At 52.8% G+C, this 68,945-nt stretch overlaps 2 protein-coding genes across 5 annotated transcripts; one reads left to right on the plus strand and one right to left on the minus strand.

The window, feature by feature from the left end:
• The first annotated feature begins 25,327 nt into the window (after window positions 1–25,327).
• Window positions 25,328–25,972, plus strand: COX6A2 (cytochrome c oxidase subunit 6A2). Its single transcript, XM_002721729.6, has 3 exons — window positions 25,328–25,486; window positions 25,609–25,745; window positions 25,849–25,972. The coding sequence occupies exons 1-3, from the start codon at window positions 25,414–25,416 to the stop codon at window positions 25,930–25,932; spliced, it is 294 nt and encodes a 97-aa protein (XP_002721775.1). The 5' UTR covers window positions 25,328–25,413; the 3' UTR covers window positions 25,933–25,972.
• A 1,013-nt stretch (window positions 25,973–26,985) lies between these two features.
• Window positions 26,986–55,390, minus strand: ITGAD (integrin subunit alpha D). 4 transcript variants are annotated; one of them, XM_051834950.3, is made up of 30 exons: window positions 55,251–55,390; window positions 53,801–53,906; window positions 52,242–52,345; window positions 52,086–52,156; window positions 51,889–52,003; window positions 49,784–49,914; window positions 45,632–45,777; window positions 43,223–43,376; window positions 42,986–43,136; window positions 42,723–42,796; window positions 41,650–41,779; window positions 41,369–41,511; window positions 41,091–41,231; window positions 40,789–40,998; window positions 39,705–39,835; window positions 39,431–39,588; window positions 37,029–37,183; window positions 36,685–36,816; window positions 35,860–35,933; window positions 35,518–35,656; window positions 32,087–32,203; window positions 31,921–32,000; window positions 31,755–31,838; window positions 29,173–29,251; window positions 28,906–29,013; window positions 28,727–28,801; window positions 28,423–28,536; window positions 28,183–28,284; window positions 27,841–27,951; window positions 26,986–27,439 (listed from the first exon to the last, which is right to left on the minus strand). In XM_051834950.3, the coding sequence occupies exons 1-30, from the start codon at window positions 55,279–55,281 to the stop codon at window positions 27,323–27,325; spliced, it is 3,483 nt and encodes a 1,160-aa protein (XP_051690910.3). In that variant the 5' UTR covers window positions 55,282–55,390; the 3' UTR covers window positions 26,986–27,322. The 4 variants fall into 4 exon arrangements, 3 of the variants coding, with proteins under 3 accessions (XP_051690910.3, XP_017193265.4, XP_089177262.1); XM_017337776.4 differs by having other exon boundaries at window positions 40,789–41,001; XM_089321136.1 differs by lacking the exons at window positions 51,889–52,003; window positions 52,086–52,156; window positions 52,242–52,345; window positions 53,801–53,906; window positions 55,251–55,390 and adding an exon at window positions 51,638–51,759 and having other exon boundaries at window positions 40,789–41,001.
• Between the last annotated feature and the right edge of the window lie 13,555 nt (window positions 55,391–68,945).

The raw sequence follows: 68,945 nt of genomic DNA on the forward strand, positions 1-68,945 counted from the left end.
CTTTTTCTTATTTTTTAACCCTATGAATTCATTATGTTAACTCAAATGATTTTTGTAATGTCAGTGGATTCCTATTTTCACTTTCTTGGGAGCTTCATTTCCTGATGTTTTTCATCAAAAATAATTTTTTCTTTCCTAGGTAAAGCCTCCATTACAATATAGTATGATTTTCATCTTTCATTTGCACTGTAGTGCTTTCTCAGTACTGGTATTTCACTTGCGTCTAATTCAAGTAGGAGCAAATACTGTGATTTGTGATGTCTTCTTGACTTCTTTCTCCCTGAATGGTTTAATGTTCCTGGTGTGAATCTTAAATGATGGCAGAGACAGAGTTGTCATCTATTGAGATAGGAGAACAGGAAGAGGAAGAAATCTTTGGATTTGGAGAATGAGATCAGTTTAGTTTTACAGGGAAATGATTAGGAAGCAAGGAGGGAGGAGGAGGGAGTATCCTGGCACGACCTGGCTCTTGGGGAAATGGAAGATGATTCAGACAGGACCTGAGCCTAACAGGAAGCTTAAGGCTTAGAGGAGAATCCAGGTTCCCGGGCAACATGTGTGCCCCATGAGAGCTTTGACTCACTTGTGCTGAGTCTTACATGGAGAGAGCCTTTGATGCCAGTAGAGAATGAATGGAGATGAACTTGATGCAGAGTGGGGTAGTGAACTCCATATGGGTTTCACAGACTATGATGATTCATGTGATGCTGCCCATTGAGAGCCAAATCGGCTGCCTGATGCACACGGGGCCTACAGTGCTGCTTTCTCACAGTGAACGCTGTCGGGGGTGCTGGGAAGACGCACCGCAGGGCCACAAAGCTCACACCGTGGGAAAACACAAGTACAGGGCAAGGATGCGCTCTGGAGTCAGATGAGAGAATTGAGCGTCAGAGGAGCCTGGAATCCTGGGCTGCTTGGTGTGCTTACGAGCGTCACCCACCTGTAAGACGCAGGCTTCCTGCGCATTGTTCATGATGTGAGAGCAGGTCTGTGCATTTACCGGGAAGGCCAGGCTCATGCCTTCCTATCACGCCCCAGACTAGCAGAAAGTCAGGGTTTCCCATGGGCTTCTGGGCAGTGTGCATTTCTTTCCCATCTCAGGCAGCAGGTGAGGAAGCCACAGGAGCAGGTGGGAAGGAGAGGCAGCCGCCAGAGGCAGAGGGGAATCTGAAGCCGGCTGAAGAGCAATTACAGAGGCCGGTGTCACGGCTCAATAGGCTAATCCTCCACCTTGCGGCACTGGCACACTGGGTTCTAGTCCCGGTCAGAGTGCCGGATTCTGTCCTGGTTGCCCTTCTTCCAGTCCAGCTCTCTGCTGTGGCCCGGGAGTGCAGTGGAGGATGGCCCAAGTGCTTGGGCCCTGCACCTGCATGGGAGACCAGGAAAAGCACCTGGCTCCTGGCTTCGGATCAGTGTGGTGCGCTGGTCTCAGAGACTAGGAGAAAGGTCTTCCTTTTTCCGTTGGTTCACCCCCCAAATGGCCGCTATGCCGATCCGAAGCTAGGAGCCAGGTGCTTCCTCCTGGTTTCCCATGCAGATGCAGGGCCCAAGCACTTGGGCCATCCTCCACTGCCTTCCCGGGCCACAGCAGAGAGCTGGACTGGAAGAGGAGTGACCAGGACAGAATCCAGTGCCCCAACTAGGACTAGAACCTGGGATGCCAGTGCTGCAGGCGGAGGATTAGCCAAGTGAGCCGTGGCACCAGCCAATAAATACAATCTTAAAAAAAAAAGACCTCACAGCGGAAAGAACCCGGCAAGGGAAATTTTACAAATGACCCAGAATGGTGAGCTCACTGTCCCTGGTGCCTAATGCTGGCCAAAGGCCGTGGGGACGGGGCTCCCGGGATGTTGCTGGGGGAGGGGAAGTTGTTGGGGTCTGCAGGAAGGCAGTTTGCTGGAGAAGAGGTGATGGCCAACACACTGCTGGTGCGAGTTTGTAATCCCAGCTGTAGCCACTCTGGGAAATACAGCGGGACAGGAGAAACGACTCTCCCGGGAGGCTCAGCTGGGGAAATAGAATGGGTGAGGAGACTGCATCAGCTCAGAGCCCTGCGGGTTTATATTCTTAATAGGGGAACGACACAGCCAGCGCTCTTGTTCCACTGAGCCTTTATTACCGGGGAGTAAGACGTTGGATCTGGGTGCACGCGCTGTGGCCCCGTGGGAGGATACTGGCCACATGGGCGCGTTACATCAAGTCATGGCCAAGACCTGTTCTGCATCTGGTGAACGTGTATCTGGATCACAGGAGAACAATTCAGGAACTGCAGGAACAGCGGGAGCGAGGAACCTGCATTCCGCCAATCACTGCAGAGTTCTCCTCCCCTCAGGCAGACGGGTGCAGTGCCTTAGAAGCCCTCAGCTCCTCATTTCCGGGTGAGGGCTTGTCCAGGAGGCTGCTATGAGAAGAAGGCGCAGAAGACCAGGGGAGACTTCGCTTCCTTCCTTCCACATGCCCCGTCTTGCACAACTACACCTGTGCATGCGTACGCTCACAGATCGAGGCTTGTGCTTTGGGCCAGGAGGAGGGAGCTTGCCCACGTGAGCCCCAGGTGCTGGATGGGGCAGACATTTTTCTTTTTAAAGATTTATTTTATTTATTTGAAAGTCACAGTTACAGAGAAGAGGGAGACAGAGAAAGAGAGGTCTTCCATCAGATGGTTCACTCCCCCAAAAGGCCTCGACGGCTGGAGTTGGGCCTATCCGAAGCCAGGAGCTTCCTCCAGGTCTCCCACATGGGTGCAGGAGCCAAGGGACTTGGGCCAGCTTCTGCTTTCCCAGACACATTAGCAGAGAGCTGGCTGACGTGGTGGCTCAATAGACTAATCCTCCGCCTGAGGCACCAGCACACTGGGTTCTAGTCCCGGTCGGGGTGCCAGATTTTGTCTCAGTTGCTCCTCTTCCACTCCAGCTCTCTGCTGTGGTTCAGGAGTGCAGTGGAAGATGGCCCAAGTGCTTTGGCCCTGCACCTGCATGGGAGACCAGGAGAAGCACGTGGCTCCTGGCTTCAGATCAGTGCAGTGTGCCGGCCGCAGCGGCCATTGGGGGGGTGAACCAATGGAAGAGGAAGACCTTTCTCTCTGTCGCTCTCTCTCACTGTCTACTCTGCCTGTCAAAAAAAAAAAAAAATGGAACAGCTGGATCTCGAACCAGTGCCCATATGGGATGCCAGCTTTGCAGGCAGTGGCTTTACCCACTACTCCAAAGCACTGGCCTCAGAGCAAACATTGTAAGAGTGACTCTGATGAGAGCAGGATGTTGAGATCTAGCAAGAGATTTGGTGTCCTTGTTATTTAGGTCCATTAGATTGGAAAATTACAAACATGCAGGGAGGCAGAAGCCAGCGCTAGGAAGATCTGACCCCGAGAGGCCTCTGTGCAGAGGTCGGAGCAGCAGGGAAGGGCGGGGCTTCCCTCCCACTGCTCATCCACAGGCCCCTTCCCTCAAGCCTGCTCTAGGGGGATCCTTCTGTCTCCTGATGACAACCCTTTGCACTCAGGTTGAAGAAAGCCCTGCCCTGCAGGTGGCAGGTTGCACTGGGCCCCAACGAAGGCAGAGCTCAAGGCCCCATCCTGAACGGGGCCTCTCCCACAGTGCTGGGCCTTTTGGGGATATCTCAGACAAAGCCCAGAGGAAACCTGTGCCAGCGCCTCCTGTCCATCTGGAGTCCACGATGCAGCCTTACTTAGGTTCACATGAGAAAACTGACACAAATGAACAAATGCTGTGTATTTTGCAGAAAGGTGAAATTATCTTCATTTTCTTCTGGAATAATATTCTACCAGTTCTGCTCTGATACAACACGCATGCAATTGCTATTTTGGGGTGTTTTTGTTTACTTTTTTTTACTGTCAACTATAGAACTCCATTGGTAAATCAAAGTTCTCTGCAATTTCATGCCTCTTATATAAACAGAACCCTCAACATTTGCACTTAGCCCCCACGGCACTTTCCTATCAGTATCTGTCTGATTGTTAGTCTGTTTAAGTCCGTTTCGGGCATAACTGCTGATATAATGCCTGGCCACACAAGGAAAGCTGATTTCATGTAGACTCAGACTGAAAAGCCACCTGTGGCTCACAGGCTGGGGCTGCTCCTGTCCTGGGTTTGTTGATCTTTTTATCTCAAGCTGTTCTTACAGCCCTGCTCGATTTGTTCCTAAATTGTAGTTCCCCTGTGTGTCCTGAGTGGCGCTGTTTCCATGAAGATTTCCTGTGCTTTTAGCTTTGCCGTCAAAGACCCCCGCCTGGGTTCAGATGCTCTCCTTCTCGCTGGTCCATGCAGGGGCCGCCCCCTGGTCCTCGAGGCTCATCTGAGCCACCTGGTAAATCCCGGGCCTCTGGGATGGAGAGGAAGGCAGTGAGTGTGGCGAGCAGGGCTCTCCCGCACAGAATGCTGAGTCGGAGGCAGCACAGTCCCTTCTTGGCCTTCAGCAGGTGCAGGACTGCACGCAGTGCCCATGAGCAGCACAGGCCGGGCCCCAAGGAGACACGGAGCACAAGGTAAATGCTGCAGTCGTTTTCAACGCCATGCATTCAGAAAGCTTCTCCTTGCACACAGCACCTTCTCCTGGCCCCGGGTCTGCCTTCTGTGTCCTCTTTTTAATTTTTAATGATTTATTATTTTTTTAACTTGAAAGGCAGAGTGAGAGAGAGAGAAGGAGAGATAAAGAGATACCCTCCATCCTCTGGTTCATTCCACAAATGATTGCAACAGATAGGGCTGGGCAGGCTGAAGCCAGGAGCCAGGAGCTCCAACCAGCTCTCCCACATGGGTAGCAGGGGTCCAAGCACTTGAGACATCTCCCGCTGCTTTTCTCAAGCCAGGAGCAGAGAGCTGGATGGGAAGTGGAGCAGCCAGGACTGGAAGTCGCACTCCAACATGGGATGCTGGTATCGCAGGCAGTGGCCCAGTGCTGCGCCGCAATGCCAGCCTGTGTCTCCTGCATTCTGTGATAGGTTTGCAATGTCTTCAGCATTTCAAAAAGCAAAATCTTTCCCCAGAGCCTACAGGGCTCTCCCTTCTCAGCTTAGCCCCAGAAGCTGCAGAGCTGGTATGACCCCAGGAGCTGCAGAGTTAGGAGGCTGAGGCCTGGGGGTTTCTCTGTCAGTTTCTGGAAATGGGAGGAGGAGGAGGCACTGAACTCCGGGCTCCCAGCCTTGTGGCCCAGCGAACCCTGTGCAGCCCTGTACCTGGGAGGGGCCCAGGTCACATTTGGTTGTTGGGGGAAACACCTCCGTCCTGTTTTGAAAGGTGAAGAAGTGAATGAGGCTTCCTGGTTGACTCTCCCCTTACACACTCGCAGAGTCCCCTGCTCAGTGCTGGTTTCCCCGCCCAGAGTGGGCCCCAAGGACGGAGCACTGCTGCACACAGCAGAATTCAGAGCTGGCACGGCTCAGCACAGACGGTTCCCTGACTTCACCTTGGTCCTGGGTTTATGAAGTCCGCTGCTGGCCTCTAGGGGCAGGGGACTGGCCCAGCGAGCATGTTCCAGCTGCAATTCCCACCTTGCTCTGGAATCCCTAATGCACGAGGACCAAGTGTCGGCCACAACTGGTTGTGCAAGTCCCATTCACCAGATTTCCCTGTCTTTAAATGAAATATGTCAGAGGAGTTTCTTGGAAAGGGTGAGGTTCGTTCTGACTTGGAGGTCCCAGCTCAAGATTGGGCAGCCCCCTTAGACTGGCATCAGGTGGAGGCTGGCAGGGGCCAGGTGTGAGTACAGGAAGGATCCCACGCTGAGGAAGGAAGCAGAGGAGACAGAGAGGCAGGCCCAGCTTACATACAAAGTCTTCTTGTGAGAACTTCCTTCTTAGCCAAGCCCCAGGGCCACGACACCTCCGCCAAGACCAACCATCACCAGCACTGGTGCCCACCACATCCATTCCCTGGTTGCAAACCTGAGACCTCAGGGTTTCAAAATCTGCCTGAGTGCGGGGAGCTGAGTTCTATCTAGTCTGTGACAGAGAGGTCGCTGTTAACTCAAGGTCATTCAGTAATGAGTCTCCAGTCTTTGCAATAGTGCGGCGAACATGTCAGGTAGGAACCATAGAAGGTGCACTCCAGAAGCAGCCGGAACCTCCCAGAGGAAGCCTCTCAGTGCAGGTAGTGGACACCTGGACAGTCACCTGAAAACCAGAAAACTGAACGTTGTTCCTTATTTCAAAGTGAGCAGGAACATACATGGCAAGTGGTCTATGATTTAGGGATTGACGAGAAATCATGCGGCTTTTGGGAGTGTGCATCTGCCATGCCCCATCAAATCATCCCCGTATGTAGATGGCGTTTGTTATTTGCAAATCATACCTCATCAAAGTTAGCTAAAAAGCATAAAAGTACTAGAAGAAAATGTGGGAGAAATCTTCATCACCTTGAAGTTGAGGGGGTGATAGTGTTTTTAGCTATCTGTCAAAATCTAAGGATGATAAGGCAGTTCATAAATTTGCACAAATACAAAACCATCTACCTGGCTTCAAACAAGAAAAATAAAGACAGCTCCACCTGCACAACTATTTGCAACGCTGAGCACAAGAGAAAAGGACTTCTCACCTATGTAGTTTCTGGACAAGAAGAAAATGCCAAACAACCCATTAGGAAACCAGACATAGAAGCAGAACAGACTTTGTCAGCAAAGAAAACACCAGTGGCTCATAAGAACCCGAGGAAACGCAGAATTGGTAATGCCACTTAACAGTTGCTGGTGCCAGTGATGGTTAACCACAGCAGGAATTTCACTACGGTCTTGACATTGACAAGGTGAAGGTTAAATTCACAGCAACCATTTCTTCCACAAGATTCTTAATCATTCAGTATATTTGCTTATCTGGTGTTTTTCCACTGGGGGATTTAAAAGAAATGTCATAGTGTATATACAAATAATGCCTCCTTTTCTTAAAAAAAGGTAAATCTAAGTCTGATGAGATGTCAATATCAAATAAATATTCCCAATTAACTGAAGGAAATGCCAGCCCACTGAGTCCACAAAAGAAAGAACAAGTGCAGGAGACCGTGAGCTGCCTGTCAGGTCTCCCTTCCTTTGTTGCGGCTCTGGGTGGAGTTTCTGCACCTGCGCTTCTAGAATAAAATCCACAGCCAGCACCAGGGTTCTGCAGATCCGGACCCCGAAGATCCCAGGTTTCTCTGGAGTTCATTTTAGTTTCTGAACATCTGCTCCCTATAGAAAAACACCTTTTGCTTTAGCACTTCTTACTCACGCCCAACATCATATAATCACCGACAGGCAAAAAATGCCTCATCTGTGGTGCTGTGCAATGTGAGTGCAACAGAAAGTCTGAAATTAGCTGTTGCCATGGAACACAAAAGTGGTGACACAATGAGATACAAGATCCAGGTGAAAATCAAAAGTCTCCAAAGAACAGGGACATATGACATATTCCATCCTTTCCTAAAATAGCCCTTCATTATGCATTTTCTCCTATTTCTATTATTATGCTAGCCTGAAAACAAGGGTTTTTTAAAAATTTTATTTGACAGGTAGAGTTATAGATAGTGAGTGAGAGAGAGAGAGACAGAGAGAAAGGTCTTCCTTCCGTTGGCTCACTCCCCAAATGGCCGCCACGGCCGGTGCTGTGCCGATCCGAAGCCAGGAGCCAGGCGCTTCCTCCTGGTCTCCCACGTGGGTGCAGGGCCCAAGCACTTGGGCCATCCTTCACTGCACTCCCGGGCCACAGCAGAGAGCTGGACCGGAAGAGGAGCAACTGGGACTAGAACCTGGCGTCCATACGGGATGCTGGCGCTGCAGGCGGAGGATTAACCAAGTGAGCCATGGCGCCACCCCCACAAGGGTTGTTTTGTTAAATGGAACTGAAAGAGGATTTCTGGAACTGGGACTTTGAGGTGTAGGTTTGCATTCGAAGGTTATTGGGAAACACTTTCAGCACAACTCCTGTGGGTGTGGCTGCGGTAGGATGAAGCAGAGAAGTTGCACCATGAGCAGCACCTGCAGGAAACACACTCAGAAGGCGGCGCAGCTGCGCAGACAGGGTCTGCCCGACAGGGTGTGGGCCAAGTTCTTAGGCTCCTGCGTGTGTCCCTGGATGTGGGATTTGCTGAGAAGGGAATGGTATTGGGTCAGGCAGCTCTGCCCCAGCTTTCTTCAGTCAATGGATTCACAAACTAGAAAACGGGCAAAGTCTTTCCCTTAGACTTCCTGTTTTATTGTATTTGCTGGCTGATTTTAACCACAGGGACACCAACTTCTATTAACCATCTCTGTAACTCTATGCTGAGTCCCCTGGCTACCCAGCTCTGATAATCTCTCCCACTGAGATAATGACACTTACCCGATATTTGATGATTATGTGACGCCACCTGGTTTCTGTTCATTCTTCCAGGGTCCCGTCTCCCACCGCTGAATACAAAGACTGAACTTATGCATCAGAACCTGCTGCCATTAGTTCTGGCCTCCAAGCACACAGTGTACTGAGCTCCCGTGACCCTAAGCCGTGTGTTTCCTATGCTCTGGCAGAGTGCGGTAGCTTCTGGATTCTCTTGTAGAACCTTCCACTTGCTGCTATGCGGGCCACTGCTCTTTGCAAGTGGCCAGGATCATCTTAGCAGCCTTGTGGAATCATCTTCCGGGGTCTTTGCCCAAGTAGTAAATCCTGCGTTTGAAGAGAGCGCCTTCCCCTCAGGGAAGTCTTCCTCCGACGCTGGGCTGGGCCACCTCCCTCCATCCAGTGTGGTGGAGGTCTGAGTCTGGGAGCTCCTTCAAGTTCCTTATTAATGGTCAGTGACCAGAGTTGGGGGTGGAGAGATATGTGGGCAGTGGTCTTGCATGGAAGGGGGTGTGTACCCCAAGGGAGGACATGAGCTCTTAACAAGGAAGCCTGTGCCACCGCTCCATGCCTTTGTGTCTGGGGGAATCCTAGGGCCAAGATTCTCAACTCCTCAGCCTCAACCCTAGGGCAAGGGCCCATTCTTCCTCATCAAAGCCCCGATGTCAGTGCCGCAGACCCACCTAGGTGGAGAATCTGTCTCCTCAATTCTGTGACTTTTCTGATGGAAAATTAGGGACCTGGTCTTCAGCTTTCTTGGTCCCTCAGCTGCTGCACGAGAGAAACTTGCGTTTGCTGCACATGAGGCCACATGGGTTTACACGTGGCTTTTCACAGATGACTTGTCCCTGTACCTGCTCACTGTCCCTCCAGAGCCTCGCCCGCCCCTGCAACTGTTCAGCTTCATGGCTTCCATGAGGACCGTTTTCCTGCTAGTTCTTCAATGCCTCCTTCCTTCTGCCTGCTAGCTGCATTTTTTCCCCCTACTAATACATCCCTGAGTGCACCATGAGATGAAATGAGAAGCTGCACTCCTAGCTGAGGCCACAAGTTTCCATGCCTCACCTGCTGGACAGGCGGTGCTAGCGTCAGCCAGGCAACAGGTGACCCAGCTCAGCTTCAAAGTCCACCTCTGCTTCCCTGGCTATTCCTGGTACCAAGGAAGAGAGGCAGCTTAACCTAGACGGTCACCTCAGATGGCGATTCACAGAGAGTAAACTCACTGGAAAGTGCTCTTAGGATTTATGCCCATGAAGCAATGCGGGCAGCAGGGGGAATTTGGCTGCAATGCAGTTGCAACATCCTCAGCTGGCTCCATAAGGCGATGTGCTCGTGTTGGGGTAATGAACCTGACTTTTCCCTCCTGGACTGTCCAGCATTCGCTGTAACCTGATGGGCAGTTTCCTGATCAAAGCACAAACTTCTCCTGCAGTCCCTCTCATTTGCCTGTAGACTGACACCCTTATCCTCCACAGTTTCTGAGGGCTAAGTGTCCAGGTTTCTATGAAGTGAAAGGCAACACTAACTTAATAGAGGAAGATATGTTGTAAATATTTGCTGAAAACCCCATGTACACAGCTCTCTATCTCTCCCTCTCTATCTGTAATTCTGTCTTTCAAATAAATTAAATAAGTGGTTCAGAAAGCCACAAATTCGTTCATACAAATTCCAAGCACTTTCCCCTGGTAGTAGAGGTAACGGAAGTGGCAGGTGTAATAGTTTTTGTCAGCACATTCTACTAATCAATTGATCATTCATGTTCTCCCACAAAATATTTCTAGTTTTTCTGAATAATAAGAAAAAACTCTCTTTAGCCCTCATGGTTCACAGTTTCACAATCAGAAAATGATGAATCTGATTCTTTACATAACTTTTTCATGACTTCATATAAAGACTGATCGGTAGTAGAGTGTGGGGCAAACAGGGCCTGGTAAGTGATTTTTCCTATCATAATTTATTTTAGGTTAAAATATATTCTTTAGTTGTCAAATCATTCTACAAAATTTATACAGAGGTTGGCATTGTGGCACGGTGGGTTACACCATGGCCTGCAATGCCAGCATCCCATATGAGAGTCAGTTTGAGTCCCGGCTGCTCCACTTCCAATCCAGCCCCCTGCTGATGTGCCTGGGAAAGCAGTGGAAGTTAGCCCAAGTGCTTGGGCCCCTGAACTCACGTGGGAGACCCAGATGGACTTCCAGGCTCTTGACTTTGGCCTGGCCCAGCCCCAGCTGTCCTAGCCATTTGGGGAGTGAACCAGCAGATGGAATCTCTCTCTCTCTCTCTCTCTCTCTCTCTCTGTAACTGTTTCTTCCTCTCTCTTTGTAACTCTGCATTTCAAATGAATAAATAAACCTTTACAAAAATAAATTAAAAAATTTACACGTGCACTCATATGTAAATTTGGAAATAGAGACCTTTGACAATAACGTCTCATATAAAGTTTATTTACATTTTTGCCAGCATATTATTTATGATGTGGCAACATGCCTTTAGTTTCTTTTTTTTTTAATTTACTTATTTGTTTGAAAATCAGAGTTACATGGAGAGAGGAGAGGCAGAGAGAGAGAGGTCTTCCATCCACTGGTTCACTCCCCAGTTGGCTACAACAGCCAGAGCTGAGCTGATCCAAAGCCAGGAGCCAGGAGCTTCTTCCGGGCCTCCCACATGGGTGCAGGGGCCCTAGGACTTGGGCCATCTTCTACTGCTTTCCCAGGCCATAGCAGAGAGCTGGATTGGAAGTGGAGCAGCAGGGACTCAAACTAGCGTCCAAATGGGATGCTGGCATTGTAGGCAGTGGCTTTACCTGCTACTCCACAGTGCTGGTCCTAGTTTGAATCATCATGTTCAGAGATAACAACATAACCCTTGTCATTTTCCAGTGAGTTGTGTATTTGGGAATTAGCAAATGAGGTTACCTATGATCTTTTCAACAGAAATCCAGAGTCACCAGTTTCTATGCCTTTTCCTTATGCATCATCTTGTGTCTTCATGGATGGTGCCATGCTAATATCACTAATGTTACCGACGTCCTTGTCTTTGTTGTCATAATGAGTAACATTTTTGTTAAGAACTTAGATGACATAAACACATTGGAACAGGCACAGCTGTATGTTATATTCACTTAAGAACAACCTTTAGGACACATGTCCACAAACCTCTCAAATTTAATAGTTAACATTGAGCTTTCTCTTCTCTAAGAAACGATGTTAAACCGCTTGGAGGTATCCCATGCTTTTTCCAGCTCCTAGTCGTTTGTTTCTGACGCCCAAGAAAGAACTGCCAAGTCCCAGCTGTGCATTCTCTGTAGAAAGAGTTGGTTACATAATAGACTGGCCAGACAGAAAACATGTACAGCAGCCAGATGAATTCATTTGACACAGACAGATTTGGTCTGCAATTTATATATTGTCTTTCTTTAAAAAAAAGATTTATTTATTTTTATTTGAAAGTCAGAGTTACACAGAGAGAGGAGAGGCAGAGAGAGAGAGGTCTTCCATCCGATGGTTCACTCCCCAACTGGCTGCGGTGGCTGAAGCTGTGCTGATCCAAAGCCAGGAGCTTCTTCCGAGCCTCCCACATGGGTGCAGGGGCCCAAGAACTTGGGACATCTTCTACTGCTTTCCCAGGCCACAGCAGAGAGCTGGTCAGAAGTGGAGCAGCTGGGTCTCGAACCAGCGTCCATATGGGATGCCGATGCTTCAGGCCAGGGCGTTAACCTGCTATTGTCTTTTAATTTAAAGTTTATTATTTATTTATTCACTCATTTGCTTGAAAGAGAGAGAGAAGAGACAGAGGAAACAGAAATCTTTCATCTGCTGGTTCACTCTCTAAATCCCCTACAACTGGGCCAAGCCAAAGCTAAGATCCAGAATCCCATCTGGGTTTCCCACATGGGTGGCAGGAACCCAAGCACTTCTGCCACCACCTACTACTTCCCAGGCACATCCCTATGGCCAGGGAGCTGGATGGGAAACAGAATGATCAGGACACAAACCAGCCCTGGGATATGGGATGCGGGAGGCCCAAGTGGTGGCTCAACATGCTGCACCACAGTGCCCACCCCTAGATTTACATTATTTATTTATTTATTTTTATTTATTTGAAAGGCAGAGTAACTGAGAGGAGAGAGAGGAGACAGAGAGAAATCCCCATATTCTGGTTCACTCCCCAAATAGCCACAGCAGCCAGGGCAAGCAGTCAGGATTTGAAGAAGTCAGGAACTCCATCCAGGTCTCCCACAAGAGTACAAGGAGCGCATGTACTTGGCCATGCATATCATGCAGAAACTATGCATGGCTTTCAAGTTTTTTATGCTAAAATAAACTCATCTTTGAAAAAAAGAGACTTATTTTATTCATTTGACAGGCAGAGTTACAGAAACAGAGGGAGAGACACAGAGAGAGCAAGACAAAGGTCTTCCATCTGCCAATTCACTCCCCAAATGGCCATCATGGCCAAGACTGGGCCAAGCCAAAGCCAGGACCCAGGAACTTTATTCCAGTCTCCCACTTAGGTAGCAGGGGCTCAAGTACTCTTCCACTACCTTCCCAGGCACATTAGTAGGGCACTAGATCCGAAGTGGAGCAGCTGGGACTCTAACCAGTGCTCATATGGGATGCTGGCCAGGAAGGCAGAGGCTTAAGCCATAGCGCCAAAACGCTGGCTCCTAAACTTATCTTTTAATTCTATTTTTTCCATGAACATTTACATTTTGAAGTACACTTTATGTTAATATTTTTAAAGATTTATTTATTTCCTTGAAAGTCAGAATTACATAGAAAAGGAGAGGCGGAGAGAGAGAGAGAGAGAGAGAGAGAGAGAGAGGTCTTCCATTCGCTGGTTCACTCCCCAGTTGGCCACAATGGCTGGAGCTGTGCCAATCCATAGCCAGGAGCCAGGAGCTTACTCCAGGTCTTCCAACGCCAATGCAGGGGCCCAAAGACTTAGGCCATCTTCTACTGCCTTCCCAGGCCATAGCAGAGAGCTGAATGGGAAGCAGAGCATCCAGGACTCAAACCTGTGCCAATATGGGATGCGGGCACTGCAGGCGGTGGTTTTACCCGCTATGCCACAGCACTGACCCCTACTTGGGAATCCTGCTTCCTGCTGAAGCTCGGGACTTTATAACCTATGAACTGAATGTCTTTGAGTCACACGAGCTGATAGAAAGAACAAATGTCCATAAGGTTAGAGGGACTATCCAGAAGCTAATAATAAAGCATTGATGTAAAAATAGAACTTACTTCTGTAAAAAGTGCTAAGTGCACTTGTCCTGATTTATGTATGTTAGTATCTTGTGTTCACTGCTAGTTTGAAAATAGTCAAGCTCATTTTCTTTCCAAGTAAGTGCTTTTGTGGTTAATGTATGTTTTTTACACTAATCCATTCCCTATAGAAAACATTTCTATTCTTTGCAAGCAATGACTATTATGAATAAGGTTTCTATGAACATCTTTGTATGAGTATAATCATTTATTTTAGGGAGATATCCAGATTGGATTTAATGTGTGGGTGACAATAACTTTATAAGTAATAAATGGGTAGGGTCTTTCACTTCTGTCACTCCCAGCGCTGATATGTGAACACTTGTCTGTAATTCTCAGTGGTTTTCATTTCAGCCATTCCAGACAGGTGGAAGCTGTATCTCCTTGGGCTTTTATTTTCTCTTCCCAAAGACTGATGACTTTGAGCATCCTTTGGTGTGCTTGCTCACAACTTTGAGGAAGTAGGCTCAAGTTTTTCACCCCATGTTTATAGCTTGCTTGTGTAGTTTGTTTCATGGCTTTACCTTTCCGTTTTCCGGATGGTATGTGTGGAGGGATAGAAAGGTTTCAAGTATGAGGCACATATGAAATACTGCTTCGCAATCCCTTCATTTATCTAGGGCTTCCATTTTACTCACCAATATTTAACTGTTTCCCATAGCTGTCTTGAACATATTTTAGTGGGGTAGCTGTGAAAGGGAATTCTGCATGAGTGCATCCTTTGCCAGGAAGGACATAAAACATCAATGTGTAAGGGTGCAGACCTGAGACTTTTTTTTTTAGATTTATTCATTGGGCCGGTGCTATGGCATAGTAAATAAAGCCACTGCCTGCAGTGCCCACATCCCATATGGGTGCCGGTTCAAGTCCCGGCTGCTTTACTTCCGATCCAGCTCTCTGCTGTGGCCTGGGAAAGCAGTAGAAGATGGCCCAGGTCCTTGGGCCCCTGTACCCACGTGGAAGGCCCAGAGGAAGCTCCTGGCTCCTGGCTCCTGGCTTCGGATCAGCACAGCTCTGGCCATTGTGGCCATCTGGGGAGTGAACCAGCGGATGGAAGACCTCTCTCTCTCTCTGCTTATCCTTCTCTCTGTGTGTGTGTAACTCTGAATTTCAAATAAATAAATAAATCTTTTAAAAAATTTATTTGTTTATCTTGGAGGTAGAATTAGAGAGAGAGAGAGAGAGGGAGAGCGAGAGAGAGGGAGAGACAGAGAGAGAGGTCTTCCTGGTTCACTCCCAAAAGACTGCAAAGGCCAGGGCTGGGCTGATCAGGAGCCAGGAGCTTCCTCCAGGTCTCCTACGCAGGCGCAGGGCCCCAAACATTGGGCCATCTTCTGCTGCCTTCCCAGGCCATAGCAGAGAGCTGATTGGAAGTGGAGTAACCAGGACACAAACCAGCACCCATATGGGATGCTGGTGCCACAGGCAGAGGCTTAGCCTACTACATCACAGTGCCAGGCCCAGAGCCCTAAAGACTTGCACTACATAAATGATAAAGAACTCTGGGACAGGCATGTGAGAATTGATCCTGATAAACTTACAGAGACAGAGGAGCCAGTCCTCAAATCTGAGAAGCTGCGCAGTAAACATTTAGCAGTAGGCAAAACCTCTGATACTTCTGGTGCTTTTGGAAAATATTTCTAAGCAGGAAGGTGGTCGCCGTGTGAGAGCAGTGAACAGCCGCTGAGGGCTTGGGGCTGAGACAGGCCGGATACAGATCTCTCCCCAGTTTGGGTTTAATCCCCATGAGGAAGTAGAAGCTTCTTCTGCCTCTTGCGCATCATAGGGTTCCTGGCAGGTGGCTCGATCCGAGGCAGATTTGGACTGATTTTCTTGTCTTGCATTTCGTGTCCGTGTGTCACATCTCCCAGGTGGCCTCAGCTGCACCACCAGCAGGTGAGGGACAGTTCAAGAAGAGAAGGGATGCCTCTGGGTGTGGGGTTTGAAGAGCATTCACAGAATGATTAAACAAAGCCCTGAACTCCTTTCAGAATCTTTATATATAAAGGAGAGAGAGAGAGAGAGAGAGAGAGAGAGACAGAGTGAGTCTTCCATTCGCTTGTTGACTCCACAAATGGCTACAACGACTAGAGCTGCACCAGATCAAAGCCAGGAACCAGGAGCTTCAACCGGGTTTCGGATACAGGTGGCAGGGGTCCAAGCACTTGGGCCATCCTCTGCTGCTTTTCCCAGACCATAAGCAGAGAGCTGGATCAGAAGAGGAGCAGCCAGGACTCAAACCGACGCCCATCTGGGATGGCAGCACTGCAGGTGGCGGCTTAACCTTCTATGCCGCAGTGCCGGCCCTCCTCAGAATCCTTTTATACATTTGTTCTTACCCACACAAGTTTCCATGTACCTTCTTTGGGGCTGGCCTTGTGGCATAGTGGATTAAGCCTTGGCTTGCAACGCCGGCATCCTGTAGGGGCACTAGTCTGAGTCCCAGCTGTTCTGCTTCTCATACTATTCCCTGCCAAAGCACCTAGGAAAGCAGTGGAAGATGGCCCAAGTACTTGGACCCCTGCCACCCACATGGGAGACCCTGGTAGAGTTCCTGGCTCCTGGCTTCACCCTGGCCCAGTCCCAGCTGTTTGCAGCCATCTGCGGAGTGCACCAGGGGTTAGAAAATCTCTCTCTCTCCATTTATCTCTCTTTTTTGTCATTCTGCCTTTCGAATAAACCTTTTTTTAAAAAAGATGTGTATTTCTCTTTTTACTCATTTCTTTATTTTGTTTTTTTCCATCTTGGCATTTATAGCTATCTCTATGCAATAAAAGGCAGAGTTAGTGCTGAGTCACAGAGCTTACCGAGCAATTTGTTTTTTATATACGCCTGTTCTAAATAGGAAAACACGATTCAGTTTTCCCACCTACCAAACAGCGGTGATGATCTTGTTTCTGCCGTGGGGGCCGTGAACATGGCTTGGGATCGGCCGCCAAGTGCCTGACCCAGGATCTGACACAGACAAGTACAGTAAACCCTCGTTGTTATTGTTTCAGTATAGTTGGGAAAATCCTATTGTCACAAAATCTCCAGGTATGACAATGAGACCCTTGAGACTACACACGTACTTACTTCCCAGTAATGGCACTGGGTTTTGGATCATGAGCAGAAAATCTCCTTCTAGCATTTCCTCGTTTACTAGAAATAACTCAGGCTCTGAAACCAGTGCGGGGCACCTGCCGGTGCGAACATGCTTCAAATCTGAACTAAACAGAACAGCGCCTCGAACTCAGACCTGCAGGGGGCGCTCCTCAGAGCAGCCGCTTCAGGCCTGGGCTCCTTCCCTCCGGTGGCACCACCCCGTCCGGGCCTCGGAGTCCCGCCCGCGCCCTCTGCCAGCGGCGGACCCTGGGCCACCACAGGGGAGGACTTTAGAGCGCCGACCTGGCAATGATGCGCCTCACTTTTTCCCACGTCCCACTGCAGAGAAAAATTAAAGATCAAACGTACTTCTGCAGGTTACAGCTCAGAAATTTCCAATGTCATTCATTTACAGTATTGCTGAAATAATCACTTTAAAGATATTCACCACTGTCACTGAGGAAACCCAGGCTCATGGGTATCTCATTTCCATGCTATTCGTAGTCCAATTTTTAGTTAATGAAAAACCCGGAAAAGGGATTTTTTTTTGCAAGGGATTTTCCTGAACTCATCAGTTCACAGAGCCGAGCATAAAATTCCCGTTTTTGGAATGCAAATACCTGGGGAGACTGGGGCAGGTATGCCATCTGTCGATCCAGGAGGGACAGGAAATAGGTTATGGGAAGCTGTAATTATAGATGCTGTCATTGCTGTTTTGTTTTTTTCACGTTGCTCAATCAGCTAACTGTGAAAAGTTACTCTGGTGGTATTGTTTTTAACATGCACAGAACCAACATTTTATTCTCACACTGATGTTTCTTAAGTGATTTTATAAATTTAGTGTTTTGTAGACTATTCCCAACTGCTTTGTAAGTGTTGTTTGTGCTTCTTGGATAAAATTTCAGTTTGATTAGCATAATGATGCATGTATCGAAATCTTATTAGCTGGGCCGGGGCTGCGGCTCACTTGGCTAATCCTCTGCCTGCGGCGCTGGCACCTCGGGGTTCTAGTCCTGGTTGGGACGCCGGATTCTGTCCCTGTTGTTCCTCTTCCAGTCCAGCTCTCTGCAGTAGAGGATGGCCCAAGTCCTTGGGCCCTGCACCTGCGTAGGAGACCAGGAGGAAGCACCTGGCTCCTGGTTTCAGATCAGCGCAGCGCCAGCTGTAGCGGCCATTTGTCAGGTGAACCAACGAAAGGAAGACCTTTCTGTCTCTCTCTCTCATTGTCTAACTCTGCCTGTCAAGGAAGGAAGGAAGGAAGGAAGGAAGGAAGGAAGGAAGGAAGGAAGGAAGGAAGGAAGGAAGGAAGGAATCTTATTAGCTGAATGAATGCTTAAAATGACATTATGCTTTAAAAATTATATCCTTAATTAATTAATCTTCAGTGTCTTTGTGTATAGTTTGTCGTTTCCAAACATTTAACTAAATAAAAACTGAACTAGGAATAGCACAAACATGTCATATCCATAAGCATGAGTTCCTATATGGCAATATGGATATATTTAAACAGATTATCTCAATGATTCTTTTATTCATAAGCTTTCTGCAACAGCCAAGCCAGGACAGATTGAAGCCAGAAGCTCCATCTTGGTTCCCCACACGGGTGACAGGGGCCCAAGTCCCCCGATGCCTTCTCAGGAGCATTAGCAGGGATTTGGACTGGAAGTGGACCAGCTGGGACTCATTCTGGCACTCCCAGAAATAACTAGAAATAACTGGCACTGCGTCATCACCAAACACAAGGAGCCTCAAGAAACACCTTCAGATAGCAGTGCCCAAAGTCTGAGCTTCGAGAATACTCCAGACTCCCCCTCGTGGACTGGGGGCTGGGTGCCCTCTCAGACCGTGCGCTCACTGGACACAGGGCTTCTGCGCCTGATTAGAGACCTCGCCGCAGCCCCTGCTGCGGTCACAGCTTCCGGCGCACCTGCTCTATCACGGGTTACCTTGGTAGCCATGCTGGCAAGCCGCCCACTCCCCGTTGCGGCTGCGGAAGGAAAGTGTTCCGGCCAAAGCTGCACCTGCCGTGGAGCCCCTACCATGGCGGGGCCTGTGGGAAAGGCCTGGCCCCGAGCGCCTCCCTCATCCAGCACAGCGAGAGGTCTGGGCGCTGTTCCAGTGTGGCAGGACCTTCTGCGCCAAGCTCTGGCCTCGGCGGGCCCCAGCCAGTGCGCTCCCGCGGAGAAACCGCGCATCTGTGGGGACTGTAGCCCTCTGCTGCTAGCTCTCCAAGGGATGCGCACTGGCCTGAGGCTCCACTCCTGTCCCCAGTGTGAGAAGGCTTTGGGGGACCACTCAAGGTGCTTCACCACCAGAGTCCACACAGGCGAGCGTTCCTTTTCTACTCCGCCTGTCCTCGGAGATGGTGTTAGAGACCTCCCTCCCCCAGCACGTTGTATGCCGGCATCCAGAGCCCAAGCCTTGTCAGTGTGGGGAGTGTGGGGTTAGCTTCAGCCTCTGGGCCAAGTTCAAGCACCTTGTTGCTTGGCACAAGCCCCAGGCACCACCCCAGGGCTCCAGCCACAGCCGCCCGCCCGCCCCTCGCTGCAACCCAGCAGGATCCCAACTCCTTCCATTTCCATCTCCTCCTATTCATGCTCCTGCTCCACCCTCTCTCCCCTTATCCTGCCCCTCCAGTTTGCAGCCTTTCAGTCAGTTTTGCCTGGCACCCCCTCAGCCTTACCTCTGCTGAATGTGGGGGGGCACTTCACCCACAGCTCCTCCCTGAGCCACCACAGAAAAGCCACACCTGTGTGTGGAGTGCCGCCTGCTGGAGCTTCAGTTAGCAGGTGCACCTGACCAACCACCAGCGCACACGCTCTGGAGAGCAGCGGTTTGCTTGGCTGACAGCCTTTAGGGCTTCCAGGACACCTGGAACCTGCCCAAGCACCGTCAGCTGCCCACCTGCAGCTCAGGGGTCTGGGGGTGGTGTGGGACTTGCAGGAAGTGGTTCAGGCCACGGGCTGCTCTCAGTCAGCACGGGAGGACTTCATAACACTGAGCAACCCTACCGTTGAGGCCAGTGTGGATGAGGCTTTGCAGAGAGTGCCAACACCTTTGCCACCATGGAACCCATGGTGGTGAGAAGCCCTATGTGTGTCTGCAGAGCGGGCGGGCCTTCAGCCAGGGATCCAAGCTAGCCAGACACCAGAGAACACACCTGGGGCAGCCCAGGTGCGACCCCAGACAGCGGATCCAGCGCAGCAGCCTCTCCCATCACACCCCCTCAGCTGTGCTGGGAGCTGGGTTTTCTCTCCCTGAAACTGCTCGCCTTTCCATCAAGCCTTGCAGAGAACAGAGAAGGGGTTTGCTTGACGGTGGTAGGCAAAGGTACATTACTGAAACACGGTGTTATGGACAAGGATTGATATCAGTGACTACTATTAAATTATTTCCCTTGGGCTCTTTTTTTAAAAAGATTTATTTACTTATTTGAAAGTCAGAGTTACACAGAGAAAGGGGGAGAGAGAGAGAGAGAGAGAGAGAGAGAGAGAGAGAGAGAGAGAAAGTCTTCCATCTGCTGGTTCATCCCCAATCAGCTGCAACGGCCGGAGCTGTGCCAATCTGAAGCCAGTAGCCAGGAGCTTCTTCCTGGTCTCCCACATGGGTGCAGGGGCCCAAGGACTTGGACCATCTTCTGCTGCTTTCCCAGGCCACAGCAGGGAGCTGGATCAGAAGTGGAGCAGCCGGGACTTGAACTGGCACCCAGATGGGATGCCAGCACTGCAGGCAGCAGCTTTACCCACCAAGCCACAGCGCCAGCCCCTCCCTTGGGTTCTTTTAAACAAGATTCTGTAAATTCAGTGTCCCAGCAGCGCTGTCAGAGTGAGGGCTTTGGGACCCTGTGAGAATGAGAGCGGCAGGGGAAGTCCCCGGTGGCATCACCCATCTGCTTGCCAAGCCCCGGTCCCTGATTCCTCTTCCTCCCCCGGCACTGCACTCCCAGCCGGAGGCCCGTCAGGCACCACATCTTGTTGGTTCCTCTTCAGAAGGCTTCTCAACGCCACTCTTCCCCCTGTGTTACTTGCGGCTGTTTGTCGTCATTTGCCTGCATTCCTAACAAGGGACACCAGCCAGTCTCTCCTGCTTCAGCTCTGCATTCTGGTTCACCATCCATACAACCCCCCAGTGGAGTCCCCTTCCTCCCCCGACTGCACCCCGACATCTGATGTCAGCTCCTTGCTACAAGCACCCGTGCCTGCCACTGTCCGCTTCCCCAGCGTGGCCCGTTTGCCTTTGCGCCAGCCCTGTGGGTTTACTGCCCAAGGCTTTTCCTACCTCTGGGCCTTTGTGCTTCCTCTGTTTCCCTCACCTGAGGCCTTCCCCCTTTCTGTCTCCCATAGTTGTCTGCTTTTCATAGGCCTCGCCAGCCTGGAGAGCTTTCCCTCGCCTTCACATTATACTTGATGTGGGAACTGCTTAAGTGGCACTTGACAGTTGTGAGTGCTGGGGACACGTGAGACTTCCCAGCAGACTGTGAGCTTCCTGGGCACAGAGGCCAACCCAGGGCCTCGCTCAGAAAATTTTGCTTGAATGAAGGCGCCTCTTCCAGCTGCTCAAGTTTTTTTATGCTAAGACCTAGGTTTCTTTGTCCCCCCCAGACGCAAAGTGGACGCACTTAGAAAGCTAACCAAGGTGACACATCCACTCTGTGTCTTTCTGGTCACTTTTTGCCCACAAATTCCATGGGGATGTCAACAGTGAAAGCAGAGAATCACAATGGAAACCATGTTGTGTCCTGGGGTCTGGTGTATTCCAGGCCCACATTTGTCATGAGACTGTCACGGATTGCCAGGATGGACACAGCAGGTTTTCAGCTGCATCAGGGATAGGACACAAAGGCCCCCCGTGTGTCTGCAGTAGCCGGTGACAAAACGCTGCTTCAGGAAACGTCTACAGCAACCAGCCACCATTTCAGCGCTTCTTAATGGATGAGGGTGTTTCAGAAAGTTGAGGAACATGGAATTTCTCTTTTCTTTTCTTTGTTTTTTTTTTTTTTTGACAAACAGAGTGGACAGTGAGAAAGAGAGAGAGAGAGAGAGAGAAAGGTCTTCCTTTGCCGTTGGTTCACCCTCCAATGGCCACCGCGGCCGGCGCGCTGCGGCCGGCGCACCGCGCCTAGAGGAACATGGAATTTCAAGATAAGTTTGTTTGGGTTTAAAAATTTTTGAGATCCACGTGTATGTAGACTTTTCATAATATGCACTTCCATGGGCTTTTAAGAAGTCCTCTCCTATGCATCAATTTCAGAATTTTTTTTGTACCAAAAACAACTTCTCATTCAAATGTTCCACAAGCTCTTTGAAATACCCTCAAATATAAAGAGGTAGTGAGTTCACAGGGACAAGCCATCCTGGCTGTCACTGTCAGTGAAGGCATGGATGGGTCAGGTCACACAGGCGTCACCCGGAGGGGATGGAAACAAAACCAGGATTCGCCTGTAGAGCCAAAGTCTCCAGGCACTGTGGCCATGCACCACACGAGGGCGCCAGTGGCCATGCACAACACGAGGGCGCCAGGTGCAGAGGGTGGGTGCAGAGTTCGGGGGCATTCGTTGAATTCTCATGGTGGGAGCTCCCACGCTGAGAACGCGGGATGGGAAGCTGCAGGGTGCTGTTTGGCAATGTCCATCAAGACGTGGGCTTGGGGGAAGAGACGCTGTGTGGCAGCGGAACAGAAGCTGGAACTGTCTCAAGCTAAAATTCCCCTCCTGGTTTCCTGTCTCCAGAGCCATTTTCTTACATGAGCGGGGAGGGGATCTGAGGGGGACGCCAGGTCACTTTACCTGGACTAAGGCCCCATGTCTGCAGCCATGCCAAAGGCCAAAGGGGGAAAAGCAACCGTCGGCAAAGCTGTTTCTTTTTCTTTTTTTCTTTTTGACAGGCAGAGTGGACAGTGAGAGAGAGAGAAAGGTCTTCCTTTTCCGTTGGTTCACCCCTCAATGGCTGCTGAGGCCGGTGCACTGCGGCCAGTGCACTGCGCTGATCCGATGGCAGGAGCCAGGTGCTTCTCCTGGTCTCCCATGCAGGTGCAGGGCCCAAGTACCTGGGCCATTCTCCACTGCACTCCCGGGCCACAGCAGAGAGCGGGACTGGAAGAGGAGCAACCGGGACAGAATCCGGTGCCCCAATCGGGACTAGAACCCGGTGTGCTGGCACCGCAGGTGGAGGATTAGCCTATTAAGCCACAGAGCTGGCCAAAGCTCAGTTTCATCTCAGGGCTCGGGGATACTTTAGTAACACGTGACAGTTCGACAAGGTCCCTAAAATAAAACAGCAGCAACCTCTTGGAAGCTCCTTGAGGCCGTCCAGTGGGGCTGGGGGCAACTGTGGGCCTCCTCGGTGTAGTTAGAATGTCCTTCACAAGCAGGCTGTCAGCTGTGGCTGGAAAGTTTGTAACCAGACCCACCAGCATCTCCCCCACTAGTAGCTTCTGGTGCTGCATGTGTGACCTTGTGGCTTTAAATCACACTTTCAGGGTGGGTGCAATCTTTCACCCTGAGCTGGCAGGGGAAGGGGCTGAGCCCCTAGGGAGAGGTGGAACAGCTCCAAGAGATCCTGGCTATCTTGTGTGACCTCACAGTTTTAAACCATGCTTTCAAGTGTGTTGCAATCTTCCACCCAGAGCTAGCAGAGAAGGGGGTTGAGCCCCTGAGGGAGAGACAGGCTGTCTCAGGAGACCCTCCCCCCACTATCTCCATGAGCCCCAAGCCAATCAACATACACTATATGAAAACTCTGTCCTATGGCCACCCATAATAGGATAACCCAATGAACAGATAGTAATGCATTTAACTGCGACACTTCCTCGGGCATTCTAACTGCTCTCCTCCAAGGCAAGACGCTTTTTCCATAGCTTGCTAATGAAATAAAAGTTTCTTTTCTGTGAAATAAAAGTTTTTGCCTCTTTGAAATTGTTTTGCAGCTTCTTATTTCTACAGTAAGCTAAGGAAAACAACCCACGACTCTCACTCCTGAAATCACCCTCCCCTCCGATATGGGCAACTCTACTGTTCAGTTGAGAATCCGAGAAGAGGCAGGTACACAGCCCCTTCAGGAAATGCACCTTCCTCACTGTTCCACTTGGGTTCCTCGGCCTTTGCTCACAGCTGAGGCATCCTGCTGGACGGCTGCTCTGAGATACCATTTCTGCAGGGGCACAATGCAGCATGCTCACCCATTTATCAAATACGGGTTTCAGGACAGCCACTCCGTGCCGGGTGCTGAGGATGAAACGGTGAGCGCGCCCAGCCCTGCGGCTTTCCCGAGAGCTGCTGGGGTCTAGGGTTGCTGCGGTCCTGCCCAGGCTTTCCAGGCCGAGTTTCAGACTGCAAGGACCTGATAGGCACGGTCAGGTTCGTGGCTACCCCGGATCTTTTCAATGTTCTTCCTGTGTTTGGGGATTTTCTCTGCAACGCAGTTCCCACTCCACGCAGCTGAAGGCAGAACTCTCCTTCCCAGCCTTTCACAGAGCAAGGGCGAAGCAGTGACGCAGGCACAGCTGATGGGTGCACCTGTGTGGCCTGCTGACTCAGCGGAGAGAGATCCGAGGGCACAGGCTTGGTGCAGCGCTCCTTTGGGTGCAAAACGGAGTGTGGTGTGAGCGTGTGGCTCTCCAGGCAGCGCTGACAAAGGTTCTGGCAGCCGGGGTGCAGCAGTGGGGCCCTGGTGGGCTCTCGGGGCAGCTGGCCCACACGGAGGCTTCTGGCTGTGCGGTTTGCAGTGGCCATAGCAGAGACACTGTGGGCTACCCATGGTTCTCACATGCTGACCTTATACCATGCTGAGAGTGAGCCCTGCTCCTTGCAAAGAACTGTGACTTGACCGGTGCACTTCCAGGTCAAAGGGCATGAAGGGCAGGTGTGGGGTCAGCAGGGCAGACGCAGCTTGGGATGCCTGCATCCTGCAGAGCAGGGCCTGGGTCTGATCCCAGCTCCACCTCCAAAACCAGCTTCCTGCAGGTGCATCCTGGGGCAGCAGAAGGCAGCCCAAGTAGTGGAGTCCCTGCCCACCCACATGGGAGACAGGGGTTGAGTTCTGGGCTCATGGCTTCCGTCCAATGCCCTCTCTGCTGTGGGAATTAGGGAAATGAACAAGGGTATGGAGATCTCTCTCTCTCTCTCCCGCCCCCCCTTCTCCTCTGTCTCCATCTGCCTTTCTAAGTAAAATTGAATAAATCCAGCTCTCTGCTAATGTACCTGAGAAAGTAGCAGAAGATGGCCCAAGTGCTTGTACCCTGCATCCCTGTGGGAGACCTGGATGAAGCTCCTGGTTCCTGGCTTTGGTATACCCAGCCCTAGCCATGGCCAACATCTGGGGAGTGAATCAGCAGATGGAAGAAATCTGTCTTTGTCCCTGCCTCTGCCTCTCCCTTTCTGTAACTCTGCCTTTCAAATGAATAAATAAATCTTTTTTTAAAAAATGACCAAGCAGAAGACACAACGAATTTCACAAATATTTATTAAAAGCATACCCTGTGTCAGCCAATTAGCCTAGGTACAGCATGAAATACTCCTCTGCAGCCACAGTAACACTGGCATTTCAGACTCCAGATGCCTGCCTGCTTGCTAAGATAAAAGGCAGCTGAGGGCAGCTGTCCGCAGAGCCCTCCTGCCAGTCAGGGCCCATTTTAAAGATAGAATCGCCCTAAAAATAGGCTGGCACGTCCCAGGCTGGACAGGTGATTGGCCAGAGAGAGGGGAGGAGAGTGCGGCCTGGGGGAAGGAGCCTGCAGCACAGAGTCCTGCCCAGAGTCCTCAACGCCATGGCCCTGCCGCTGAGGGCCTTGAGCCGGGGCTTGGCCACCGCAGCCAAGGGCGACCACGGAGGCGCTGGAGGTGAGTGGGGCCGCGGCCTACCCCTGCCCACCTAGTCCACCCCGCGGTCCTGGAGACCGCCCTCCCCCAACAACGAGGCCTCCTCGGGCCTGGCTCACGAGCCTTCCCCTGGCCGCCCGCAGCCAACACCTGGCGCCTCCTGACCTTCGTGCTGGCGCTGCCCAGCGTGGCCCTGTGCACCCTCAACTGCTGGCTCCACGCGGGTCACCGCGAGCGCCCCGAGTTCATCCCCTACCACCACCTGCGCATCCGCACCAAGGTAGGCGGCCGAGGCCCTGGCACGGGGCGGGACGTGGGGCAGGACGAGGTGCGGGACCCCAGGCGGGCGGCGCTGACCTGTGCTCCCCTCCCTCTCTCCACAGCCCTACTCCTGGGGGGACGGCAACCACACGCTTTTCCACAACCCGCACTTCAATGCCCTGCCCACGGGGTACGAGAACCCCTGAGCCCGGGCGGCCCAGGCCAATAAAGGTGTAGAAGCCCCGAGTCCGGCTTGCGGGACGGCGGGATGGGCGGGACCGCGCGCAGGTGCAGTGCCCTTGGCGCACCATGTGCTTCCTCCCCCTTGTCCCCATCGCTGACTCGGGGGTATCCGAGGCCGTGGCCTTCGTGAGCAAGTGGGAGACCCCGCGCCTCAGCCTCCGGTCGTTAACCGGGACTAGGCAGCAAAGGGCTTTCCCTTACATGGAATTGTCACAGGAACGGGGAGAGGGGACAAGATAGACTCGCTGAGGTGCCGGGAGATTCAATGGCTGGTCTCGGCTCAGGCAGCTGGGACGCGAGGTCACGAGCGAACCAAGGCCGCAGACCCTGCATCCCCACTGTCCCTTGACGCGCACAGCCCAGAGTAACAGCCTCTGAACTCCGGCCACCTGGAGGAAACCCCATCTCAATCGTGGGCTCTGAGCCAATGCGTGCGGCCTCGGGTCCTAAATCTTTACACGGAATATTCTAGTCATGCTCTTTCGGGGTAGTCTGGGAAATCAGCTCCTTCCTGGAAGCTTGGACTTTCTGGCTTTTGGAGACCAAATTCAGGGCGGCACTGGTGCAAATGAGCTGCATGTCTCATTCACCTCCTAGGACAGCCTGCCCACTGACCGGACAGAAGCCGCTACTGAGACCCAGGACACACACGCACATACATGCACACTCACACACACAGTCACACAGGTGCACACGTGTGCCAACACACATGAGCACACACATGTACACTAACACACATGCATATGTATAAACATACATGCATACATGTGCGCTCCCACACACAGATGTACACATACAAGCACACTCATGTACACTCACACATGTACATTAGCACATACATATGCAGGTGCACATGTTCATGCACACACATGTACATTCACAGATGACACTAGCACACACACTACAATCACACACACATGTGCACGAACACGACCTTCCCCACTCTCCTTATATTCCTCATGGAACATCAGGCAAAGACGACCTCCGGCCCAGGCACCAGAGAAAAGCAAGACAACTTTTTCTGTACACATAAGTAGGTTCTCTCAACTCTACCTCTGGTAGCATGCCAGTGCCTGCATTAGGGCATTTTCCATACAAGGCAAATGCATCACCGACATCCTCATTCCACGTGGCCATTCTTCTACACGTGCACACCCTGCCTCCTGCGTCAGCAGTGCTGTCACTGGAGCATGGCAGAGGTGCAGAAGTAGAAGAACCTTTCCACCGTTGGGATGGGGCTCAGCACCCAGGGGATGCTCAGACCAGTCGACCCTTGCAGAGGTTGCACCCACGGAGACAGCTTTCCAGTGGGAGGCAGGACCAGCCCCGGGAGGAGACGGGCAGGAGAGGGGATCACTGGGACAAAGGCAAATCTGAAGCCCCGCAGCTGGCGTCCTCCCCGGGGAAGGTGGCCGCGTCTCCCGGCTTCTCGCCCAGCATCTCCTTGTACCGGCGCTTGAAGAAGCCAAGCTTGGAGGGGAAAGAAACCACAGAATCTGGGTGAGAGGGCAGGGGCGAAGGTGGGGGCAGGAAGGAGCTGAGTGGGGAGAAGGGAGGGGGGCTGCGCGGGATTGAGATTCTGGGCCAGACCACGAATGTGCCCCGCGGCTGCGACACTGTGTCTGGGGGAAAGCAGGCGCCGGGCGCATGGCTGTCTCACTTCAGCCGCTCTGCACTGTGGGCGCTGTGAGCATTTAGAAGGGACACACTGACACTGCAGGTCAAGCGACCCCTCTGACCTTAAACAGCCAGTCGGGAACAGAGCCAACAATGAGCCAGGCTGCGGGCCGGTGCTCTGAGCAATCCCTCTGCCGCCTGTCTGGAGAAGGCTGGTGGATGCAGGTAGTGTGGAGGGAGGGCCACACGCTCACCTTGTACAGGGTGGCTGAGATGAGAGCCAGCAGCAGCAGGCCGCCCACACAGCTGCCCACCACCAGGGGGACGGGGTCGTGCTCCTCATACTCCTCCAGCACCGTCTCCACCTGCAGGGGCATCAGGCCTTCTGTCCCCACTCCCTCCCAGCTCCCGCCTCCTCTCCCTCCTGCCCCTGCTCCAAGGGCTGCCAGGCAGAGACCCCTGAGCTCAGGGACAACCGTCCTGCCCAGAGACCTTCACCCCTCCTCCTCCCTGCACCCTGGCAACCCCCACCCAGCATTAGCTATGCAGCACCAGGAGCCCTGGGGGCCTGGCCCAGCCTCCCACGCATCCCCTACCTGGGCTCTCATAAAGGGCTCCTCGCCCGGAACTTGGGAGTACACGGCCCTGTTGAAGGTGATCTCGGCCACACTCACCACCGACACCTTCTTTTGCAGCATCTGCAAGGGCGAGAGGAGCCGGGCGGTTGGCTCTGGGGGTGCTCAGAGTTCCAGAACTGTCCAGGCTGGAGCATGGCGCAGCCACAGCAGGTGCCGCCCGCGGGTGGGGGAGGGGCGCTGCCGCTGGGGCCTCCGCACCTGGCTGACCCAGGCGAAGCTGAGGTTGCCCTTCAGGGTGAAGTGGAGCTCCTCCTTGGCGCTGAAGGAGGGGATGTGGCAGCGGAACCTCAGGCAGTGCGCAACGCTGCAGTCCTAGGGACCAGAGGAGCGCGAGGCTGAGGGGGCTTCACTTAGGGAGGGGCCGAGGCACAGAACCGAGGCTGTGTGGGCGGGGCAGCGCGGAGCAAGCCCAGGACGCGGTCCTGCCCTCAGCCCAGCGCTGCCCCTCTGCCCCTCAGCGCGGCCGCGCCCGCACTGACTGGGGGCTCAGGGCCTTTCTCACCAGCACGGGACTCCCCGGGACCCGGCTCAGGTCAGAGGTCCTCGGAGGTTCCCTCTCCCGCGCACAGGGCAGGCTCTGGAGAGAGACGTGAATCCTCAGCCACCCAAGCGTGGACGGTGCCCCTGCCAGGGTGTGCGGGCTGTGGGACCGGGCCCTGGCCAGCGAGGCGAGGCGGGCACCTGGGCAGGGGCCTCCACCGCCACGTCCCACACAGCTGCTCCGTTCAGCTGCACGGGGGCCCAGAAGTCCACGCTGACGGCCACATCTCGCAGACTCAGGTTGTTCACCTGCGGGAAACCGAGGCAGGACGTGATGGTGGTCCCTGGCGCGGCCCAAGCCCACCTCTTCGCTAGCGGGGCCCTCAGCTCCTCTCCATCTTCCCCCACCAACTTCCTGCTCTGTCTGCCCCGTGGATGCATGGACGTGGGGGCTCCCCGGGCGCTCACCCGATAGCGGTGCTCGGCCTCTTTGCTGCTCTTCTCAGCGGAAGTGGAAAAGTTGAAGAACCTGGTGGAGCCTTCGTGCCTGGACAGAGAGGCCACCTGGTGACGGCCTGCTCGAGGCTGTGCCGGGCTGTGCCGGGTCAGGCGCAGGGACTCGGAGGGGCCCAGCCGAGAACCCAGGGGCAGAACGGGGTCTCCACCACCTCCATGCCTTTTGCCTCTGTCACTGGGACTATGCACTGGTCCCCTGCCAGCCCTGGGTCCTCCATGACGTCGCCCAAGCTCTTGTTCTGCCTGGAGTGTCCTTACTCCCACTCTGCAAATTTCCACTTAATGTCCCACCCGAACCTTCACCCCACTCAGCATCACAACATCTCCCAGTGGGAAAAGGCGTTCACGTTGCATCTGGGGCAGGTGCATGTGAGCCTGGGGCTAAGCTTGGGGAGGCTGCAAGGGGCCTGCAGGGACAACAGCTGGGCCACCTGGGAGACGTGGCAGTGGCAGCCTCCATGGCGGAGTGCAGGAAAGACAGGTGTCTAAGTAAGCATGAGGCACGACAGCACATGGGCACCAGGCTGCAGGAGGATTTCCCTCTTCTCTACCTCCCTCCCTCCCTCCCTCCATCCAACCCACTCATCCATCACTCTGTCAGTCCACCTCATCATCCCTCCCTCTCTATTGGTCCTCCCACCCACCCACCCATCCACTCATCAGTCCCTCCTTCCTTATCCCCTTTAACCGTCCATCCATCCTTCTCTCCCACCCACCCACTCATCCATCCATCCCTCTCTGTTGGTCCTCCTACCCATCCACCCATCCATCTATCCATCCAAACCATGCATCCATCATTCTTGTCAGTCCATTCATCATCCCTCCCTCTCCTCGTCTTCCACCCACTCACCCACCCACCCACCCACTCACCCACCCATCCATCCACTCATCCACCCATCCATCTCTCTGTCAGTTGACTCCTCCATCCACCCATGGCCTCCATCTGTGTTTTGTGTGCTTCTGTGCTGGCCCTGGAGTCAGCAGTTAAGCCACAACCCCTGCCCTCTTGGAGCTGAACTTCTCAAGTCTCAGCAGAATCAAGGGGCCCACCAGAGGAGCCTTCCTCTGCACAGCCCCCAGCACCCAGAAGCCCTGCAGGCCCGGTAGTCTTCTCCCAGCCTGCCTGGCAACTCAGAACACACGGGCACTGGGGTAGGACCACCTGGCTCCACGTCTCAGGCCCCACTGCCCGAGTAACCCGAGGCAAGCTACTGAACCTTGCTGGAGCCCTGCCTGCATTTCTCACTCTTTAAAAGAGATTCTGATGGGGGATTTCACTTTGTGATGAAGACACGCACATGTGGGGCCAGCGTTATATCTCAGTGAAGCCATGGCTTGTGCCAGTGTCCCATAGCAGAGCACAGGTTCAAGTCCTGGCTGCTCTGCTTCTGCTCCAATTTCAAGCTACTGCACATGGAAAGGCAGCAAATGATGGCCCAAGTACTGTGTCCCTGCCACCATGTCGGAGATCAGGGTGTAGTCCCTGGCTCCTTGCTTTAGCCTGGCCCCAGCCCTGGCTGTTGCAGTCATTTGGGGAGTGAAACAGCAGGTGAAAGGTCTCTGTCTCTTTCCCTCTCTAGCCTGGCCCAGCACCAACTGGGGCAGGCGTTTAGAGAGTGAACTGGCTGATGGAAGGTGTGTGTGTGTGTGTGTGTGTGTGTGGTGGGGGAGGGTCCCTCCTGGGCCCCCAGCTCCCTGACCCACCTGCAGAGCCCAGGGCAGCAGCCCTGCCCCTTCCTTCCCTGCAGCGGATCACACCTCGGGCCCCACTCTGGGTTCTGCGGAAACTTGACCTTTTCTCTCCTCTGAGTGGAGACAGACCACTTCCTTGGGTGACAGACTCCCTGACTCAGAGTGCTCAGTTGCAGGGGCTTTGCTGCAGGACCTTGGCATGGAACGTGTAGGACAGGGCTGGCCTCAGGGGAAAGGAAGCTGGCATTGAGGAGGGAGAGGAAGAGGAGCACAGTGGGGATGAGCTGTGTGTGGCCCATGAGCAGGCCGATCCCTCAGAGAACAGGCAAGCTGTGCCTTAATATTATGAAATGAATATGTGGCTGCCCCTGCCCCCAGCGCTCTCACAGTGGAACTCTGAGGGCAGAGCTTAGATGTCCATCATCACAGTGCAGACTGGGGCTGGCACTGTGGCACAGAAGGTTAAGCAACCCCCTGCGGCACCAGCATCCCATATGGGCGCCAGTTCGAGACCCAGCTGCTCCACTTCCAATCCAGCTCTCTGCTAAAGGCCTGGGAAAGCAGCAGAAGATGGCCCAAGCACTTGGGCCCCTGCACCCATGTGGGAGACTCAGAAGGAGGTCCTGGCTCCTGGCTTTGGATTGGACCAGCTCTGGCCATTGTGGCCATTTGGGGAGTGAACCAGCCGATGGAAGACCTTTCTGACACTCCCTCTCTCTGTCTATAACCGCTTCTCAAGTAAATAAATAAAAAAAAAACTTTCAAAAAAGTACAGCCTGGGCCGTGGGAGAGGCCAGGCTTACAGGGAGGTGAGAGGTCAAGGGCAGGGCTGGGATGAGCACCTTGTGATCATCATGTAGACAGCGTATTTCACTGGCAGTTCCAGCTCAAAGGAGGTCTTGTTGCTCGCAGGCTTATTATTCTCACTGGAGAAAGACAGGGGAGCCCAATGGAAGGATTCAGAAGCATCTCCATCTGGGGCTGCAGACCAGAGGATGCCTGGCTCACCTGCTGGCACTGGCCCCCATGAGCAACCTGTCACCCAGGCTGGCCTTGGAGGAGACATCGAACTTGACTACGAAAGTGCCCTGCAGGAGATGGAAGGAAGGGAGAGGAGGTCATGGGGAAGGGGGGGGAGGGAGAGCAGAGATGAGGCTCGGGGGGAGGCACAGACCTGAGCACCCCCTTGGAAGATGGGGTGGTTGACGCTGCAGCTGGTACTCCTCAAGCCCTCGCTCTCGGTAGGTACAGCCTCACATGCGAGGTGCAGGGGGCGCTGCCAGGGTTGTGTCTGGGGGAGGAGAGTAAAGCAGAGAACGTCCCCCACATGCACGTGTGGGCCTGACACGCAGCAGTGGCAGCCTGCAGAGCAGTGGGGAACAGACAGACGTCTCCATAAATAGCGCTGGAGACTCGGACCCCTACTGTGTGTAGGGGGACAGGGAGCTAAAGAAAAAGAAGTTAGACCCCTACCTCACACCATATATTAAAATAAATGCCAACAGGATTAAAGGTGAAAAAGAAAACAATAAAACTATTAGAAGATAACAGAGCACTTTTTAGTTGCCTTGGGCTAAGGAAGTGCTTCTTCATGTATTTGTTTTTATTTATTTGAAAGGCAGGCAGAGAGATGGGGTGGCAAGGTACCGGAGAAAGAGAACTCTTCTATCTGCTGGTTCACTCCCCAGATGCCCACAACACAATCAAGTTAAAACATTCTGTTTATTGGGGCCAGCACTGTGGTGTAGCGGGTAAAGCTGCTGCCTGTAGCGCCAGCATCCCATATGGGCGCTGGTTCAAGTCCTGGCTGCTCCACTTCCAATCTAGCTCTCTGCTATGGCCTGGGAAAGCAGTGGAAGATGGTCCAAATCCTTGGGCCCCTGCACCCACATGGGAGACCCTGAAGAAGCTCCTGGCTCCTGGCTTCAGATCGGCATAGCTCCAGCCATTGCAGCCTTCTAGGGAGTAAACCAGCAGATGGAAGACCTCTCTCTCTCTCTCTCTCTCTCTCTCTGCCTCTCCTTCTCTCTCTGGGTAACTCTTATTTTCAAATAAATAAATAAATCTTTTAAAAAAATTCTGATTATTATAAAGAGACAGAAAAGACAAGCAGCAGGACTGCAACAGGACTAGTAACCAGAATATGTAAAGAACTCAGAAAAATATAGGCCTTCCAATTGAAAAATGGAAAAAAGATATGGACATACACTTCCCCAAAGGAGATATCTGAATGACCAAGAAAAATATGAAAAGTTGCTCAATGTCATTAGAAAAATACAACTTAAAACCGCAATGAATGATGGATGTTTGGGGCAGTGGCAAAGATGCTAGTTGAGGGGCTGGTGTTGTGGTGGAGCAGGTTAAGCATCACCTGCAGTGCCAGCATCCCATGTGGGCATAGGTTCAAGTCCTGGCTGCTCCAATTCTGATCCAGCTCCTTGATAATGCACCTGGGAAAGCAGCAGAAGGTGGCCCAAGTGCGTGGGCCCTTGCACTCACATGGGAGACCTGGAAGAAGCTCCTGGCTCCTCACTTCAGTCTGAATCAGCCCCAACAGTTGTGGCCATTTGGGGAGTGAAGCAGTGAATCAAAGATCTCTGTCTTTCCCTCTCTCTCTGTAATTATGCCTTTCAAATAAATGAAATCAATCTTTTTTTTAAAAAAGGCCACTTGAGACACCCACATACTGTATCAGGGTCCCTGGGTTAAAGTCCCAGCTCTGTTTCAGATTCCAGCTTCCTGCTAATGTGCACCCTAGGAGGCTACAGGCTCAAGTGGCCAAGTTCCTGTCACCCACGTGCAACACCTGGATTGAGTTCTGGGCTCCTGGCTCCAGACTGGCTTTGGCCTCCAGTTGCTGTGGGCATTTGGGGATCTCTTTCTCTCTCCCCCTCCACCCACCTTCTCTGCCTTTCAAATAAATAAAAATAAAAGTTCACAGAAAATGGAATTAAAACATAAGTCTATTTTGAAAAACTCAAGGAGATACTATTATCTACCTACCAGATTCACAAAAATTAAAGTCTGACAATGCCAAGAGTTGGGGTAAGTGGAAAGCTACAGGAGCTCTCCCATGCTGCTGATGGAAGTGTGAATAAATAGGGAGAAATACCTTTGAAAACAGTTTGACTACTTATTAAACTTGAACCTAACCCATCCCCAGTGACCAGGCACTTCCACGCACAGGGGACACCTTCCAAAATATTATGCATGGGTGCACCAGGATACATACTCATGAATGGTCATGGGGCAAATCAGGACGTGAGTCAGACTGCCATCAGCTGTAGAATGCACAGACCACAGCGGTGTAATCGTACAAAGAGATTCTGTGCAACAAGGAAGATGTTCACCAGCCCCTTGCAACAACATCAGTGACCCTCAGAAGCATAACATAGAGGGAATGAGGCCGGGCCAAGGGTGCATACAACATGTTTCCCTGGGGCCGGCCCCATGGCTCATTTGATTAATCCTCCGCCTGTGGCACCGGCATCCCATACGGGTGCCGGATTCTAGTCCCAGCTGCTCCTCTTCCAGTCCAGCTCTCTGCTGTGGCTCAGGAGGTCAGTGGAGGATGGCCAAGGTGCCTGCATCCGCATGGGAGACCAGGAAGAAGCACCTGGCTCCTGGCTTCGGATCAGCGCAGCGCTGGCCACGGTGGCCATTTGGGGGGGGTGAACTAACGGAAGGAAGACCTTTCTCTCTCTCTCTCTCTCTCTCTTTCTCTCTCTCTCTCTCTGTCTAACTCTACCTGTCAAATAAGTAAAAAAATAAATAAATAAATAAAATGTTTCCCTTCAGTCTCAGCTCACATACTGGCCAGCCTGGATGGAGTTCTTTAGGACGCACGTGGGGGTGGCAGAGTTTTAAAGAAATACAAAGGGAATGAGGATCACAAAGAAAGAACAGAGGTTACTTTGGGGGAGAGGGTAGGATTACCACAGGCAGAGCACAAAGGGATGGGGCTTTGGGGCTGCCACAGAGGTTAATGTCTAGATCTGGATGCTAACGGCATAGATGCCTGCTTGCTATTTTTAAACAGTGAAGTTACTGTTCTTTTTAATTATGTATTTGAAAGGCAGAAAGAGAGAGAGATATCTTCCACCCACTGGTTCACTCCCCCAATGCCCACAACAGCCAGAAGATGGGAACTCAACCAAGGGTCCCCACATGGGTGCCAGGGACCCAAACACTTAAGTCACCACCTTCTGCCTTCCAGGGAATGCTTTATCAGGAAGCTGGAATAGAAGTGAGGCCAGAACACAAACTCAGGCACTGCCCACTTGCTTGATATTATTCAGGAAACTACATATGCTTTATCTCTCTCTGTCTCTGTCTCTCTCCCCCACCCCATGTGTGTAGTACGTGTGCATGTGTGTGTTTATATGAAAAGGGACTTCAAAAGTTCAAGGAAAATGCAGTTAAAAGATAAGCTTATTTTGGTGCAAACATTTTTTAAATCCATGCATGAGTTTTGCATAGTACACGCTTCCTGGAACTTCAAGGACCCCTTGTAGCATCATAGAAGGATTTTAGAAACGCTTTGTAACCCTGGGGTTACAGGCAGGGGAGGGGTCCCAGCCACCTTAGCCCTCGGGCGCTGCTTACCTGGCCCGACACCCGCCTGTAGGATAGCCCTGCTGGGTAGTAGAGGGTGATGGCGGTCCCATAGGAGTCCTCGCCCTCATTCCGCACGGTCACTGTCACTGTGAGCTCCAGGGAGAGCCCCACCAGCAGGGTATTCAAGCTGAAGAGAGAGGAAAGTCTTGGAATTTCCACTAGAAAGGGGCTGGCATTGGACCAAAGGCAGGAGTAGGATTACAGGAGCTCACCTGTCAGTCACAGTCACTGCTGTGAGAGACAGGCGAGGGGAAGCATGGGTATGCATCACCCCCGTGGTGACAGGAAATACAGAAGCCCGGGCGTCTGACAGGAAGAGGGGCAGCTCACCCCGAGAAGTTGAAGCTGATGCTCAGGTCCCCCTCACACAGGCGATCTTGTCCGCAGTTCTTCTCAAAGGGGAGCTGCAGCAAAACAGCACCTTCTGTTCCCACCTCGGTCCTCACCTTCCCACAGCCCCCACAGGGAAACACAGCAATGACTGTCCCTGGGCCTCTGCCGGACGCTGGCGAGGAGGGGAGGGGAGGAGCTCGGGGCTGAGACAGACAGGGGAGACAAGATGCTTGTCTCCAAGGAGGGTCAAGCTGAGTGAGTCGAACCCAACTCACTGTAGCAGTCCTTCGGCAAGTGTTACTGAGTGCGACAGTGGACACGCTCCGGGTGTCAGGGAGAGGAAAGCTGGAAACTACAGGTTCCTGTGCACAAGGCACCTAGAGTCTCAAGAGGCCACACATGCAGAGACAGATGGCTAGGACTCCGGTCATGTGCTTGGTGGCCCAGGAGCACCAAGGCATAAAACGGGGCGGAGAAGTGGAAGCTGCTGAGGGTGGTTCTCAAAACACAGGGGGATGAGTTAGGGCTTTGGGGAGAAGGAGGTGTTTCCAAGAGAGATACGACGCCAACAAAGGCACACAATAGGGATGAGAAAAGCCAGCAGGATCAGCAGAGTGGGAACTGGAAGAATGGATGTAGGCAAAATAGGGAGCCCGTCAGGATCTGAGTAGGGTCCCAGTGGGGGCAGGGCTTCGGGAGCCTGGGGGAGGCATTCTGGACTTGATGTGATCGGGAGGCGACGGGGGGCTGCTGTGGGTTCTGAAGTGCACGGAGACACGGGGGCCAGCAAGCACCTCCCTGGGAGCTGCCGGCAAGACTCACGGAGGCAATGAAGTGGTCCTGCGAGCCCGTGGCCAGCACAGGGCGCAGATTCTGGGATGAGAGGATTGGCTGTCCCTCCAGGGAGAAGTTGAGGTGCAGGACGATGGGGTTCACCACGTCCTCTACGCAGTCCTGGGGGAGACTGGGCTTTTCAGGAGCTGCTGGCCTGCCCCTCGCCAACCCCCTCCCCCGCCAGGACTTCTCTGTCCACGGGGTGCTCACCCAAGCCCCCCTCCCAGGCCTCAGTTTCCTCTCTGCAGCCCCAGTTTGGTCAGCAGAGCAGGGGCTACTGGAGTCCAGCCTGTGCTCCCCCTCCCCACCTCCCCAGGTCCCCAAATCCTCACTGGCAAAAGTAGCCTCATGGTTTCACAGTGACGCCCCAGCCCCAGGGTCTTCCTTCGAGTTAAAGTCTGGTTCTGGGTCTCTTGAAAAATGGCCCGAGAGACCAGGCGGCCTGGGTCCAGTGCCAGATCATAGCTGATGGAGCTCTGGACATCACCTGAAGGGGAAGAGCCGTGGGAAACAGAAAAGGAGCAAGAATCTAGAATGTCCACTGATTTGTTCATGCACTAAATACTGGCTGAGCACTTTTTAATGTCATGGGTCATGGTGCTGGGTTGGGGGGTGTCCTGTGGAGAACACAGACAGACAGACAGACAGACAGACAAGACAGAAGCCCTACCCTTGCAAAGCTCACATCCTCTTAAAGGAGCCAGGCACAGGAGTCATCCATCAGTGCCAGGCTGGCAAGGGCTGGGGATGCAAAGGATATGCGAAGGCAGCCCTGGTCAGGGGGTGCTGTCCAAGATAGGCCAGGTCTAAGCTGGGACCTGGAGCTTAGGCAGGAGGATGAGCAGGATCCGGATGGAACTGGCTTAGCGGTTAGGGCACCCTTGTCCCACAGCAGACTACCTAGGTCTGATCCCCAACTCTAGACCCCGATTCCCGCTTCTTGCTAATGTAGACCCTGGGAGGCAGCTCAAGAATTGGGTTCCTGCCACCCACACAGGAGACCTGGGTTGAGTTCCTGGCTCTCCGCTTCACCCTGGGCTGGGTTGCTATGGGCACTCGGGGAGTTTAGGTCATTGGGAGCCACCCTCAGCGGGTAGTTATGGCAACAGGGTTGTTTGTTTAAACAGAGTTTGGCCCAGCAGCTCTATTGCTTCTCAGCTCATCGTGTAGTGGTCCCTGGACATCTACTAGGCTATGGCCAACGTCCGCCAGATGTTGGGGACAAAGACGTGTCTCTGGGGACAACTGATCATGACCTCTGACCTCCAAACTAGAAGCTAATGTCAACCTGCTCCTTCCCAAGGAGCTGCTGCATGGTATTTGAGTTGAAGCGTTGAAAAGCAGACTAACACAGGGAGTGAACCAGCAGATGGAAATGGTCATCCTATTTCTCTCTCTCTCTCTCTCGCTCTCTCTCTGTCTCCCTCCCTCCCTCCCTCTCTTACCCCACCTCAAATATTTTTTTTTTTTTAAAAGAGTGGGGTGGATGGGGCCAGCGCTGTGGCGTAACAGGTAAAGCCGCCGCTTGCAGTGCCAGCATCCCATATGGGCACCAATTCTAGTCCCTGCTGCTCCAGTTTTGATCCAGCTCTCTGCTATGGCCTGGGGAAGCAGTGGAGGATGGCCCATGTGCTTGGGCCCCTGCACCTGCATGGGAGGACCTGGAGAAAGCTCCTGGCTCCTGGCTTTGGATCGGCGCAGCTCCGGCTGTTGTGGCCATCTAGGGAGTGAACCAGCAGATGGAAGACCTCTCTCTCTCCCTGCCTTTCCTTCTCTCTGTGTGTAACTCTGACTTTCAAATAAATAAAATAAATCTTTAAAAAAAGAGGGAGAGCCAGCGCCGTGGCTCAGTAGGCTAATCCTCCGCCTTGCGGCGCCGGCACACCGGGTTCTAGTCCCGGTCGGGGCGCCGGATTCTGTCCCGGTTGCCCCTCTTCCAGGCCAGCTCTCTGCTATGGCCCGGGAGTGCAGTGGAGGATGGCCCAAGTGCTTGGGCCCTGCACCCGCATGGGAGACCAGGAAAAGCACCTGGCTCCTGGCTTCGGATCAGCGCGATGCGCCGGCCGCAGCGCGCCGGCCATGGCGGCCATTGGAGGGTGAACCAACGGCAAAAGGAAGACCTTTCTCTCTGTCTCTCTCTCTCTCTCACTGTCCACTCTGCCTGTCAAAAATAAAAAAAAAAAAAGGAGAGAAGGGTGGAGAGCAGCCAGGACTGTGGGAGCAGTGCCTAAGCCCACAGTGGGGGAAGAAGCTGGGTGTTTACAGACGGTGAATGATACCAGGGGGTTGGGATAAGGAGAGTCCAAGCCACAGAGGGCAGTGCAGGGAGGGCTGTGGTCTTTACAACTGCGTGGAAGAGCTGTGAGGGATGGCAGGCAGCTGAGGCAGAAGTCCAGACTTGCATTTTAGAACAATCAAGAGCAGTCCCTGTGGAGAACGGGGAGGGGGCGCAGGCACAGAGCTCAGGACTGCTCAGGGTCCTGACCTTGTGTAGGAAGCAAGGGGAAGCAGTGGCCTGAGGCAGGCAGGGCCTGGGAGACAGAAGCTGGCGGACTCCAGAGGGGTCCTGGAGGCAGGACCTGTAGACCCGGATGTGACGCTGGAGAGCAGGGGCCCTGGTTTCTGATGGGGGTAGTTGAGCAGGTGCAGAGGCGAGATGTGGGTCTGGGCCTGTTCCATCCCAGGTGTCCCATTGGGGTGGGAGGCCAGGTCCTCCCTCAGGGAGGACACTCACCTAACTGGTCGGGAGAGGTTTTGTGGACTGTGAGGCAGACAGTGGCCTCCCCGGCTTCCAGGGCACCGGATGCCTCTCTGCAGTGCTGGAACACAGCCTTGGCCACCTCCACAGGGCTGAATCTCATGGCCACGCCCACCTTCAACACTGGCTGACTCCTGAAGGGGAAAAGCAGGGAGGAGAGGATGGGACGAGAACCAGGGCAGGGAGGGCAGCACTGGTGGGTGGGACACACAGTGAGCAAAGGAGCAGGGGGAGAGGAAGGGCTTCTCACCTGAGCAGCAGCACCTGTCCTTGGGCCCCTACAGCCAGGTCCACCAGGCCGTCCTGGGTGAGGTCCTGACCCCCGCTGAGCGCCTGCCCGAAGTACTGGAGCCTGGGGGACAGCTGGGTGCCCGCGATGTGCTGGCCAGGTAGGAAAAGAAGGGAAAAATCAAGGGGAGATGATGGGACAGGCTGCAGAACGGAGACCCGAGAGGGAGCGGATCTGCCGAGGGAGCAGACAAACAATGGAATAAAAAATAGAACAGTACAGGGGTGACAGGCTCAATTATTTACCACCTGCCAGGGTTACTAATAAATACTCCGTGAGCAGGGCCGACGCTGTGGGGCAGCGGGTTAATGCCCTGGCCTGCAGTGCCAGCATCCCCATATGGGCACCAGTTCGAGACCCGGCTGCTCCACTTCTGATCCAGCTCTCTGCTATGACCTGGGAAAGCAGTAGAAGATGGCCCAAGTCCTTGAGCCCCTGTACCCACGTGGGAGACTTGGAAGAAGCTCCTGGCTCCTGGCTTTGGATCAGCCCAGCTCTGGCCATTGCAGCCAATTGGGGATGAACCAGTGGATGGAAGACCTCTCTCTCTCTCTCTCTCTCTCTCTCTCTCTCTCTCTGCTTCTCCTCTCTCTGTGTAACTCTGACTTCCAAATAAATAAAAATAAATCTTAAAAAAAAAAATTCTCCGAGAGCACAGAGCTTGGTGCCCTCCCCAAGCTGTCTGTACGAGAAGTCAAGGGGGAACCTCATTGGTCATAGAAAGAGACCAAGTTGGTCATAGAAAGAGGCCAAGTCAGCCCCCTGCCTGAGGCCACCCAGCCCAGGAGGTCTGGCCAGGCCCTGGGTGTGACCTGGGCTCTTAGTTCAATGCCTCGCTCTTGCCCATTAAGCTGCCACAATGTATCCAAGGCTGTTTGGAAGTGAAGGAGAGACCAGCACTTACCCAGGCCTGCTGAAGTTCAAGGAATAAAACACGGGAAGGAGGAGGGATGGCAGCTGCCAAGGTCAGTGACAGGAGGCTGCGTTCACTGAGCCCAAGAAATAGAAAGGAGAAGGAAGGAGAAGCTAAGGCCCTGGGCCTCACCTGGCTGTGGGTGGGGCTCATGTCCAGCCCCGGGGCTCCATGAAACAGGTAGACAGCGCCCCGGTTCTCCTGCTCCCCTGGGGCCCCGATGGCCACATCTGCCAGCTTGTCCCCGTTCACGTCCCCCAGCACGGTCAGAGCCGCCCCGAAGCGGCCCCAGGGGTGGCCCTGCTCCCCGCGGAGAACACGCTCACATCGCCACGGAGCCTGCTGCTGAAGAAAACCAGCATCAAGACTGCACCCAGGCAACCCCTCCGCCCCACACCCAGCCCCACCCAGCCCCGCGTCCATCAGCCACTCACCCCCCGGGGCAAGGGGCACACAGACACCCGGCCCCCTCGCGTCTGCTCATAGTAATGGGGGGCCCCGATGAGGACCAGATCGGTGCTGCCGTCTCTGTCCACGTCCACAGAGCAGAGGGAGCTCCCGAAGTAGGAGCCGATCTGGAGGGCAAAGGCTGCGGTCATCCACCTGCCCCTGCCACAGGCATCCCCCCACCCCCACCCCACCCCCAGGCACCCTCCGCCCCTCGCCTTCTCCCTCTCCACCCCTGGTCCCTTCTGGCTGCGTCCACACCCACCTGGGTCCCTGTGACTTCGGCTCTCATCTCCCAGTGCGTGGACGTCTGGGTGAAGAGGACGACCTTCCCTGTGTGCTCGTAGCGAGGCGCCCCCAGGACCAGGCTCTGCACCCCCTTCCAAAGCACCAGCTGGCTGGAGTAGCCTGAGGGGTGGGGTTCAGCACGGGGCTGCCCTCCCTCCCCTCCCCTCCTCTCCCCTCCTCTTCCCTCCCCTCCCAGCCCAGCCCCACCCCACCCCAAGCCTCAGCTCCCACCTGTCCCCACCCCCACCCCTTCCTCACCCAGGTAGGAGTCCCTCATGTCCACGTTCTGCTGAGACATGTTGATGAAGGTGGGGCTCCCGCCGGGGGGGTACAGGAAAGCACCCCCGGACCAATCGAAGCTGCCCACAGCCCCCAGCACCGGTCCTTCCTGGGAGGGAGGATTCCGATGCTGAGCGGGCCTGGGCGGGAGCCAGCCTGAGCCAAAGCAGCACCCGCCCCAACCCACTGCTCACCTGGGGTTTCTTTGTCTCCCCCAGGCCTCACACGACTCCTGTCTCCCAGTCCATCCCCTCTGCCACCACTGGCTCAGCCCCGCCCTCCTGCCCCCTCCCCCCTGCTCCCCACTGCCCACTGTGAGACCCGGTGGCACCTGCTGGGAAAGCACAGCCAAGCCCCTCAGGCTGGCACCTAGGACCCTCCCAAAACCCCATGGTGGGCCCTCTGCTCTGCAGCACACCAAGCCTGTGGCCTGGGCCCCTGGCCCCCACCCTCTGCCAGGGACTTGGCTCTTCTCTCTGGAAGGATCCACTTCAAAGCCTTCCTGTGAGGGGCGTGTGCTCTCAGGGAGAGGGGGGATTTGGCTGGGCACTGTTCACAATCCAGGTTATGTAACTGATTGTGCACACAAACGCAGGCACAAGTGCACCCTGAACCCCAAGGACCCAACCCAGTTTCATTCTGCAGCCTCCCATGGATCCACACACACCTGCTGTCAGACAGGTCCCTCCCCGGGTCTGGTCCTTCTCCTTGCAGGCTGTCCCTGCCCGGCCCCAGCCCTGCTGGTCCTACTCTCTCCAGCACAGTCCCCTTGTTCCCACCTTAGGGAACCTGTGCACTGGCCTCTCTCCCTACCTGAAGCAGCCCGTCCCTGGATTTGCCCCGTGGCTGCCCCTTCCCCCCACTCAGCCTGCCTGAGCTGGTACAGTCTCCTTCCACAAGTTCTGGGCCCTCACACACCTCCTGCATGTCTCCTTCCCACACTGAACTTGAAGACAAATTCTCTTTTTGTGTATTTCTGGGCCCAGCTCCCTGCCCAGGGCTGGCCTAGCCTTAGCACCCAAGACCCAAGCACCAGTGCCCATTCCGCTCACCGTGGTGAGAAGTGAGCTGAAGCCCTCTTGGGACATCTCATGCTGGAAGGAGGTGCTTGCCGATGACAGGGTTCCTGGGGAGGGGAACGGGGTCGCTCGGGGTCTGTGAGAGCCCTGAGACCCCGAGGGCTCAGAGCAGAGGGAGGAGGACCTGGTCTGGGCTTGGGTTGTGGGGAGCAAATTTGGGTGAGTGGAACAAGGTCATCAAGGCTGCAGGGGACAGTCGGGGCAGGGCCAAGTCACCAACGTGCCCCCCAATTTACCCTCGACGGCAAAGATCCTGTCATACAGCTGCTTTTGGATGCTGCTGAGTGCTGAGAAATTGTCCACCTGGAACACGTGGGCGTCGGGCGGCTCGGAGGCGATGGTGTCCAGCTCCTGCCTGGCTGTGGGTTTCTGGAACGCGTCCCCCACCTGACGCAGAGAGGCCCGCTGAGGAGGAGGAGCCTGGCGGAGGGGCGGGAACAGTGCTGGGAGGGGCCTCGGCAGAGGAGCCGTACCCCGATGGCGTAGCGGATGATGCCCGCCTGCTCTGCCTGTGGGATGACAGCACTGTAGTGCAGGGGGTCTTTGTACTTCTGCCCATCTGTGATGACGATGAGGATCTTCTTGGCACTTTCGCGGGCCCCGTTCTTGGTTTGAAACAGCTCTGTCCTGTCGGGAAAGATGAGCAAGTGACACCACCCGTTGCTTCTGCAAAGATTTCCTTTGTGCCACACAGGGGAGAGGCTGGGGAGGCCCGGGACCCTCAGACTCCACCCAGGAGCGTTGAGAAAACGGCTCAGCCCTTGCTGAATGCCGTGCGGGTAACAGTCAGATGGACGATCAAGGCGCGCAGAGCCTTGGTCCTTGAACTTCTGTCCACTGCTGAGCTACGTTCCCGGGAAGAGCAGGTTCAGGGGAGAAGCTGGAGGTCAGACACGCTTTGGGCAGGTGCCAACTGCCTTGAGCCTCAATCCTCTGCTTGCAAGACGGACCGGAGGAAAACACCCACACGCCAAGTATTATCCTGGACACAACCTAAATGTCAACGTTAGCAGACCGTGCTGCAGCCCCTCGGCTGAAGAGTGCACAGGCACGTGAAAGGAAAACAGCAAACTGTGGACAAACAGAAGAGGTTCTTCCCCAGGGTGCTTCAAAAAGTTCATGGAAAGATGGGATAAACAGATAGGTTTATTTGGGTGCCAAAAAACTTAATATCCAGGGCTGGCATTGTGGCTCAGTAGGTTAAAGACCTGGCCTTTAGCACTGGAATCCCATATGGGCGCAGGTTCTAGTCTGGGCTGCTCCACTTCCGATCTAGCTCTCTGCTATGGCCTGGGAAAGCAGTAGAAGATGGCCCAAGGCCTTGGGCCCCTGCACCTGGGTGGGAGACCTGGAAGAAGCTCCTGGCTCCTGGATTCGGATCGGTGCAGCTCCGACCCTTGCGGCCAATTGGGGAGTGAACCAGTGGATGGAAGACCAACCTCTCTGTCTCTACCTCTCTCTGTAACTCTGTCTTTCACATAAATATTTAAAATAAAACTTAATATCCACCCATAGTTCTTTCACGATATACGTTCATTTGCTTTCTGAAATGCCCTGTTACAGGGCCAATTTGAAGACAAAGCAGGAGGAAAACAGTCCGCAGCCTGCTGGTGAACTCCTGAAACAGGTCTGCACAAAGACGAGGCTGGACGTGGCCCTGGGCTGAGTGGGGCGGAGGGGTCACTGGGTCAGGTGCACCTGTGCAGTCTCTGTGCTAAAATACTATGAGCGCCTGCCTAGAGGGGCTACAGCTCTCTGCCTTTAAACTAAAGCCCTTAATGTTATTGCCATTTTGTCTTTTTTGAAAGGAATCCTCTGTAAGAAGAAAGAACAGCGGGAGGTGGGGAGGGAGGGAGGGAGAAGCAAGTAGCACCATGGCTGAGACGGGCTTGGCCCTGGGGAGTGGGAAGGCTGCAGGAGACACAGTGCATTCTAGGAGGTGCAGTGCATTCTGGGAGTTGGCAAGCAGGGCCTGTCAACCCTGCCTCCCTGGCCCCAGCACTTGGAGAATCTTGAGGGGTAGGGGGGCCTCTGGAGAGGGAGGCCCCCTGTGTGAGACAGAGGCTGCCTCCCTCCTGGTTGTCCAGTCCTACAGGGCAGTGTCTACAGAGGGGCCACCTGAGGGAAGAGGGTGCATTTGGCGGGGCCATCTTCTGCCTGGGATGCTCTGGCTACAGCCCAGGAAGCCAAGGATCCCAGGACTTCCGCCTGGCTCCTTCCCACGAGAACCACATCTTCTTCTGTGGCCACACACACACACACACAGCAGGGTCTGCGTGGTGGCAAGCTCTGGACTAGACAGGCTCACAGTGAGTACCCTGGGCGTGCATGATGAGCAAGGGGACTGGAGGGAGGGGAGTGGGACAGAGGCTCCAGGAAGAGCCTTGCACTGATTCCTGAGTCTGTGCCCAGGAGGAGAGAGGCTCTGTGTCATCGTTCTCTGAGGAGAACCTCAGCCGGGTGCCCTGCACCATCTGTGCACCTGGGCCAAGCAGCTCACACACAGTGCTCACTGAATCCTAACAGCAAGTGTGAGCGGATCCCCACTTTGATCCTGAGAGTCAGCATTCCCAGGGTGAGTCACATGGCCTGCAGGAGCCAGGAGGGGAACTGCGATGTGTCTGGGCTAAAGCCCATCACTCCCGCTGCCCCACTGGGCTCCTGGGGGGCAGCCTGTGGGAACTCCAGTCCCACATCAGGTGGACCCAGTGCAAAGGGGCCAGGGGAACGCCCCAGGGGGAGGGCCCTGCCTGCCATCCGCCCACTCCCTTCTGCAGTCCCCACATCCAGAGCCCCCCTCCCCCAGCATCTGGGAAAGGCTGCGGGGACCCCTGCAAGACAGCCACAGATAGCACAGGGCGGGGGGAGAGGGGGACACTTACACCACTTTCAGGATCCCTGTGGCCGTGAACGTGAGGCCTGTCAGCTGCACAATGGGCTCCACTAGGCCCTGAGGATTGGAGCTGTTCCGGAAGCTGCTGAAGGTGAAATGTGTCACCAGCACATTGGAGTACTGCATCAGCGAGAACTGCAGGATGGAGTATTGCATCAGCAAGAACTACAGGTTGGACTGCATCAGTGAGAACTGCAGGTTGGAGTACTGCATCAAAGAACTATAGGTTGGAGTACTGCATCAGAGAACTATGGGTTGGAGTACTGCGTCAGTGAGAACTGCAGGTTGGAGTACTGCGTCAGAGAACTATGGGTTGGAGTACTGCATCAGAGAACTATGGCTTGGAGTAGTGCATCAGTGAGTACTGCAGGTTGGAGTACTGCGTCAGAGAACTGCAGGTTGGAGTACTGCATCAGTGAGAACTGCAGGTTGGAGTACTGTGTCAGTGAGAACTGCAGGTTGGAGTACTGCATCAGAGAACTATGGGTTGGACTGCATCAGCGAGCACTGCAGGTTGGAGTACTGCGTCAGTGAGAACTGCAGGTTGGAGTACTGCATCAGTGAGAATTGCAGGTTGGAGTACTGCATCAGTGAGAACTGCAGGTTGGAGTATTGTGTCAGAGAACTATGGGTTGGAGTAGTGCATCAGCGAGTACTGCAGGTTGGAGTACTGCGTCAGTGAGAACTGCAGGTTGGAGTACTGCATCAGTGAGCACTGCAGGTTGGAGTACTGCATCAGTGAGAACTATAGGTTGGAGTACTGTGTCAGTGAGAACTGCAGGATGGAGTACTGCGTCAGTGAGAACTGCAGGTTGGAGTACTGCATCAGCGAGAATTATAGGTTGGAGTACTGTGTCAGTGAGAACTGCAGGTTGGAGTAGTGCATCAGCGAGTACTACAGGTTGGAGTACTGCATCAGAGAACTATGGGTTGGAGTACTGTGTCAGTGAGAACTGCAGGTTGGAGTACTGCATCAGCGAGAACTGCAGGTTGGAGTACTGCATCAGCAAGTACTACAGGTTGGAGTACTGCATCAGCGAGCACTGCAGGTTGGAGTACTGCATCAGCGAGCACTGCAGGTTGGAGTACTGCATCAGCGAGTACTACAGGTTGGAGTACTGCATCAGAGAACTATGGGTTGGAGTACTGCGTCAGCAAGAACTGCAGGTTGGAGTACTGCATCAGTGAGAACTGCAGGTTGGAGTACTGCATCAGCAAGTACTACAGGTTGGAGTACTGCATCAGAGAACTATGGGTTGGAGTACTGCATAAGCAAGAACTATAGGTTGGAGTACTGTGTCAGTGAGAACTGCAGGATGGAGTACTGCGTCAGTGAGAACTGCAGGTTGGAGTACTGCATCAGCGAGCACTGCAGGTTGGAGTACTGCATCAGCGAGCACTGCAGGTTGGAGTACTGCATCAGTGAGCACTGCAGGTTGGAGTACTGCGTCAGTGAGAACTGCAGGTTGAAGTACTGCGTCAGTGAGAACTGCAGGATGGAGTACTGCATCAGTGAGAACTGCAGGTTGAAGTACTGTGTCAGTGAGAACTGCAGGTTGGAGTACTGCATCAGTGAGAACTGCAGGATGGAGTAGTGCATCAACGAGTACTACAGGTTGGAGTACTGCATCAGAGAACTATGGGTTGGAGTACTGCATCAGTGAGAACTGCAGGTTGGAGTACTGCATCAGTGAGAACTGCAGGATGGAGTACTGCATCAGTGAGAACTGCAGGTTGGAGTACTGCATCAGCAAGTACTACAGGTTGGAGTACTGCATCAGTGAGCACTGCAGGTTGGAGTACTGCATCAGCTAGCACTGCAGGTTGGAGTACTGTGTCAGTGAGAACTGCAGGTTGGAGTACTGCATCAGTGAGAACTGCAGGTTGGAGTACTGCGTCAGTGAGAACTGCAGGTTGGAGTACTGCATCAGAGAACTATGGGTTGGAGTAGTGCATCAGCGAGTACTGCAGGTTGGAGTACTGCATCAGAGAACTATGGGTTGGAGTACTGCGTCAGTGAGAACTGCAGGTTGGAGTACTGCATCAGTAAGTACTACAGGTTGGAGTACTGCATCAGAGAACTATGGGTTGGAGTACTGCATCAGTGAGAACTATAGGTTGGAGTACTGCGTCAGTGAGAACTGCAGGATGGAGTACTGCGTCAGTGAGAACTGCAGGTTGGAGTACTGCATCAGCGAGCACTGCAGGTTGGAGTACTGCATCAGCGAGCACTGCAGGTTGGAGTACTGCATCAGAGAACTATGGGTTGGAGTACTGCATAAGCAAGAACTATAGGTTGGAGTACTGTGTCAGTGAGCACTGCAGGTTGGAGTACTGCATCAGCGAGCACTGCAGGTTGGAGTACTGCATCAGTGAGCACTGCAGGTTGGAGTACTGTGTCAGTGAGAACTGCAGGATGGAGTACTGCGTCAGTGAGAACTGCAGGTTGGAGTACTGCATCAGCGAGAATTATAGGTTGGAGTACTGCATCAGTGAGAACTGCAGGTTGGAGTACTGCATCAGCGAGCACTGCAGGTTGGAGTAGTGCATCAGCGAGTACTACAGGTTGGAGTACTGCATCAGAGAACTATGGGTTGGACTGCATCAGCGAGCACTGCAGGTTGGAGTACTGCGTCAGCGAGAACTGCAGGTTGGAGTACTGCATCAGCGAGAACTGCAGGTTGGAGTACTGCGTCAGTGAGAACTGCAAGTTGGAGTACTGCGTCAGTGAGAACTGCAAGTTGGAGTACTGCATCATTGAGAACTGCAAGTTGGAGTACTGCATCAGTGAGCACTGCAGGTTAGAGTACTGCATCAGTGAGAACTGCTGAGGGCGGGGGAGGCGTTGGGACTCAGGGCTCTGACGGTGGTTGCTACCTTTAGCACACTGGTTATTCTGGGATCACCGAGGACTTACAAAGCATTTCCACTGTGTTCTCAGGCCCTACAAATAATGTGCTGAAACCCACAAGGGAAAATGGACCAACCAGGAGGTAGGACCTGTGGTCAGGCATCTCATACCACAGTGCCGGTTCCAGTCCCAGCTGCTTCCCACTTCTGATCCAGTCCCTACTAATGTGCCTGGAAAAGCAGCAGATGATGGCTCAAGAGCTTGGGTCCCTGCACCCACACCGGGGACCTGGATGGAGTTCTAGGCTCCCAGCTTCAGCCTGGCCCAGCCTCGATTGTTGCAGCCATTTAAGGAGTGAACCAGCAGATGGAAGATTCTCTCTCTCTCTCTTTCTCTCTCTCTCTCTCTCTCTCTCTCTCTTCCTCTCACTCTTTCACTTTGCCTTTCAAATAGATCCTTAAAAAATGGACTGGCCCAAAAATACAGAAAGAAAAGTGAAAACCAAAACAAAGTCACATGCTCCTCTCAGCATTTACAAAGAAAACCTTCAAGAATTTTGCACATACATGAATTTATGAGGGAACTTCAAAACGCTTGTGTAGTGGCCATGCTGTAGCGTAGCGGGTAAAGTCACCACCTGCAGTGCAGGCATCCCATATAGGTGCTGGTTTGGGTCCCAGCTGCTCCACTTCCGATCCAGCTCTCTGCTATGGCCTGGGAAAGTAGCAGAGGATGGCCCAAGTCCTTGGGTCCACAGCAGAGAGCTGGATCAGAAGTGGAGCAGCTGGGACTTGAACCAGCACCCATAGGGGATGCCAGCACTGCAGGCTTTGGCTCTTCCCCCTACACCAGAGTGCCAGCCACTGAAGACCTCTTCTGTGCACAAATTTCAAATTTTATGCATCAAAAAGAATTGAACTTTCAATTACATTTTGCATGATTACATTGAAATTCCCTCATAAATACATACACACTAGTTGCTGGGAAATAAAATAAGAAGACAAAGAAATCACGAGTTATGTGGAAAACATAATAAACCTTCACTTGTGTGGCTGATTACCTTAGAACAAATTTCACAGCAAAATTAGGCTGAGATCCTTCCAGCATTTTTAAATAGCATGGATTCACACTGCGTCTACGGGGGAACCTCCTAGGCCAGGGCTGGGGTCGGCCCTGCACTGGACCCTACCTTGACCCTGGTCCCTACCCAACCTCATCAGGTCACAGCTCCATGGCCCCCTCCCAGATCTGCCCCACCCTGTCCCCCAGGGCTCGGTGCCCAGTCTTCACCTGGGTGTTGGTGTCCTTGAACTGGTCCATCACAGCTCTGACAAAGTCCTTCATCTTGCGGAAGTCATTTGAGCTAATGCTGCCAGAGCCGTCAATCAGGAAGACAATGTCCATCTCTTGATCTGGGCACTCTACAGGGAGGCAGGGAGGCAGGAATCAGGGACACACCTGTGGGTCCCAGCCATCCCCGAGAGCCCCAGAAACCCTCCCTGATCCACAGTCTCAGCCCGTGCTTGGCCTCCCCATCCAGCTTCCAGCCTCTCACAGAGGAGCTCACCCCAGCCTGGGAAGAGGGAGGAGGAAGTGAGGACTGGGCCAGCTGGGCTCCCCATTCATTCTGCCAACAAATACTTATTCAACCATTAACCCCACTCAGTGAGCCTCCCGGACCAAGGCACCTGGGCTCCAATCCCAGCTCTGCCCCTTGCCAGCTGGGGAATGCAAGCAAGTCACTTAAGATCTCTGGGTGTTGGGGCCGCGCTATGGCGCAGTGAGTAAAGCCCCAGCCTGTGGCGTCAGCATCCCATATGGGTGCCGGTTCAAGTCCCGCTTGCTCCTCCAATCCGAGTGAACTAGCAGAATGGAGGACCTCCCTCTCTCTCTCTCTCTGGCTTGATCTCTCTGTAATTGTCTTTCAAATAAATAAAATAATTCTTTAAAAAAAAAAAAAGAGAGATCTTGGGGCCGGCGCTGTGGCGCAGTGGGTTAACACCCTGGCCTGAAGCACCAGCATCCCATATGAGCACCAGTTCGAGACCCAGCTGCTCCACTTCTGATCCAACTCTCTGCTATGGCCTGGGATAGCAGTAGCATATGGCCCAAGTCCTTGGGCCCCTGCACCCGCATGGGAGACTCAGAAGAAGCTCCTGGCTCCTGGCTTCGGATCGGTGCAGCTCCAGCCTTTGTGGCCATTTGGGGAGTGAACCAGCAGGTGGAAGACCTCTCTCTCTTCCTCTGCTTCTCCTCTCTCTGTGTAACTCTGACTTTCAAATAAAAATAAATAAATCTTTAAAAAAAAGCCACCAAGCCTGACACCACAGCCTCTCTGGGTTAACGCACTGTTCTTTGCCTGGTCCCAACACAGCCCTCAGCAGGAAGACAGGTGACAACAGCTGTGACATACATGTCAGGCCAGGCACTTTACATCCATGAAACCTTACCCTCTCTGTGTGTGTGTATATATATATATATATTATTTTTTGACAGGCAGAGTGGACAGTGAGAGAGACAGAGAGAAAGGTCTTCCTTTGCCGTTGGTTCACCCTCCAATGGCTGCCGCAGCCGGCGCGCTGTGCTGATCCGATAGCAGGAGCCAGGTGCTTCTCCTGGTCTCCCATGGGGTGCAGGGCCCAAGCACCTGGGCCATCCTCCACTGCACTCCCGGGCCACAGCAGAGAGCTGGCCTGGAAGAGGGGCAACCGGGACAGAATCCGGCGCCCCGACCGGGACTAGAACCCGGTGTACCGGCACCGCAAGGCGGAGGATTAGCCTAGTGAGCCGCAGCGCCGGCATTACCCTCTGTATAACCACTCCAGTTATTATCCCTCCTCTTCCCAAAGAGGAAACTGGAGCCCAGCCAATGAAACCCCTTGCTCACCAGGCCACGGAAAACTTTAACATGGGCGTCACCATTCTGCAGACTGACGCTCAGAGAAAGCCCCCTGTGCTGTCCCCAGGCCCCTTCTCTTCCCTCACACTTCCCACTGCCCCATGCTGGCATGCCTTAGAGGGGAGCAGTGGGTCTGGGGGTCCCTGGAGCTCAGCAGGGAAGCATCCAGAAGAATTGCCTTCCTCCCAGATGTGTGTTCCTCACCGCAGATCTCACCTCCGCAGCCCCGCCCCTCTGAAACTCACCTGCTGCCCGCACTGGGGGACTCTCTGCCACCTGCAGAACTCGCATCCCCTGCCCACTGGGAGCTCCTGCCCTGAGCTGCCCTCCCTGCAGGCCAGAAGCTTCCCTCGCCCTTGTAGGGGCTGCTAATGCTGCCTTAGCCACTCAGGAGGGGAGCCTAGGCACAGAGGGCTGAGAGGCAGGCTGCATGCTCCACCCACCCCTCAGGGCCAGCGAATGCTGCCACCGGCAACCGCAGGCTGTAAGGACCTACCGGGCAGGGCAGCTGGCACAGTCCCGATGGGCTGTGCGTGGGCATCCAGCAGCACACAGAAACCCTGGGCGTACACGTCCTCCCCGCAGGCTCTATGCACGGTCGGGCCACAAGCCTGAGACAGAACTGTGAGCATCGGGTCCACCCCCCGTGGCCCTCCCTGTGTCCCATCCCTCATGTCGCCCAGGGCCACTCACCAGCAGCTGGGAATGGTTGGGGGAGGCTGCCAGGGACAGGCCCAGGGACATGTTCACGGCTTCGGGGGGCACTGAGAGAACCCACAGACAGGCCTTCAGCCAAGGGAGAGGGGAAAGCTGGGAGGGCCGGGGCCCCCGGGGGTCCCGGTCACTCACTGAATGGGAAAATGGGCGTGCAGGTGCCGGAGGCAGGCGCACACTCGTACAGCCGTCCTGTGTGGTTGGCCGACACCACCGCCAGGGGGGCTCCCACCACGAGTCTGCAGATGCAAGCGGCACACGGTGAGGGGTGAGGTGGGGAATGGGGGGCACTTTGGGGTGAGGAAGTGGAGTGGGAGCTGCTCTGGGCATTTGTGCCAAGGCAGCCAGCTCAGAAGTCAGAAGACTGAGGCCCGTGCAGGTGTTTTCCATTACTTTTTAGACTACCCACATAAATATATGTGCATTTATCTATACACATGGTTTGGATTCATTTTTAAGATTTATTTACTTATTTGAAAGGTGGAGTTCAAGAGAGAGAGGGAGAGACAGAGACAGAGAGATCTTCCATCAGCTGGTTCACTCCCCAAATGGCCTCAATGGCTGGGGCTGGGTCCTGCTGAAGCCAGGAGCCTCTTTGAGGTTTCCCACATGGTTGGCATGGACCCAGGCACTTGGACCATTATCTGCTGCCTTCCCAGGTATATCAGAACAGAAGTGGGGCGGCTGGGACTTGAACTGGCACTCAGATAAGGGATGCTGATGTCGCAGGTACTGGTTTAACTCACTGTACCACAATGCTGGCTTCTAAGTTGGATTTTTTTTCTAACAGTCACTAAACATAGAACTATTTAAAAACAAAAATGGCACATCCCAGCCATGGGTGAGGACACTGTGTGTCTAAAATGCCATTGTTGTGAGCCACCCAAGAAGGAGATGCAGGTGAACCTTAAACAGGTGACCAGCGAGGGAGACGTTCAGGACCTGCTGGCATAAATGGTGGACCAACTTGGCATGGTGGCCAAGTGGATAAAGCTATATATATTGCCAGCATCCCATATGGGTGCGAGTTTTAATCCTAGTTGTTCTACTTCTGATCCAGCTCCATGCTAATGGCCTGGGAAAAAACAATACAGGATGACCTGAGTGATTGGGCCCCTGCTACCCACAGGGGGAGACCTGGAAGAAGCTCCTGTCTCCTGGCTTCATCCTGGTCCAGCCCTGGCCATTGCAGCCATCTGGGGAGTGAACCAGTAGATGAAAGATCTCTTTCTCTCTCTCTTGCTCTCGCTCTCAAATAAATAAATACACTAGAATTTTTTAAAAAAAGAAATCTAAGACCGATTTAGAAAGCACACATTTCTAAAGACACACACAAATGCAACAATGAGATTTTTCACTAAGAGTTTGAAGAGACCAAGTGAAGTGCGATAAATTTGGAATTTACTGAGTGTGGGCTAGGAGGGACACAGCACAGGAGAAGCAAAGAAACTGCCCCACCCGGAGGACAGGATGCAAGCCTCCCACCCAGGTCAGTGTCTGGCCTACAGGTTTTTTGTGGCCCTGCCTGGGATTGAGCCTAAAACACTGGTGGTGTCAGGGGCCCCAGAGGAGCCTGGAAATCTTCTCAAGCAGCTGTCCTTCCGCCAGAATCCCCCAAGGGAGTGTCACTCAGGCCACCCTGCCTGCAGGACACTTCGGGCATACGTGAGGGAAGGGATGGGGGCGTGGCCTACCGAGATCCTCCAAACTGCATCACGCTCTGCCCGAAGCCCGCTGCGTCTTCCTGGAAGATCACCGGCTCATCCACGTCCAAGTTGAATCCGTGGTAAGAAGCCAGGACTAAGGCCATGGGAGGGGTCAGGGGCGTCAGAGAAGCCCCCATCCCCTCCCTCCTTCCAATATAACCCAGCCCAGTGCCAAGGGCAATAACCCAGGCCCCTCCAAAGACACTTTTGCAAGAACAGCCAGGATCTGGCTGGCAGTGGGCCAGTTGCTTCCTGCAGGGTTAGATCAGGAGCATTCCATAAGGCAGGGTGACTATGAAACTGATTGTGTAATCTGGGACCTTCTGATATGAAATGGGCACCATGAGTCATTACAGCAAGGACAGTCCCTGGCAAACCAGGACACAGGACAGACAGACAACTCAAACCCTGTCCACCACCCCCACATCTTCTCATTGTACAGAGACCCCGAGCTCCAGCTCTGGGAGCTGGCTCGGAATTCTGGGATCAGTGATCCATGCTTGTGTGCTTCCCAAGGCCCGGCTCTTGGTGTCCGCCGCTGAGAGGGAGAGTCTGTCTGTCTCATCCTTCAAGGCCTGACCCTCGCTGTCTGCTCGGTCTGCACACAGCCAGTCAGAGACACAGCCAGGACCCCACCCTGCTCTCCTCACAGCTCTGCTGTGGCTGGCCCTACCTTCCCAGGGCTTTTTCTGGCTCCCTGCTCCCAGCAGCCATCTCTCCTCCCCATCCCTCAGAATTCCCAGGCGTCTCTGGACTGAGGAGTTAGCTCCAAATGGGGAAGCTGTGAGGGGCTCCCATGCCTGCCTGGGGGGTCCGGGCGAGGCCAGGTATTTGGGAAGCTGTTCAGGAAAGCCTCCTCCCTCCTCCTGGCGCTTGGGTCCTGAGCTGGAAATCAGCCCCAGCCACCTGACAAGGTGCTCAGGTTGCTGGCTGACGGGGTAGGGACGCCAGGGGTCCTGGGCTGGGGGGCGGTGTTCACAGAGCTTGCAGCTCGCCCCCCACCGTGACCCAGCCCCTGCCCCCAGAGCTCCTGGACCTTCCGGTTACTCAGGAGAAGCTGAAAACCTGGGCTTTGTGTGACATCTGGCTTTTTCAGGGACACTGGGATGAGATCCCTGGGGAGATTTGCACTGTGGACTTGTCCCTGCGTGAAACCAGACTTCGGGGGACATCAGGCTCTGCGAGGGGCCATCCCACCTGCCCCTCCCCACCACTCTGGTAAACTTCCCTCTAGGCTGCCCTCCCCGACTCAGCACCCCCACCCAACCAGGGCCCCCAGGAACAGGAGAGAGGGCGGCCATGGAGAAAAGCAGGTGTCCGTCCACCAGAGCGCAGCTCCTGAGCCCACTGCCCTCACCTCTGTCCAGGTCACACCCATCCCGTATAACGCTGAGCACCCCCAGAGAGCTCCTCCCCAGTCCTGAGGATCCCCACTCACCCCCAAGGAGGACCACAGCCCCAAGGGCCATCTCTGAGCAGTGCAGCGGTGAGGGGAAGTGGAGAGGGAACAGTGGCCTGGAGGGACCTCAGCGCCCCTGCCCCGTAGGAGGTATTAAAACCATGACTCAGAGCCTCCAGGGCTGGAGGAGGGGCACAGTGGGGAAGAGGGCCTGGTTAATCATAGAACAGAGGCAGGGGCAGAGGCCAGAGGTGGGGGGTGGAATACTTCCTGCTCCCCACCCCCTCCAGGCTCCTGCGGGCAGCTGGCTTCCCACTCCTGGTCCTCTGCAGCCACTTGGTGGCCAAGGGGAGAGGGCCCAGAGCTCTCTGGGGACTCAGGGGTTGGGCAGGAGTGGAAGGGGAAGCTGCAGAATGGAGCTGAATGGCCCCAGCAGGTGCACCTGGACTTAAGAGGTGCAGGTCACCCCTTAGTGGGCTGGGGCAGGGGAGAGGGAGCAGGCAGCTGGGTCAGGATGTGGGTTTAAAGAGCAGCCCCTCTCCCAAGAGAAGAGTAACCGCAGTGGTGAATTCCTACAGCGGCCTGCTACCGGCAATAAATTAGAAGAGACTGCAGATGCGATGGCAGTGCAGGTGAACCCAATTTCATCTTTTCATGTCTATGATTTTACTTTGTAAATTTTTTAAAAATATTTTATTTATTTATTTTGAGAGGTAGAGTTACAGACAGAGAGAGGGAGAGACAGAGAGAAAAGTCTCCCATCCGCTGGTTCACTCCTCAAAATGGTCACAGTGGCCAGAGCTGGGCTGATCTGAAGCATGGAGTCAGGAGCTTCTTTCCCGGTGTTCCGGGCGGGTGCAGGGGCCTAAGTACTTGAGCCATCTTCCACTGCTTTCCCAGGCCATAGCAGAGCTGGATTGGAGGAAGAGCAGCTGGGACTTGAACTGGCACCCATTAGGAATGCTGGTGCCACAGGCAGAGCCTTTAGCCCACCACACCACAGTGCAGGCCCCTACTTTGTAAATTTTATTGATGGTTTATTTAAAGGCAGCCAGACAAAGAGAGACCGTCCATCCACTTTTTCTCTGCACAAATGCCCACAACGTCCAAGGCTGCATTAGGCTGAAGGCTCGGAACTCAGTGCAGGTCTCCCATGTGGGCCACAGACTCAGCCACCCTGCACCACCACCTGCTGCCTCTCAGGGAGCACAACAAGGTGGTGGTGGTGAGGGGGAGCCAGAATTGAGAGCAAAGCCAGGAATCAACCCCAGGCACCTGTTAGGGGATGTGTGTGCCCAAGCAGCCTCATAACCACTGTACCAATGCCCACCCCACCCCCCAATTTCACCCCTAGCGAAGGAAACCAGGCATCAGAGTGCTGAAGTGTGATTTCTTTCATATGAAGTTAAAGAACAGACAAAACCTATGAAGCTAGAACTAGAAGACCAATTGCCTCTGGTAGAATATGGAGGATGCCTCCAGCATTTGGTTCCTTTTAGCATTTAACACTTAAAGTTGTTAAATGAAGGGTTAGATCAATAATGTCACTGTTATTTATGCTGTGTATTTAGTGTGTGTGTTTAACATATTCCACAGCCAAGCGTAAATCAACTGGAACTCCACCTGGGTCTCCCATGCGGGTGGCAGGGGTCCAAGCACTTGGGCTGTCCTCCGCTGCCTTCTCGGGCACATTTAGCAGGAGCTGATCAGAAGTGGAGCAGCCAGGACTTGAACCTGCACCCACCCATATGAGATGCTGGAGTCCCAGAGGTGATTTAACCCGATGTGCTACAATGGTGGCTCCTAATCTAAATTTTCAGTACTTTAAATAGTTGTCACATATATACACACAATAATTTATGCTTGAAATAGAGATTTTTGTCATATGTTGTAATATTCAGAGTCTGTTCCTGGGTTTTTAAAAATAGATAATGTAGGGGCTGGCATTGTGGCATATTGGGTCAAGCCACCAATGGCGATGCCGGCATCCAGTCTGGATGCCCATTTGTGTCCTGGCTGTTCCACTTCCCATCCAGCTCCCTGCTAGTGGCCTGGGAAGGCATCGGAAGATGACCCACATCCTTGGGCCCCTGTACCCACGAGGGAAATGTGGAAGAAGCTCCTGGCTCCTGCCTTCAGTCTGGCTGTTTTTGACCATTTGAGAGTGAACCATTGAATGGAAGATCTGTGTGTGGGGGTGGGGTGGGTGGGGGGTGGGTGGCCTTCTCACTCTCTGTAACTGTGCCTTTCAAATAAATAAAGAGTTCCAGGCTCCTGGCTTTGGCGCTGCCCAGCCCTAGCCATTGCAGCCACTTGGGGGAGCGATCCAGAAGACAGAAGATGGATCTCTTTCTCTCCCTTTCAAATAAATATAAATCTTCAAGAATGAAATAAAATGTGGATGAAATGTCAAGCCTAAAGATTATAAAATAGTTTTCTAGACAAACACTTGACTTCCGTGTGATAGACAGAAGAAATGGACCATGCTGCACTGCCACGGGCCGCAGGACCAGGCTGAGGGCTGTGATCCTAGCTGGGAGGCTGGTTTACCTACGTCCCTGCAAGGCCAAGCTGAGCACAGCTTTCTCCCGCTGTGCCCAGGGGCCAGGACAGGCTGCACCGCTCGCTCTCCTGGGATCTGCGTGTGGAAGCCCGGGATGAGCTTTCCGTGACTCTGTGTTCCGAGCCTACACTGCTGGCCTCGTCCCGTCCTCACGCCCTCATCCTTTCCGTGCACTTGGGGGTGGCACCGTGCCTAACGTGTGCACCGGGACTTCCTTCCACACACACAGCTTCAAGGTTTTGCTGATTTTAGCAACTGTAAAAATTGCCTGCTGTGCCCCTGCCGTATTATCCCTTGTCTCAGCAAAAGTGCTTTGTTTTTCACTGGTTTTTAGAGAACAATGAGGGTAAAATGCAGTGGGAGCTTCAGTGCTCACAACCCCCACCCCTGCCAAGGCAGCCTCCCCCTGCAGCCCTGGGCCAACGCTGCCAGCTCTGAGCCTGTGCCAGCTGGGGACCACGTTCCCCAAGCTCGGGCATCCCAGGGACTGTAGGCGGCTTCCACGCTGACAAAGCCAACTTTCGACACAATTGTTTTGATCAACTTAACACACGACAAAGCAACTACAAATAGAAATTTACTGGTTTTTCAGTAAAGTAGAAAGATGAACCTAACACAATACCAATTGTTATTTATGGGAGTGGGTATTTGGCACCACAGTTCAGAATGCACTCAGGATGCCCACGCCCTATCTCAGAGTTCCAGCTTCCTGCTAATGCACACCCTGGGAGGAAGCAGGTGATGGATCAAGTACTTGCGTCCCTGCCACATTCATGGGAGGCCGGGATTGAGTTCTGGTCTCCTGGCTTTGGCCCAGCCCAGCCCTGGCTGTTGCAAGAATGTGGAGAGAGTGAGCCAGGGGATTGCAAGCTCTGTCTCTCTCTCTCTCCTCTCTCTCTCTCTGCTTCTCTAACTTTCAAAATAAATGGCAAAAGGCACAGGGATAGAAACTGTCCCTGAATGTGCATGTGTACACACATGTACATATATGTGTACATATGCACATATAACACTTTGGAGTCCTCTGAGTGCTTTATGCTGTATAGAAATTTTAAAATGTGGGGCTGGTGCTGTGGCATAGTGGATAAAGCTACTGCCTGCAGCGCAGGCGTCCCATATGGGCACCGGTTCTAGTCCCAGCTGCTGCACTTCTGATCATGCTTTCTGCTATGGCCTGGGAAAGCAATAGAAGATGGCCCAAGTCCTTAGGCCCCTGCACCCGCATGGGAAGACTTGGAGGAAGTTCCTGGCTCCTGGCTTCAGAGCGGCGCAGCTCTGGCTCTTGCAGCCAATTGGGGAGTAAACCAGTGGATGGATGACCTCTCTCTCTTTCTCTCTCTCTCTGCCTCTCCCTTAATTGTGTAACAAATTGTTGACAAAACCACAAAGAGAAGAATGATTTCAGGGCTGGTGCTGTGGCCTGAGTGAAGCCGCCACCTGCAGTGCTGACATCCTGTATGGGTTTGAGTCCAGGCTGCTCTACTTTCTATCCCACTCTCTGCTATGGTCTGAGAAAGCAGTAGAGGATGGCCCAAGTCCTTGGGCCCCTGCACCTGGGTGGGAGACCCAGAAGAAGCTCTTGGCTCCTGGGTTCAGATAGGCCCAGTTTCAGCCATTGCAGCCATTTTGGGAGTGAACCAGTAGATGGAAGACCTCTCTCTGTCTGTAACTCTGCCTCAAGTAAATAAATAAATCTTTAAATATATATATGTGAATATACATGCATATGTATGTGTGTGTACACATACATACATACATGTATGTATACATATATACATATATATAAAATTTAGGGGTCAGTGTTGTGGCATAGCGGGTAAGCCCCCACCTATGACACTGGCATCCCACATGGGCACCAGTTCCAGTCCCAGCTGCTCCAATTTTTTTTTTTTTTTGAGATTTAAAAAGATTTATTAGAGGCTGGCACCATGGCTCAATAGGCTAATCCTCTACCTGCAGCGCCGGCACTCCGGGTTCTAGACCCAGTCAGGTTGCCAGATTCTGTCCCGGTTGCCCCTCTTCCAGTCCAGCTCTCTGCTGTGGCCAGGGAGTGCAATGGAGGATGGCCCAGGCCCTTGGGCCCTGCATCCGCATGGGAGACCAGGATAAGTACCTGGCTCCTGGCTTCGGATCAGCGCGGTGCGCCGGCTGCAGCGGCCATTGAGGGGTGAACCAATGGAAAAGAAAGACCTTTCTCTCTGTCTCTGTCTCTCACTGTCCACTCTGCCTGTCAAAAATAAATAAATAAATGAACAAAAATAAAAAGATTTATTAGAGTCAAAGACCTTCAACCAGAGCGGCATGGAGAGGAGCTTCCCAGAGAGGAAAAAACCTAAAGGACCCTGTGGCACTGGGGTTTCTAAGTACACTTTCAAAGGCAAAACCCATCCAAAGACCTGATTCACTTGCTCATGATAAAACAAAAAGCCATCCAGAAGGGGGATAGGTAACTGGCTTTTTACTATAAGCTGGGATCACCACTCCCTTGTTATTCTCATGGTAAATGCAGAGATTCCGAAGGAAGGAGGGGCCTGTTTGTTGCTGCTCTACCTTTGATCCAGCTCCCTACTAATGTGCCTGGGAAAGCAGTGGAAGATGATTCATTGCTTTTTTGAGGGACCCTGCACCAACAAGGGAGGTGTGGAAGAAACTCCTGGCCCCTGGCTTTGGCTTGGCCCAGCTCTGGCTGTTGTGGCCATTTGGAGAGTGAACCAGAGAATGGAAGATCTCTCTGCTTCTCTCTCTCTCTCTCTCTCTCTCTCTCTCTCTCTGCAAGTCAGCCTTTCAAATAAATAAAATAAATCTTTTAAATATATATATATACACACATGCACAACCTAAAATCGCATCCCCAGTGAGTTCATCTGAAGGGTGGAAATCCCCACGAGAGAATCACAAGCCGCCTTCACCATCCTTGCTAATGACAATGTTTGTGCAGTTATTCTGGAAGTAACAGAGGTATGGAGGCTGGGATCCATCAGATCATCATGTCCATAGCAAACAGCGGTTTCCTAACCTCTTCAGACTAACGTGGAAGGTGGGCACTGTCCCAGCCTCTCTCCTCATGCAATACCTTGGCCGATTCCTCATCTTGCCTGTTGTGAATAGTGCTGGGTAAGTATGGAAGTGCAGGTGTCTCTTTGGCAACATGATCTCATTTCCCCTGGCTATGTACCCCGAAGTGACAGTTCTATTTTTAGTTTTCATAGAGATTGATTTGAAAGGCAGAGTGACAGAGAGAGTGAGAGACCCTCCATACTCTCCCAAATGCCTGCAACAGCCAGGGCTGGGCCTGGCCAAAGCCAGGAGAAAGGGTTCCATCCAAATGGGTCTCCCAAATGGGTGGCAGGAACCCCAGTACTTGCACCATCACTTGCTGCTTTCCCAGGTGCATTAGCAGGAAGTGGAGTCAGAAGCAGCACAGCCGGGACTGGAACCAGCACCCCATCTGTTATGGACTGCTAAAGTCACAAGCAGTGTTTTAACCCACTTGGCTACAACTCCAGCCCGTAGTTTTAGTTTTCAAGGAGAACTCCGTGCTGTTCTCCATAATGGCAGTGCTGATCTACATGCCCACCAACCGTGTATAAGATTTCCTGTTCCTCCACACCCTTGCCAGTATTGGTTATTATTTCATCTTTCTGGAGGTAGCCATGCTAACCAGGGTGAGATGGCATCTCATGGTGGTTTGGATTTGCGTTTTCCTGATGGTTAGTGGTAGTGAGCACTTTTCCTACACTTGTTGGCTATTTGAATGCCTTCTCTTGAGAGACACCTCTTTAGCTCATTTACCCATTTCTTATTCGTATTTGGATTTTCCCTTTGAGTTGTTTGAGTTCCTTTTACTTTATGGATGTGGATCTCTTGTTGAATGAATAGCTCTCGAACATCTTTCCCATTCTGCAAGTGGTCTCTTCAACCTCCTCTTCTTTCTTTGGATAAAACAAAATCCCAAATCACAATGTTAGGAAAATGCCGCAGTTTTTTCTATGGCGCGATCTACACCCTGACACCATCTTAGGCTCTAGCCCCCGCCGCCATTGCTGGAAGCCAGGTGGCCACATGGCCCAACCACCGGTGTCAAGCTCCACCCCCATCCTAATGGGATTCGCTGCTCCTGTTTCCCTGCCCACCCTCCGGCAAAGCTCTCCTGGCTCCTCTACTCTGCTCTCCTCTCCTCCTCTCGTCTCTCTTCTCTCCTCGCTAGCTCCTCTCTTCTCTGTCTCTCTCTTACAGTCTCCTTCTCTCTCTTTTGCCTTCTTCACCCCTTCCCTCCAGCCTGCAGGGTTTCCCCAATAAACCCTTTCCCTTACTCCGGTGTTTGGTGTGTTTTGTGACGGCCTAACACACAATTACAGGTGACCAGAAATGGCAGCGTGTCTTGACAGCTGTGGGTGAGAGTTTTGTATTTTCAGGGAAAAAAATGAATCCCAAAGTGTGGAGAAGTTTCTCAGACAATTGTCAGAGTTCCTTCAGGTGCAAGTGTGTGAGAATCCCAGTGATGGAGGCAGGGTAGTTACCTGCTGCAGTTTGGGGATACTCAAATGGGTTCCTAATCCTGTCCTTTGTTGTATTTGACTATGCTCAGTAGTACATCATTTGTTGCTGACTTAAAAAAAAAAAACCTTCAAGTGTGGAAAAGTCTATAATTTAATTTGAAGAAAACACAATAGCTGCTACTTGCAACACCAGCATCCTATGTCGGAGCAATGGTTCACTCCCATTTGCTCTGATTCCAATCCAGTTCTCTGTTAATGCACCTGGGATAGTGTTGGGGGGAGGGGCGGGCGCTGTGGTGTAGCAAGTAAAGCCACCACCTGCAGTGCCTGCATCCCATATGGGTGCTGGTTCAAATCCCGGCTGCTCCACTTCCAATCCAGCTCGCTGCTATGGCCTGGGAAAACAGTAGAAGATGGCCCAAGTCCTTGGGCCCCTGCATCCACGTGGGAGACCCAGAAGAAGCTCCTGGCTTCTGGCTTCAGGTTGGTGCGGTTGTGGCCAATTGAAAAGTGAACCAGTGGATGGAAGACCTCTCTCTCTCTCTCCCTCTGCCTCTCCTTCTCTCTGTGTGTAACTCTTTCAAATAAATAAATAAATCTTAAAAAAGAAAGAAAGTAGCAGAGGATGGCCCAAGTACTTGGTTCCCTGCACCCACATGCAGTTGTGGCCTCCTGGTCTTGACTTGGTTCAGCTCCGGCTGTTGCAGCCACTTGGGGAGTAAGGTAGAGGATGAAAGACCTTTTCTCTCTCTCTCTCTCTCTCTCTCTCTCTCTCTCTGCCTTTCAAATAAGTAAATAAATCTTTTTTAAAAAAATCACAATAACTTTTCCTTAACACTTAGAATTGTGGTGTGGGGCCCTAGGTGGCGCAGGTTTAGGACATTGAAGATACTGAAAACTACAGATGTGCAGCTTGAACAAGCCTCTGAGAATTTAAAAACTGGACTGATGGTCGCCCTCAGGATCTGATCAAAAGTTTTAAATCACATCAGTCATTTTAAAGTTCCACGTCACGGTAATGAAATATTACTCACCCACAAAAAGGGATGAAACATTCATATACACAATCATGTGGATGAATCTCAAAGGAACTGTGCCATACAGAAGATAGCAAATACTGTATGATTCCAGTAACACAAAACCTAAGAAATGCAAACTGATCTACGGTGACAGGAAGCAAATCAGTAGTGGCCTGAGTATGGAGGAGAGGGGAATGAAGCAGCAAAGAATGGTGGGAAAACCAGAAAACCGCATGCAAAATAACAGAGTTGGCCCCTTACCCACACCATGTACACAAATTAACTCAAGCAGACCACAGAGCTAAAACCATGAGAGTGCTTCAAAAAGGTCGTGCAAAAATAGAATGGAAAGGGCCAGCATTGTGGTGTAGCGGGTAAAGCCACCACCTGCAGTGCCGGCATCCCATATGGGCAACAGTTCATGTCCTGGCTGCTCCACTTCCGATCCAGCTGTCTGCTAATGTGCCTGGGAAAGCAGCGAAAGATGGCTCTAGTCCTTGGACCCCTGCTACCCAGGGAAGACCTGTAGAGATACAAAGAGAAAGAGAGCTCTCCCATCTGCTGATTCACTCCCCAAATGTCCACAACAGCTGGGGCTGGGCCAGCCCAAAGCCAGGAGCCTGGCACTAGCAGTGTGATATGGATGCCAGCATTGCTTAACCCACTGCACCAGAATGCTGGCCCCCTCAGGGAGCTTTTTAAAGCACTCTCATAGAAAACTCTTTAAAGAAAACATAAGGCAAAAGCATATGACATTGGATTGGGCAATGATTTCTTAGCTCTGACACCAAAAGCACAAAAAAAAAAAAAAAAAAAAAAAAAAGAAGAGACCACCAAAATTAAAAACTTTTATGCATCAAAGGACATAATCAATAGAGCAAAAGTCAAAATATAAGGTGGGGGGAAACATTTATAAAAAATGAATCTGGAGGGGCCGGTACTAAGACGGAGCAGGTTAAGTGGGTGCCTGCAGTGCTGGCATCCCATATGGGCGCCAGTTCAAGACCCGGCTGCGCCACTTCCAATCCAGGTCTCTGCTATGGCCTGGGAAAGCAGTGGAAGATGACCCAGTCCTTGGGCCCCTGCACCCACGTGGGAGACCCAGAAGAAGCTCCTGGCTCCTGGCTTTGGATCAGCGCAGCTCCGGCTGTTGCAGTCAATTGCGGAGTGAACCAGCAGATAGAAGATCTCTCTCTCTCTCTCTCTCTCTCTCTCTCTCCCTGTTTCTCTCCCCCTCTCTCTCTGCCTCTCCTTCTCTCTGTGTGTAACTCTAAGTTTCAAATAAATAAATAAATAAAATTTTTTTAAAAGGCACAGTGCGATATAACCTCCTACTCATTTGGACAGTTACTATCCAAACAAAAACAAGGAAATAGGTGTTGCTAAGATGTGGATACAAGTGCACTGTCGGTGGGTGGGAATATAAAATGGTACAACCACTGTGGAAGCCAGTGTGGCTATTCAGCAGGGAATTACAAATCGAATTCCATAGGGTTCAGCCAGTAGTGGTGTTTCGGGCTACAGGCATGAGAGAATTGAAAGAAGGATCTCAAAAAGGTGTTTTCACACCCATGTTCCCTGCAGCCTTATTCACAAGAGCCAAAAGGCAGAAGCAACCCGGTGTTCATTGGCAGATGAATGGATAACCAGAATGTGGTCTGTCGGTACGATGGGCTGCCATTCAGTCTTAGAAAAAGAAGGCAATGCTGACAAGTGCTACCATGCGGATGAGCCAGGAGGACCTTGGGCTCAGTGAAGCAGCCAGCCACAAAAGGACAAACACAGTGGTTCTGCTTATAGGAGGTGCCGAAGTAGTCAAATTTGTAGAGGTCAAAAGTGGACTAGTGGTTGTCGGAATCCGGGGAGGGGGAGAGTGGGGAGCTGTTCAATGGGTGCAAAGTTTCACTCTGACGAGATGACAAATTCTTAAAATTGGTTGCAGCCTGCTGGGAATGCACCTATTGAACTGCACACTTGAAAATGGTTGTGACAGTAAATTTTATGTTATATATGTTTTACCACAAATCTCTTTTTTTAATTTATTTATTTATTTGTGAGTCAGAGTTATACAGAGAGAGAGAGGGGTCTTCCATCTGTTGGTTCATTCCCCAATTCGTCGCATGGTCGGAGCTGTGCCGATCCGAAGCCAGGAGCCAGGAGCTTCTTCCGGGTTTCCCACATGAGTGCAGGGGCCCAAGGACTTGGGTCATCTTCCGCTGCTTTCCCAGGCCATAGCAGAGAGCTGCATTGGAAGTGGAGCAGCCAGGACTCGAACCGGCACCCATATAAGATGCCAGCACACAGGTGGTGGCTTTACCTCGTATGCCACAGCACCAGCCCACTACCACAATTCTTAAAAATTATTTCACTCTGTCTCTCAGCCTCTCAAATAAAATAAAATAAAGCAAAATTAAATTTTTAAATGGGCGCTTAGCCAGCTGTTAAGACACCACGTCCCACATAGAAGTGCCCAGGGTTTGATCCCCAGGTCTAGCTCCAAACACTAAGAAGGCAGAAATGATAGCTCAAGTAGTTCAGGTTCCTGTCACCCATGTGGGGGACCTGGATTGAGTTCCTGGCTCCCAGCTCTGGTTCTGGCCCAGTCCTAGCCCTTGCTGCCAACTGGGGAGTGCACCTGCAGAGGGAAGGTTGTCTGTCAATTTCTCTCTCTCCCTCTCTCTCTCTCCTCTCTATCTGCCTCTCAAATAACAAAAAATTATTTCAATTGCACATATGTATGAGGTACAGCATCATGATTCAATACATGTATTGAATGGGAGATGATCAAATCAGGTTAATTAGCATTTCTATCTCCTCAAAAAAATTTTTTTTAAATTTTATTAACCACTCAACAATTGCACTTAGAAGGGGGTACAGTGAGACTCTTCAACAATTGGACACAATGTGTACCAATCAAATCAAAGCCATCGGGGCCAGTGCCGTGGCACAGCAGGTTAATGCTCTGGCCTGAAGAACCGGCATCCCATATGGGCACCAGTTCGAGACCCAGCTGCTCCACTTCTGACCCAGCTCTCTGCTATGGCCTGGGAAAACAGTAGAAGATGGCTCAAGTCCTTGGGCCCATGCACCCACATGGGGGACCCGGAGGAAGCTCCTGACTCCTGGTTCCTGGCTTCAGATCGGCACAGATCTGGCCATTGCAGCCAATTGGGGAGTGAACCATTGGATGAAAGATCTCTCTCTCTCTCTCTCTCTCTCTGTGTGTGTGTGTGTGTGTAACTCTGACTTTCAAACAAATAAATCTTAACACACACACACATATACACACACACAAAATTTGTCTTCTGTTACTTGGACTCCCGGGGATAAAGCGTCTCCCACAAGGACACATTGCACAAAGCCCAGAACTGATCTAGACTTTGCACATCCAGGACTTCATCCAAGGACCAGGTGACACTCACTCTCCCATGTGCCAGAGTGAGTCACTGCTGTTCCATTGTCTACCTTTGACATTGCTCAGTGTCCAAGCCGGTCCTCGAGAAGGGATGTTCCTTATTCTTCAAGCGCTTGGTCCTAGACTGTAACCCATCCCATGACCACTATCTTTCTGGCTGTTAAAGCTATTAAGCCTACAGAAACCTGATGTTTATCTCAGCACCCCTTGAGCAGAGGGGATGGAATTTGGCGTCGATCATGGGCATTGGGTAGTAATAGGAAATACGATGATTTCTAGAAAACATTTGCCTCTTTGATAAAGAGAAAGTATCCTGCTTGCCTTTGGGGCAGTGAGTTGAGGATGCACTGCCTGGAGCCCTGGCAGCCCTCTTGCAACCATGAAGGCATGGCACAGACAAAGGCCACATATGGATGGGCGACTGGAAGTTTGGAAAGAGTCTCTTTTTTTTTTTTAAGATTTATTCATTTATTTGAAAGGCAGAGTAACAGAGAGGCAGACGCAGAGAGAGAGAGAGAGAGAGAGAGAGAGATCTTCCATTTGTTGGTTTACTTCCCAAATGGCTGCAATGACCAGAGCTGGGCCAATCTGAAGCCAGGAACCAGGAGTCAGGAGCTTCCTCTGGGTCTCTCACACGGGGGCAGGGACCCAAGGACTTGGGTCATTTTCTACTGTTTTCCCAGGCCACAGCAGAGAGCTGGATAGGAAGTGGAACAGCTGGGACTTGAACCACACCCATATGGGATGCCAGCACTACAGTTGGCAGTCCCACCCGCTACCCCACAGTGCCAGCTCCAGGAGTCTGTGTCTTAATGTGGTTGTTGAGCCATGGAACTACACAACAGCCTGCAGCTGGACCTGCTGTTGTGGGAGGGCCCACGTTAGCACATCAGCATCCTCAGTGCTCCTCTCACCAGCAGCCAAACGCAGCCTTCTAACACGGCTTGAGCTCAAGGCTGCTTTGTCAGGCCTCTTGGAAATCATGTGACTGTGTCTGCCTTGTCTATAAGAGCCACTTTAAATTTTTTTAATTTTCAGTTATTTATTGGGAAAGAAGGGGAGAGAGAGAGAGAGAATCTTCCATCTGCTGGTTCACTTCATAAATGGCCACAATGGTCAGGGTTAGGCCAAGCCAAAGCCAGGCACTTCATCTGGGTCTCTCACGTGGGTGCAGGGGCCCAAGGACCTGGACCATCTTCTGCTGCTTTCCCAGGTACATTAGCAGGGAACTGGATTGGAAATGGAGCAGCTGGGACTCGAACCAGTGCCCACAAGGGATGCCAGCATCCCCGGACAGCAGCTTAACCTGTTAAATCTCTAGCTTTGCCTGAAAGCTTGTTCTGCTTGGTTTGAAAAGGCACAAAAGCTTTGAGAGCTTCACACCACCCTTTGACCAAATTTCAGAATGGACAACAGTCTAGGAACAAATATGCAAAGTCACCAATACAATCCGATTTTCAGATGGCGTCATATTTTTACATATATTTGAGTCCTGCAGCTCACACACATTCACCCCAGCATTCATGCATTTCGGTCTTCTGCGGACACTGGGCTGAATACAGAAAAATCCACATTGACTTTGATGATACTGTTCTGAGTTGCAGCAATCATGGTTTTTTTTTTTTTTATTAAAAGTCATTTAAAAGGCAGAGTCACACAGAGAGAGAGGAAGGGAGGGAGAGAGAGACAGACACAGAGAGTGATGTCTTCCATCTGCTGGTTCACTCCCCAAATGTCTGCACAGCCAGGGCTGGGCCAGGAAGAAGCCAGGAGCCGGAAGCTTCTTCCGGGTCTCCTACGCGGGTGCAGGGTCCCAAGGACTTGGGCCATCTTCCACTGTTTTCCCAGGCCACAGCAGAGAGCTGGATCGGAATTGGAGCAGCCAGGACTCTGCAGGCCTGGGGGTGCCTGTGCAGCTTTTCAGAACAGCACAGCTACACACAGTGTCTGCAAATTACCCCTCGCAAACGCTGGAGATGTAGGTAGGGTGAAACTGTTTACGGATTTTTTTTTTTCTCTTGAAAACACAAGCGCTTAGAAGACCACCAGCAGCCCCGATCTGGGGAACATCTGGTCATCAGAGGTCCTGCCTGGGGACATTCGATCATCACTGCTCCTTCTGGGAATTCAAGAACATTAGAGCTTGACCAGACTTGGGACGCCATGCTGGTGTCTGGAGGGGAGATTTGAGGAGGAAGGGAGAGGGTCCCTTTTCAGCTTCCCTCTACTCCTATGACC

This window comes from Oryctolagus cuniculus, chromosome 19 (genome assembly GCF_051225735.1).
Source record: "Oryctolagus cuniculus isolate XC-2025 breed Fujian yellow rabbit chromosome 19, ASM5122573v1, whole genome shotgun sequence".
NCBI lineage: Eukaryota > Metazoa > Chordata > Mammalia > Lagomorpha > Leporidae > Oryctolagus > Oryctolagus cuniculus.

Excerpts from the sequence above, each read along its gene's own strand:
- COX6A2 (XM_002721729.6), top strand. The coding sequence starts at position 25,414 with ATGGCCCTGCCGCTGAGGGCCTTGAGCCGGGGCTTGGCCACCGCAGCC. Across the intron at positions 25,487-25,608 it reads CGACCACGGAGGCGCTGGAG|CCAACACCTGGCGCCTCCTG; the intron begins GTGAGTGGGGCC and ends GGCCGCCCGCAG. Across the intron at positions 25,746-25,848 it reads ACCTGCGCATCCGCACCAAG|CCCTACTCCTGGGGGGACGG; the intron begins GTAGGCGGCCGA and ends CTCTCTCCACAG.
- ITGAD (XM_017337776.4), bottom strand. The coding sequence starts at position 55,281 with ATGGCCCTTGGGGCTGTGGTCCTCCTTGGGG. Across the intron at positions 41,002-41,090 it reads TGTGCCCCTTGCCCCGGGGG|CAGCAGGCTCCGTGGCGATG; the intron begins GTGAGTGGCTGA and ends GGTTTTCTTCAG. Across the intron at positions 29,252-31,754 it reads GTCTACATGATGATCACAAG|GCACGAAGGCTCCACCAGGT; the intron begins GTGCTCATCCCA and ends CTCTCTGTCCAG.